Source organism: Excalfactoria chinensis, chromosome 1 (assembly GCF_039878825.1).
Source record: "Excalfactoria chinensis isolate bCotChi1 chromosome 1, bCotChi1.hap2, whole genome shotgun sequence".
Classification (NCBI taxonomy): Eukaryota; Metazoa; Chordata; class Aves; order Galliformes; family Phasianidae; genus Excalfactoria; species Excalfactoria chinensis.
The window spans coordinates 119,943,243-120,015,331 of NC_092825.1; positions in this window are offsets into that span (position 1 = coordinate 119,943,243).

The window sequence follows — 72,089 nt, forward strand, 5'->3', positions numbered from 1 at the left end:
AAACCCACAACATTGTGCCTTAATTAATTTTCTAGTTGCACAAAGATTTGATTTATTTAAGAAGTTGCAAGTTGTCTGTGCTAAATGTTAGGCACTTCTATATAAAGACAATTTTCACTTCCTACGATTGCTTTGATCAGCATCATTACAAGAAAGAATTAGGAGCAAAAATTCTATTGTAAAATACATATTTAACTGTGACACATGCCACAGTATCTATTTTGCAATTCCTTTTTAATTGCTGAACAAGGTGAAATAATTAAGACTTTAACTTAAAACCCATTGTTTTTTACCATTTGTTAAAATAGGAAGGAGCTGTAACATTAAACTGAGGAAAAGATTTTATTTTATCATGATCGTTGTTTTGATTTTAATGACAGTTTTGTAGAAGCATTAAATTTTTTGTTTTTTTCCTGGATACATGAAGAATTACTTTTACTATATCCTTCTCAGAATAACCTTAATTTATGTGGGGCAAACAAATAACATAAGAAAAAGAAAACGCAGTATAGCAGAACATCCTGAATGTCACACAGCTGAGCCAGTCACAGTTTCTTCCACCCAACCATAGTCATCAAATTTAACAGCTACACACAGTAGTCTTGTTCTGTAGGGAAAGAGACAGGTACATTCTGAGGTGTTTGAGACATGACAACTGAATTATATTCTGTAGAAACCTGCTTCTCTTTAATTCACACTGGAGGGGTAACAATTTTCCAGCTAGGTCTTTTCAACATATTGCCTTTGCAACAGAGCTGTGCCAATCTATCAACAAGCAATTACCAAATGAGATGTCTGCTTCTCTGCAGTCCTGGACATTCTTTCTTAGCACTTTTCATGCATTTGCACTGCCAGTTATCTGACTCTGAAGACGGACCAAAATTCATGAAACTATTGATTCGATTATAATGTTAGCAGTTTTAGTACCTTTTGTCTTTGAACTGTTTTGGGGGCATGTGAGCATCAGTGGTACTATCCATCAAGTCAAGAAGCACAGTTCTCCTAAGATCTGATGAAATCTTACGTTTAGCTAAAAGGTAAAGAGAACAGAGCAGGAATAAAATTAATTTAGTGAAGGAGAGTTTGTGGATCAAAACAATAACATTTGAATGTGCAGAAACAAAGAAGAAAGAAAAAATAATATTATATATGAAAGAATTACTCAGATATGGGAAGTGATCAATCTTTAATAATTGGGATTTAGTGTCTCAAGTAAAAATTATCACATATCACTCTGGTTGTTCACAGAATCATAGATTTGTGGAGGTTGGAAGGAAACTCAAGAGATCACTGAGGCCAAACCTCCTGCTAAAAAAGGTTCCCTACAATAATAGCTCTCACAGGTAGCTGCTCAGATGGGTCTTGAATATCTCCGTAGAAGAAGCTTCAGCCTTTCTGGGCAACCTGTTCTGGTGCTCTGTCACCCTTACTAAAAAGTTGTTCTTCCAGATATTTGAATGGAACTTCTGTGTCCAAGTTTTAGGCCATTACTGCTTGTTCTATCACTGCGCATCACCAAGAAGAGCATGACCTCATCTTTTTGCCTCTCTCCTCCCTTTAAATATTTATAAACATTAATCAAATCCCATTTTAATCTTCTTTTGCCCAGGCTGAACCACCCCAAATTATTCAGCCTTTTTACAAATTGGAGATAGTCCAAGCCCTTTATCATCTTTATGGCCTTCTGCTGGACTCCTTCTAGGAGACCCCTGTCTTTTTTGAACTTGGGAGCCCAGAATTGTGCACAGTATTCTAAATGTGACCTCACTGTGGTAGAGAAGAGCGGGGGATCAACCTGCTGGCCATGATCTTTTTAATACACTACAGGATGCCATTGACCTTTTTGGCCACAAGGGCACACTGCTGGCTCATGGCCAACATGTTGTTCACCAGGACCCCCAGATCCTTCTTCATAGAGCTCTTCTCCAGCAGGCCATCCTCTGACTTGTACTGTTATTCTTGTTTACTACATGCTGTTATTCTTGATTACTACATATTCCAAATGTCATTTGGAGAATGGCTTCTTACTTTTAAATGAGGATAGAACTGCTAACTACAACCTGTAATTTTCAAAAATTATTTTGTTTATTGACAAAGAAAATTATTCTGGCAGACAATTAAAAAAAAAAAAAAAAGATATAGGTCATACAATATGCAACACATTCTATCACTTTGCTAAGAGAATTAGCAATGTATATTTGTGAATTTGTGTTTGCCCACCATAGTCTTAACTAACAATATTAAGAGTTATGTGTTTGTAAAAAAAAATGTACCTAAAATGGCTTGTTCTCGCAGATGATCATTACTGCAGGAATGAGGTACATATAGAAAACTATCAGCTTGATATACCACAGAGATGTTTCTATCTACTCTTTTCACTGTGATTCCGCTTTCAAGAAAGGCTTCAAAAATAATTTGAATTCGAATGAATACAATAATTTTTGTTTAGCTTTAGATTCATAATTAAATTTTAAACTAAAGGAACCCTCTGCAATATTCAGGCAGGTTAGGATAGTGCTGATATTTCTGATGGAACAAACTTTACTATATAGTACTAATTTTCATTCCTGCTTTGCTAGCTAAACAGGAGAATTAATGTCACTAGATTTTACTAGATTAAACACTGTAAGGGTGATTATTATTTTCCTTTAGCATGAACTCACACTCGTTAGTAGCCTTTTGTGATATTCATGACTTCTCATGAATTGAAAACAGTTTTTTTTTTGTTTTTTGTTTTTGTTTGTTTGTTAGTTTGTTTGTTTAATTTTATTTTATTTATTTATTTCTTTTTTTAAATATACTCTGCCTTGATGCAGGTATTCCAGAAGAGCGATGTGAGACATTCAGGATAGTTACAATGATTTATTACTGCACTACTCCAATACAGCAACACTATAGTTTCCTGAAGTTTCCCATTTCTGTGTCTGGCTGTTGGTTAAGCAAATAGCGAACTGCCTACACACATAGAGCTAAGTTTTTGATTCATCTGCGTTTAGTGCCCTGTCTTAATTGTCTCGGTAGTCTGAATCACTTTGCTAAGGCACATATATTTTAGTCATTTCAAAATCTAATTACAGACTAAATTATATTGTTTTATTATGGTCCCAGCCTACTCATCTGTTGCAGCTCACACCCCCATGTCTGAGGCGTGTTCTGCCGGGGGCTAGCAATCTCCCCTAGCTAGGACTACTGTAACACTGACACCAATATGGGGATGCAGCAAATGGCATATATTGCGGTGCAGTTAGCACCTTAAATATACTACTAGCTTCATCTACACCCCTTAAGCGTGTGTCAAAAGCATGCGCCAAATTTACATCACAGAGCAGGGTACAGAGCAGGAGAGGTCCTGCCATGTCACAACCCATATCTCCTGCAACACTCATCTCACTTAGCAAAATCACCATCTTTCCTAATGATTTCTAAAATGCACCTTATATAAAAGAAACCTATATTTTTATTTCCTTTTCATTTAACCATATTGAAACACATGCATGAGTGTGTCAGAGCCAAAGAACATACCTGCATTTATTGGTTACAACTTCTGCAATGTTTAAATATTTTTCTACCAATTTCCAGACTGTTGATATGGTTTTCAGTAGACATAGTCAAAAGCAGCTTATTATAGGGTGGAAATAAATATGTCTGCAGAAAGCATTTTTGTTTATGGCTATTTCTTCAAATTTACTTAATTTACTTAGCTGTAAATTAAGTTGATGAAGTTCAATTCTGATATACACATTGGTAACTGTTATAATAAGAAGATAATTACTGTGTCTTGAACACCTTGTATATGTTTACTGTTATCTCAGTAGTGAAGCAGAATTGCTGAAAACGTCCAAATTCTGACTCTAAGATGTTGCAACCTTATGTAAATTGAAAAACAGCTTGGAGCAGAAAGCACTGTCACAAAAATTTCAAGAAAGTCAGACAAAAAATAGGAAAAAAAATGTTTCTTGTAGTCAGAGAAATATGTTCATTCACCTGGCAAAACTCCAATGTTTTGTGATAGAGGTTCTTGCTGTAAACAAAAATTGTCACTGTGACAAATTAAAATTCCTTAGGAAATTACATGCCTTGTGTAGATTTCTAAAGTTAATCACTTTCAAAAAAAGACAGTTATATAGTACCTTCCAACAATCAATCCATGTGCTTGTGTGAAAAAAGTTTACTTTGGGAAAATAGTTAAAATATTTCTCCAAATATATGCTGTAAGTAGAGATGTACATAAATATTCTTAGAGTTATCTAAGGTATCTGTCCTATAAATTGGAGTGAGATACACACAGTGGAAAACGTTATCAGGAATTTTTGTAAAGTCTCACAGCTATCTGAAGGCTAACTGGATTATCCAGAACGGGGAGTCTTTTGTCTACATAAGTATTTACCAATAGGAGTTTCCTGCAGCCACAAGGATAAGCTTACTGCTGTGTGAGAGACAGAGAAAAGCTTAGGTAGTCAATTAAGAGATGCAGTGAGGTGATTGCTCAGAGTTGGAAATATATCAACATCAATTTCAGGTCCCTCACATTAAACTAATCAGAGATAGATTTTGCTTCAGCTTTCATCTTTTGCAAGTTTCTAGTTAAATTAAATTTTATAAACAGACAAGCTGAACAGAACCCTTCACTCTTTTGAAAAAGGAATTTTAAAATTGTATTGTTTTATTCTAGTAAGTGAAGGTTAATAGGAAAAGCAAACATCAGATGCATACCAATTTTCCTTTTAAAATGTTTAACCTTCTGCGCAACCCTTTCTGTCACTTTCTTTTCAGGTGGAAGTGCTTAACACTGTCACTAAGGAATTGTCATTTGAAATATATTTAAACATCATGAATTCAAATTGCATAAAATCCTCGTGTTTTAAAAAAATGATACTCAAACAAGATGGTTTATGCAATTTCATTTAGCTTTGGTGATTTGACAATTTCTGTAATATAACGTTTCAGAACAGCTTCCACTCCAATATGTAGCAGTAACTCTTTCCTGTTCTGTTAAATTCATGATTGAAAATATATTCTGCTCAAAAAGTGGTACAGATACTTCTTCATAGGATATATACAGGCTAAAGATATAGGGTTCAAAAACATTTTTTGTTGTTGTTGTTTTTGGTTTGGTTTGGTTTTCAACTAATGTATTGGCTACCAATCACATTTGTTTCAATTTTCAAGTGCTTTTGTGATCTTTTTGAGCTCTAACAGTGGTTTCCTCAGAAAGTTGTCAACTGTTCCTTTATAGATCAGGCTTCATTTCATGGCATCCTCAAATATAGCTCATATCTTGTCAGTTCAAAAAAGTTCAGGGGAGATAGTACATCATTCTTTTCATAATTGAGCTTTTAAATATATATATATATACACATACACACATATATATTAACTACTAAATTGAAAACATTACAGATTGATCTAAATAATGTCAGTTCTATGAATTTGACCCATTCAAATAGCAAAGCTATTCTATTAAATATATATATGTATATACATATATGTGGAAGGAGAATAATTATATGCTATATGACAGTTTCAGGTGTCTGTTCATTACTATCGTCACAACTATTTTGATCAGCCCATAGAATTATGTCCTCAGGAGTTATCTTGACAATGTCTTCCTATTCTCTCAGTCCATAAAAGCTGTCCAATCTTCACAATGATGCTGGAGATGTCACAGGCTAGAATATGAAGATTTTCTTCGGAAAATTATGCTTTGTACAACTTATTCTCACAGACATTTAAAAGCAATTAATTTATACTTCAACAATCAACTACACCTTTGTTGCAGACCTTCTGGGGGGAGGGAGGGAGGTAATGGGTAACTGTGTCCACAAGCTGGTGATTACATGATCCTTTCAAAATTGTGAGTTTAAAAGATTTATTTAGACTCTGCACTGAGATACGAGCAAAAGTTATTTGATCACAAGATGGAGTCCTAGAAGAGACAATGGCATGCACACTCCCGTGTTCTTTAGCTCTTTCATGAGCATTTACTTGAGACAGTTTGAAAGTTACATCAGCAAAGTATTCTCAAGTGAATGGTTACCTAATTTCTGAGTGAATGCAGGTCACTTTCTCAGTTCGCTGCTGTTCATGAAATTTCTGATGGCATGGAAGTCTGTAATAACTTTGTGCAAGCTTCATCACTGTGAGAAGTATCATGCTTTATTTTATTTTGTACGATTTCTGCCAAATTAAATAACAAACATGATGGATTTGATTGAAAGAAAATAGCCCATTTTTTGTTAGTTTGTTTTCATGCTTGTAATTGTAAAAGTAAATGAAACAAAAACTCTGAAAATCACAGCTATGGGCAGTTGCTTTTTACAGCAAATAATGAATCTTCTGCCTTATTGTGTAGTTATCTGATCACTTGAATACTTGTGACATCCTTGTATACTTGAAATAATCTGTCTCCTTCTCCATTCATATTTTAACATCTTGGTGAGAACGCAGTGCAAATTTTGCTCTTCATTAGTTATGAATTGGTTCATTGGTTTCTGCAGTCTGAAGTCTGTGGATTGCACCATGTACAGTGTTAGCTGACTGCATTGCTTATTAAAATCACCTTATAAATTTCTACCAGAATGATATATGATTTTTAGAAATGCTTACTGGAAAAAGTTACCTACTTCTGAACATAGAAAAGATACCCCATTAGAAAATACAGACATATATGCTTCAAAAGGAAATGCGTATTTTGTTCGTTGGCTTTGTTTGTTTGTTTGTTTTCTAAGTTGCATATTTTAATAATTTCTTAAAGAACACAAACCAAAACATGTCTTCAAAATAATCTTTAAGATAACTTGAGGTTTCTTTTGTATGTAAAGGAGTTGATTGCAATCCAACAAATCTAAATTGCCTGAGTTCTTTGAAAAAAGTAGAAATTCAGGACAAATTAATGATGCGTTATATCAAGAATATCTTCATAATTCTGACTACAGAATTACCCAGTTCTTCCACTAATTTGTCTAAGACCCTTTATTGTCTTTGGTATGCCACATCAATATGCAGCACAAGCAGTCATTCTATTTCCCTCAAAACAATTAAATAAATAAATAAATAATTTTATTTTCTTTCATCTTGTCTTGAAACTTTCTGCCTTTTAAGACTGTGAGATTTTAAGATCCAAATTCTACTGTTCTGCAAATAAGCATTTAGTTTTCTGTCTATCATGAAGACTTTGCATTTTCAGCTTTCCAGTTAACAAGTCTAATTCTAGAATATTTGGTCAATCTACTTAGCATTATTCACTCACATGGAATATCTCTTGTTATCATTGGTGATTTTTAGTGATGATATCAGCTTTTTCAGACAGAGTGTCCAGAGTAGTGCATAATATTCTAAATGTGAACCCAACAACTATTGTTAATATCAAAGAGTTATTTTCTGATTTACTTCCTTTTCTTTTTTTACACCACACTGCCTCTTTGACTCCAGGGAAAACCTGAAAACTGAGTTGGCAAATTGAGAGATAAACAACTGTATTTCTGTATTCTCTGAATAGGAAGTATCAACTAACTTAGAGCCCATTACACTCTACAGATAAAGTGTTAACTAAACTGAACCAGGTTTTTAAGATAAACTTCTTTTAATGAAAAATAAGGAGCAAAGAATTATTTAAAAAACAGTACTCTCCACATCAAATGATATCTTACATTACACACATGAAAATACCCCAAAAACAACAGGCAGCATTTGAAGAACTCTATGATGTTGAAGATAATTAACCTATCTGATAGGTTATCTGATATCAAATAGAACAACTGCAGAGACACCTATAGCTATGTTTTAAAGAATGCAGTGCAACTTTCCAGATTTGGAAGAAACAGATACGAATCTGACAGGTAAAAAACACTCTTGTACACAGAAGCAAAGTTCAGAATTTGGCAGGTGAATTAATACTACTGGAGAACCAGAGTAGCTGCATAAATATTGCTTCCATTACACAATTTGTAGAAGAATTTGGGAACTTATTGAGGGAACTGAAAATGTGCAAAATCTCTTGACTCTTCTCAGAGATACCAATAAAAGGTAAAAAAAGCAGAGCCCTTGGGTAAGTTGTAGAAGGGTAAGAGTATGAATTTATTAAAAAAATGAACATCTGTTACAAAACACTGATTCTAATGACTTTGTCATTTGTCTAAAAACAATTTCCCAGCTTATACACTAGCAAAGACATTGGAAATCTTTAATTAATCAGAAAGCGGACTGGGGACAGAGTGGTCATGGTTCAATAAATTTCAGTTAAAAATCTTAATTTTTTTATGCTTGTTAACCAAAAAAAAAAAACAAAAACAAAAACAAACAAACAAAACAAAACAAAAAACTCAAGCAAAAAAATGCGTAATTCCTTATGTCAGTCATCAAGAAATATGGGAGAAGACTGTGGATTCATATGATCATGTCTTCTTTGATTCAGATGAAATATTGTAGAATTTTTCTTCCAAAGAATAGGCATGTCAGTTACACATGGCATTTTATGGGTATATAATGGGAAAGCGGGGAAAGAGTGTTTATGTTAAAGAAGTCATTGCTTTGCTTGAATGATCATCATCATTAATGCCTAAAAATTAAAAGTAACTTCTGAACACCTAATGGTAAAAAATCTTTAATTAATATTAATTTCATAAGACAGATTGCTTTATTCTGTATGTAATAGAGACACTATGCTACACTATATGAGTTAATGGAAATATATTTTGTCTGTCTCTAGAAGAGTATTTACTTACAGCTATAAAATGGAACAATTTCTTACACAGTTATTCATTCAACAAGGCCAGTTCAGGAGTGAGGTACCTTTGACAGACACAATGAAGGTAAGAATTAGTCTACATTTAGCAATAGCTTGGTTCAAATTGATTACAGTCTTGATTCATACATTTTGACATACATTATAAATAAAACACCTATGGAGATCGATCATTAAATCTCATTGTTTTTAATTTTTTTTTAAAATAAGACTGTAAAACGTGTTTTCTATATGTTTTGTATACCTTATATTGCAAAACTTCCATTTAGTTTAGACTAATTTAACTTTAGTCAGGATAAACACATTATAATATTAACAAACAGAGAAGGTATGAAACAGACATTAACTTGGGCATCCTGGGGGTCAAAATTTATTAAGAACTTACTGTGTGTTAAGCGGGAAATCAATTAAAATTATTTGTTTATGGCAAAATATGATTATTATATTTCACTACTTTATATATCATATCATATCATAGTATCATAGTATTGTGCGAGTTGGAAGGGACCTTAGAGATCATCGAGTCCAACTCCCGGGATTCGAGCCCTCTGTGTAGCAGAGCGGCACTTCTACCCCCTGCTCCACAGGGGGGGATTCGAACCCGGGCCCCCTGGTGTTGCAAACGGGAATTCTACCGCTGCGCCACCGGAGGCACACAGAAATATAGACAGAAATATAGCTATGTTTAAATAAAGGAGATGCCAAAATTTTACTTGAGATCCTGTGTATTTCAAATTATACTGTTATTAAGATTTCCTGCTGTAGATTCCCAAATGCTTCCAAAAACTCAATAAAATTTCTGAAAAAAATTTTAGAATATCTGTTTTTCACTTCTGCTTTTCTACTTTCATTCTCTTTAATCATTCTTCTATTCCTCCTATTTGTTCATCTTTTGTATCAATGTACTAAATCAGTTTGCCATGTCATATGTGAATTTCTTTATTTTGTATTTGCTCATTGTGCTATGTGATCAAGTTGTTTAACAATACTTCCTACTTGTGTGAAATTATTTCCCTTTGTAAAAAGTTGCTAGCTGGTGGTCAAAAGAAATGATCAACAGAAACAGAACTCTGTAAGATCTGTGACTGAATCACAAGATGAGGTCAGAAGTCACCCCAGGGGAGGTTTGTTTTGGCTACTAGGAAGAATTTATTTATGGAGAGGGTATTTAAGCATGAAAAAAGGAGTCCAGGGAAGTGTGTGGATTCCCTGACTCTGAAAGTATTTAAGAAAGTATTTAAGGAGCACAGAATAATGGTGGAATATACAGAGTATAATAAGGAATCAGGTTGATTATTTGACTTGGTGATCTTGAAGGTCTATTCCAATCTACAATTCTGTAAGTTTATGAGATTTCAGTATTGTATATGGCCATGAACATATTTACAGATACATACATATATATAAACACGTGCAGTCTCACTAATGTATTTATGCTTGAAGGCATAACTGGTACTGACATAACTAACTGTGGTTCCAAAGAATAAGTAACAAAGGATGATTCTGGGAATTATAGACCAGTTGGAACTTCAGCAATAGTCCTTAAAATGTTCTAACCACTACGTATTTATTCAAATCAATAGATTTCCAATTTTTGGTGCATTTTGGATTTTAATTAACCAGTGAAACAAGTTGTCAAGGAAAGCTTTTTGGTACACCTTCAGACAAACAGTGGGTTTTTGTGAATATCAACTTCAGAATCTCTTTCTCAGATAGATACTGCACAACAGTCAATCAGATTAGATTATTTCCTCTTACCACCTCTGTTAGAAACCTATTTTGTGCTGATGTCATTTTGTGTGCCTGTCTTCAGAGGTTTAGAAACACAGCTTTCTGTTTTCCTATTAGGATTTCTCATACAATTAAGTCTCTTGTTTGCATATCAGATTTATATATTAATATGTCTTTATGCCTTTTTATCATTACTGGACTGCTTTGGTTTGGTAAATGGCAAATGGAATGAGTGTGCTCAGATTTAAGCCAGTGATTTGGTAAAAGGCATTGTATAAACACTCATTAAGAAAAAATAAGTGAACGCTATGAGGGAAGGTAAGTGCTCAAGGCAGCTAGATAAATCATCCTCTTTTCCTCAGTAATAAAAATATATTTGCTATAGTTCTATTTTAAGTCAAAGCAGAGATGATACAGGCTTATCAAAACACACTGGGAATTCATGCAGATGACAAAGTTGTTTTTTTCACTGTGAAAAATGTTTTCTTTGTTTTCAGTAGCACTTACTGTGACAAATAAAAAAAAAAAAAAAGTCTAGATTTATTAAGACAGACTTCTATAAATCCTATGTATTATTTATGTTTTTATTATCATAAAGTCTGTTTGGTATGAATGTCTACTCAGTTAAAATAACTGCAAAGTAGAGCAATGTAAATTAATTGCATTCATACTGACTTTAGTACAGATCAATAGTGGTCTTAATTTACTTATACAAAAGGTTACGTTTTTCCATGAATATTAAATAACAGCAATCAAACTGAATTCGTAATTTATTACTCATTCTAATAAAAGCAACATCAATTTCTTGAAATGTTTTCTATGTTCCTAAAGATAGAATTGTTCTGTTGTATTTACTCTATGTGTACAATACTCCGAGAAATCCAGTATTTTATTGTTTGCAACTATGAGACAGAAGTAAATAATTTCTTTACCCTCCTTTCTCTCCAGCAGCAATAGCAGCAATAAGTAATTATTGTAAACAATGGAAAATGAGGGAGAGAATTAACATAGCATAAGAGTTTTGTTTTTGTTTTTTGTTAAAAATTAATTTTCTGAGGAGAATATTGTATTATTGGTATAAATGCAGGAAGAGAAATAGGTAGCATTTATAGCATTTATCATATTTTCTCCATTTCAGTCTAAGTGTGGAATCTTGCCTCAAACTGGGATCTTTTCAGGAAAGGAGTCACTAGACAAACTCCAATTAGTCATCCCATTGTAAATCTGGATTGCCTCTATTGAACTCACTGGAGTAAATCTAGAATTGCGACAGTGTAATTTGGCACATACAGTATAATGAGTTAAAAAGCTCAGTGGCTTGATTTGTAAATATACGTATACGCATAAAAATCGTAATTCTTTCCGTAATGCATTCAGTTGTTACGTGTAAAGTTCTGTGCAACATATTGTGCCAGAGAAGCAGGTTAAAAAGAATGTAAAATGTTCCCATGTACAACTACAGGGACTGGTATTTCTGCAGTTGTCCTTGATATCTGCTCATTTCACAGTGGTCTGACGTATAGACGCACAAGGATGACTGCAGGAACTGAAGTGTGATGGAAAATATCATCCTGTCCAAATGCTGGTAAATTGTTTAAAATAGCTTAACTAAGTAATGAAAGGTGTTCCGCTTTTTCTTCCCTATGCCTTTTATGCCTTATTTTGAAATACTGCTACCGCTTAAGCTGAAAAAATACTGAGATAAGAAACAAGGATTTCATAAGTTATATTTGTCTTTCAGTAACGTTATTTTTCATTGCTTCTTGATGTATATATTCAGAATATATACAACTGTGTGACAGAATATGAAATATTATTTACACGAACTAGGATGGCTGCAATTCCCTATACGGACAAAATAGCAAAGGTTACATCTGAAATATGTTTCTATAAAATTTGTCATCACATCACATCTGATTCTATTCAGCATATGAATGTCAAGGAAAAAAAAAAAAAAAGTACTGTTATAGTAGCTAACAGCTTTAAAAAAAGATATTAATCTACGATCTGAAATTGCTGTTGATGACTCATGTAAACACAGTAAAACTAAATGAAACAATCTCTATTCAGAACCACATAAGATATGTGAGTATTTGTAAATACAGCTTATTTAAATGAACTGTTATTGACTTACTGTTGGGGATAGTTTAAAAGACTCTCTTCCTTTTGCAATTTGGCAGGACATTACTTTATTCTAGATTTGGAAATCCTACCTCAAATTTGGAGGAGAAAAGTTGTCATAAATGTGTGCATGTAAATGTGTTCTGGGAAGTAAATAAATATATATATAAAGTACAATTAGATATTTTTTACTAACTCAACTGAGTATAAAAATTCACATACCCCACTGGCTAAATTAAAAAACACTCCGCCCGTAATAAAAGTATTCTAGGGCATATACAAAGCATAAAATACTAAAACCCATGCTTATAGTTTTGAAGTCTGGTATTCATTGGCTCGTATTCTCTGTGTCAAATATGGATACACACAATATTCACTGGCTAACTGCCAGCAACCCCCCAAAAATATGAAAAAATAAGATGCTATGTTGATTGTAAAGCAAGTGCTACCTCTCCAGTTAAAGAGAAATAAGCAGAAACATATTCAATGAGCTTTATTTAAAAATCAGGAGTAATTAATTTGTTTTCTCAAGCATCCAGGTTCTGATCATAATAATGGAGTTTAAAAAAAAAAATAAATAAATAAATTAAAAATATATATATTTAGAAACAATGCTTCACTCCAGTCACTAAGTCTGCATCTGAACATTGTGAATCTTTTTACCTTTTTCATAACAGGTCCACAGTTTGTTAGTACATATCTGTAGTAAAATAGGAGGATCTTTAAGAACACTGCATGCTTACCACAGCAGAGGAAAAGCTTTGCAGCTCCTGAAGTTAAATGCAATATTATTGATGTATCATTAGAGACATTAAGTTGGAAGTTAAATTAGTTATTGAACTACCTGCAGGCAGATACCATCTATTTAACTGTGACTGGACAGTAAGTCTGACAATCACATAAATCTTCATATCACACTAGAACTAGTTCAATACCTCAAACCATATGGAGACTGTTGTCCTTGAAAACTTTTAAAACGTTATCAAGACAAAAGGCTGGTTTTGGTACAGGGGGTGTTTTTATAATGACATTTTTATAAATGACAAATAATCTCAGCTGCAGAAAGATGGTGAGTAAAGAGTGGATGTGTCTCATTATTACAAGGAAATTTTTGTCTCATAACCAAGATTGTCTAGGTTCTACACGTAAACACAATACTCAGAAGCTTAGTAGCTCCATACATTCAGACCTTCAGGCAGCCAAAAAACTATAAGTGAAGAATCTTGCTGGCTTTGCTTCTCTGATTTGTGTGACTGCATTATTGATGTACCCTCCTACACTTTTTTTCTCTTTTTTGTTATTATATGTTTTAGTTTAACCTGGCAGGCCACAAAGTACCACACAACTAGTGGGTCAGAGAAGAGAATAAGAAAAGAAAAAGGAAAAAAAAATTGTAAAAGTTGGGGGAGAAGAATAAGATATTTTAATAGGATGGAAAAGTGGGGGATAATAATAATGATAGATGTAATAACAGTAGTAGTATAATATACTGAAAGAGGGATGTGCAAAGCAGTTGCTCACCCCCCCTGTTGCTCTCAACCTCAGACGCTGGTTATCTTCCCTCATTTTTATTGTTCACCATGAAAGCATATGGTAACTTTTGTTCATTTTAGAACAGCTGCCTTTTCCAATCTCAGTTTTTGTCTACCCTGCCTCTTTGCATTTGGGACAGTATGGGAAGCTTAACAGTCCTTGACTTAGTATAAGCACTGCTCAGCAGCAACTGAAACATATGAGTATTATCAAAGTTATTCTCATCCTAAATCCAAAACACAACACCACTATACAAGGAAAACAGATAATAAACTAAAGCTGACACGGTACTCATCCTAGTTCTAAAACAAAAATAGCATGGCTTATCCACTCTACTTTTAATTCTGGGAACAAGATCCTGGATATGGGTAATAAGATATTAAATAGTAAACACAATGCAAAACCACTTTCCAGTTTGCCATTTCCAACTCACTTATGTAGATTGTCAAAAAACATGGGATAATATTGAAACTAGTAAGAAAGTATGGTTTAATAATGCATTCCAAATTAGTTGCTGGCTGTATTTCGAATGACAGACTCAATGGCTCAGTTGTAGGAATTCTTAATAATGAATTCCAACATAGTTATCTGGTGTGTTTTCTGTCAAAGATACAGTAACTGAATTACAGTCACTTTGTAAAGCAACATTTTGTCAACATTTTGCAATCTGTTTACAGCAAGGGAGATGGGAATGTTGCACTCCTAATTTTTAGAAACAGAAAGCCCATGGCCATGGCATAACTATGTGGATTATATTTGAGTTAATATCATGTCTTTTTCAAGCACCTGTATTTCATACCACATTATATCAGTGACTTATAGACTTTTTCTATCAGTCTAAAGGGTATAAAAGATTATGGAAAGAACTACAGCAATAAAATGAACTTGAACAAGCTTACTAATCAACTGAGTCAAGTATAAGTAGAGATATGAAGGTGGAGTGTGAAAGTATCTTCTGAAAAGTAAATAAATATAAATGCATGGATTTTTTTTATTTCAAAAGAATGTTCTACGATCTTCTTTTTATTGTTCACTTTTCTGTCTGTACTTTAATGAATAAGCAAGATTACGTATCTATATGAGTAGTATTTTGGCAGATTCTTTGGAAGACACAGATTGTGCTTGACAAAATACGTCCATGACTGTACACTGCATGGGGCAATCTTATGTCAACATAGCAATAATGACTCACATATTCTTTTCTTTATTAAGAAATTTGCCCTAATTAAGTTTATAAATACAAATTGTTCTGTTTCAGTTATCTTATTTTTTTCCCCCAATAATAACTGATCTGATTTATGTAAAAAATATGTAAAAGGGAATTTCATATTTTATAAACTGTTTTTTTTAGTGATGTTTTTTTTGTGAAATGTTGATGAAATTACTGTTTTGTGACAAACTTTGCAAGTCACAACCCACAGAACTGAATAACTTTCATTAGCTTATTTTCTTTGCTAGATGCAGTAAAACTTATTATTAAAAAGAAAAATAAAAAAACACAAAACAACAAAGCTTCCTCCTTCCTACTTCTTTCTGATGCAGTTCAAGGAATGCTTGGTATCGCTCAGTTAAAAATCTACATTTGGGAGCATGATCCAGAAAGAAGTGATACCAATGAAAATCTTTCTATTTTTTATTTTTTATTTTATTTTATTTTTTAGAGGGATTTGCTTAAAGCATTTAGTTCAGCAGCTACTTGGTACTTCTAAGCTGTCCATATTGCTCTTTTGGATGACACACATTTTTCCATACTATACTGATACTCTATGCAAATTTTAAGTCCAATAATATGTCTTATTCCAGGTGACATTCTTTAATTTCATCATGTGTCCCTAACCAAGTTGCTATTAACTTGTAACAGGAATAATAGTTAAATGCGATAACTAATTTGATGGAAGAAAAAATCAAAGCTGCTTAACTAGAAATGCCAAATAATAACATTATTTCCAGGAAGTAACTAATACTGGTGACATTTTATTTCTATAAAAAGTGACAATGAAAATGGAATTTCTTAAATACAAATTCATGATTCATCTTAAATGCAGCCTTTAAAATAATGTCAGGATAAATGAAAAAAAAAAAATAAAGAAATGCCATTTGTAGACAAGTCTACATAGTCATGCCACTAGAAACACTGCTGAAGTTTTGAATAGCTACTTTTTATACAATGTCAATTCTATACATGAAACAGGCAACTTTTCTCCTGTCAAAAACACTCTTTAAATACAGTTAATCAGGCAGAAAATTTTAAATGCAACAGAAATACACTTGGAAGGGTCACAATATCTCCATTCTTGAAAGATATTATAGCAGGAGATCATTATGTTATCATGCTGCTAATAATGCTGTTGTTCTCAAAATGATGCAGTGTCCTGGATGATCCTTGATGAGACCAACTATTGGTCTACTGCTCCATGTTGTAGTAATATAAAGTACTACAATAGCTACCACAACATTTTTGTCATGTTAGCATAATGCTACTCTCCAGAAATAAGGAAATGGTTCATCCACATAACAACTCATTTTGATGTTCTTTTCTAAAATAAATCTGTTATGTTCTTGAATGTGGGTTGCTTTTCACTTTCCATGTCCTTTTTCTTTACTATGCTCTCCAAACTTTTGGCAGGGAATCCAAAAACTGCTCTTAGAAAATGCAGTACTGATGTGGAAAGTGTTGGTCTTTCTTTTTTTTTCATGATGAAAATTCTTCAAATGTTATGTGCTATTCTGAGCATTAATTTCTTGAACTTGCTGAAGTAAAATACTGTGATATTCTTAACCATTGTTTGCAATTAAGAGGGCATACAGAAGACTGATGTGATAGACATTATGGTCTATCAATTAAGCTTTTAAAATTAGTAATTAGATATTTATTTTTTGTTAAAAATCAAGAATCAAAATAATCTTAACCTATGAGTTCTTCTGAAATTCTGAAACACTTTGCAGAAGCTCCAGACTTATTTTCAATCTTTTCATTAGCAAATACATAAACAGTGATTTTCAGTTACTGGATGGTGGTAAAGTTCTTGTTTCAGCCTGTCTTGCAGAATAGGGCTGAAAGAATGAACAAAAGAATGAATGAAAGAAAGAACGAAATAAAGAAGGAGAGAACAGAAGAAAGAATGTCTACTTTTAGCTTACAGATGAGTTGCCCTTCTTTATCTAATACTGTGAATCCAGAATCACACAGAGGATCACAGGCTGACTGAGGCGGTAAGGCAACTCTTTTTGTCCAAACCTATGGTCAGAGCAGAGCCAGCTAGAGCAGGATGCTCAGGGCCATGTACAGTCAGGTTTTGGGTTTCTGTGAAGATGGAGGTTCCACATCTCTGGACAGCCTGTTGCAGTTTTTGCAAATATAAATATTTTCTCAGTTATATGCTCAGTCATAATTTCACGCATTTTGGTTTGTGCCCATTATCTCTTGCCACTGGGCACCCCTGTGAAGAATCTGTCTCTGTCTTTACTCCCATGGTGAGGTAGTTATAACCATGGAAAAAATCTTCCTGAGCTTTCTCTTCTCCATGCTGAACAGTCCCAGCTCTCACTTCCTCTCCTTACATGGCAAATGCATCAGTCCCTTAGTCATCAACACTCTGCAAGATGGGCTGTTTCTTATGGTATTTTTACACAGCATCACAATAAATGCTTAGACACAAATAAGAAAGTAGTCAGCAAAACAATATGTTAGCAATGCCAAAACATGTCCTGACATGGCCAAAATTTCAATTTATAACTTTTGTTCAAAAATAACAAATGTTTAGGTGCATTTCAATTCCTGTATGACCCACTTTCAGCAGATGCTTTTATTTCAACACAAGAAGATTTAGATTTGAGTAGCTCATACTGCATGTTTGTTAAGTGCCAGTTTCCAATAAACATGTAAAAGGAAGGTAGTGAAATTAAACACGATTGTTGTGGTACTCTAGATTATTTGTATAGACAAGCATTTTTCCTTCTTGTACATAGCAAAAGCTTTGAATTTTCTGAGTCTCTAGGAAAGCTGAGCTAGATACGCATAATTATTGAAAAAAAACTCCAGGTAAAAAAGGAAATAGTGATACTGAAATTGTGGCTATGAAATAGTTGACAATAACTGTAACTTCAAGAACTGTACTCTGTGTAGCACAAATTGGGAAATACTCAAAATATCAAATTCCCTTTTTGTTAGATGAATAGAAATGACTGACTCATTTTTGTGACAGCTTTCAAACTCAGCTCTGTGAGGGCTTTTTGTTTTTGATTTTCTGTTCTGCTCTCTGCTTGTTAAAACAAGGTAAAAGAACTTAGGGCATATGGGAACCCACTAGAAACTGGATATATAATTTCTGAGAACATTCTTCCATCTGTTCTGATTTTCCTCTATATAGTGGCTTTGTTTAGTCTTTGTAAATAATACCCAAAGAAGGAATACATTTTTGCATTTTTTCTTTAAAGAAGATTAGGATTTTTTTGGTTTTTTTGTTTTGTTGTTGTTGTTTGTTTTTGTTTTTCTTTTTGTTTTTCGTTTTTGCACAAATCCAAATTTTTCATATTTCTTTCTTGAGCAGCTGCAAAAGATGACATAACTTTGGCATCAGTATTTTAATTTTTAAAACAAACAAACAAAAAATAAATTTATGGAAACTTTTCCATTACTTCTCTACACCACTGAACTACACTTTGAGAAAAAGATTGATCATGTTACAGAGAGACTTGGAGCACACTGTGAAATATGTATTTACCTTTTGATCTCATGCTGGATATGGTCACTGAATATGTTTCTAATACCAACTGAAATTTGTCAAGTGGTTAGAGAACTCAAGACTTCTATTTAGATTATATGAAAGAATAACAGGATATTTTAGCTTCCACATACAGAGTCCGTCCTAGAAACAATTTCCTAGAACTAGATAAAGACACTAATTGAGTAAAGGTTTTATAACAACAATCTTCCAGTCATTGGTGAAAATTTCCAATTAACTTTTTGATTTCTTATTGCTGTGATTTCATGGTGCATATATATATATATCACGTATATCTGCCAATTCTTTTTAGAATGAACAGGTTCTATTCTGTACTCATGACTTGGTCACTACATAAAGAAAACTGTGACTTACATGAAAAAACACTACAAAAATTAACTTTATAACTTTTTCTAAATGCTTGAAGGAAGCATATAAGCAGGAGGCAGAGTGGCTGTTTATGAGGGTGGACAGCAATAGGAGAAGGGGGTGTGGTTTGAAAATGAGACAGGGGAGGGTTAGGTTAGATATTAGGAGGAAGTTTTTCACTCAGGGTGGTGACACATTGGAACAGGTTGCCCAGAGAGGTTGTGGATGCCCCATCCCTGAAGGCATTCAAGGCCAGGCTGGATGTAATTCTGGGTAGTCTGGTCTGGTGGTTGGCGACCCTATCCATGTCAGGGGGTTGGAAATCAGATGATCTTTGAGGTTCTTTTCAGTCCAGGCCATTCTGTAACTCTACAATTCTATGACCTATGGAATATGTCACTGATAATGAGCTTTTATTTTGATGACTGCAATTTGCTTACTATCTGAGTTACAAGCAAGCTTGAAGATAACAAGTGGGGGTAAGAAAACAGGTGTATCATAGGGCTAGAGTTCTCTCTGAAAGCTGTATATGCTGATAAAAACATATTCTTGGTCTATGCAATGTCAAGAAAGGTCTGGAGTAATTGTCATTCATGGCCAAAATTTTACTCTAGTAGTGCTACACAGAGTGCAGTAATTAGTCTTTGTACCCTTCTTGTGAAGCTTATTCCTATCATACTGAAGTGAATTCACATGCAGCATGATAGCCTTATATGATATGTAAGACATCACAATAAAAGTTGTGTGAAATTTCAGCACATTCTGAAATCTGTAAAGTTTCTGATCTGCATATACAATTTTATTTTCTGAATTCTGTCTGTCCTTTTTGTCAGAAGGTCCCTTTTGTAATGAAGCCTATACATTCTGTGTGTAGTTACAATGCAAGTATGATTTTAGTACAGAATACTACTAGTAGTGGACTTCTTATATACATAATGTGTACGTGTAGATAATGCATTATCTATTATGAACTCTGGTTCACAAATTTGACACCTGTCCAGAATACCATTCCAACACTCCCTAGCAACACACCTACTCTTTGCAATAACTATCCATCTGTCTGTATTACAAATCCAACTGTTCACAAGAAAACCCAAAGTCTTTCCAGTATCAATCAGTCTCAAAATCATGCCAAGATATTTTCCCCCTCCATGTTAAAATGACAGAGAATCTTAAGCAATAAACTACTGTGCTTTTTTAAAGGGCTGAATCTCTTGTAGCCCCTTTGTTTTCAGTCAGTCCTGTAGTTCAAATTTCAGTTAAAATAATTAGATGTGTAAAAAGAGCAGAAGAAAACCAATTAAATTTCTGTATCTGTGCCAGATCAAAAGAAACAATATTTTTCTAGAAATCCTATATACTCTTACAGTGTCTTCAACGCTGGGCACGTCTCCATGTGGGAGTACAATACATAATTTTGAACTGAAATTGAAAGGAGGATAATTTTCTGCAATCACTGAGTACATTTTACACTAGAAAATATTCAGTGTTCCTTTGGGTGTGTGCTGAGTACTTCATATATATTGCAAAATTCTAAATGCAATTATCTGTATTCATTTCTCTCTAGTGCTATGAAAATAACCATTTATGCATGTCATTTACCCTATTTCCAGTCTTATTTATTCTGTCCTAAACCTTCAGTGACTCTGGTTCCTAGTGTCATTTTTCTTTATCTCACAACAGAAGATCACAAAATAATTCCAGTACATGCTTTTGTTTCATATTGTCATGAAGGACAACTGATTCTTAAGGAATCTCAGAAGGTCTCTAGACTACACCTCAGTTCAGAAAAGGTTCACTTGTGTTGTCATACCAAGCTCCTCACAGCTAAGTCAATTTTATAAATATCTAAAGGCAGGTATGAGGTAAATAGATGAGACCAGGTTATTCAGGTGGTGCACAGTGATAGACAAAGAGAAACAGCCTAAAATTGAACATAGGAACTTCCAAGCATGTAGAAGAACTTCTTTATGATTAAAGTGATGGAGCACTGAAGCAGACTGCCCAGGGATATTGTGGAGTCTTCTATGGAGATACTGAAGACCTGTCTGGACACCTACCTGAGCAACCTACTATAGGGTACCTTCTTTAGCAGAGGGGTTGGACTCAGCAATCTCTTGAGGTCCCTTTCAACTCCTATGATTCTGATATTCTATGAAACCCCCATTAACAGAGATAGCTCAACCTTTCATTGCAACTTGCTCCACTTCCTTGCTGTCCTCAATAAGAAATCCCTTCCTTCAGATTAAACTTTTCTTTCTTGTCCTCCCTCTCTGAACTTCTAAGAAGGGCCTGCCTACATCTCCACAGAGCTTTTTGATGGTGCTGTGGAGCCTTTTATGTTCCTTGAAGTCATCCTTTTTTCTAAAATGAGTCAGATCATGTTCCCTAGTAATTTTTCACCATGCTCCAGTGCCTCAACCCTCAGGGTTCCACCCTGAACTGCCTCCAATTTGTCCATGTCTTTCTCAAGTTAGAAAAAAAAAAAAAAAAGAAAAAAAAAAAAATGAATGCAGCAATTAGATGTGGCCTGACAAGTGTGACATAGAAGGTGAAAGACATTCCTTTGATCTGTGCAATTGTTCACACACACCATTAGTTATTTGACATCTTTGATGCCATGGCACAATGAGGGCTCATGTTCCACTTTTTGCTCAGTACCTCCTCAAGGCCTTTCCCACAAAAATACTCTGTCTCTTGACAGTGATGTAAGTATTGCTGTTGACCTTGTAATGGGAAAAGATCTTTTGCATTTGGATAGACTGACTTTTGTCACTGCTGAATTTCATAATGTTCCTGTTCGCTCATTTCTTTAGCACATCTGGAGCCTTGCCCTGAAATGTTTTGACTGGTATCCTTAATTTGGTGTCATCCTTAAATGTGATGAGAGTGTGCTCGGTCACCTAGTCATAAGTGATAGAGGTGTTCAACAAAAAATGTTCTAGTGAAGATTCCTATGCTATTCCACCTGTAATAGAATCATAGAATCATAGAATTACCCAGGTTGGAAAAGACCTTGAAGATCATCAAGTCTAACCACAGCCCAACCTAGCCTAATAGGCAGAGTATGACCCATTAACCACTCTCTGTACAGCATCTTCCAAATTTTTTTCATCCATGTTTTTAGAAAAATATTCACTCACTACTTTCATTGTATCCATAGATCCCGTTATTTTATCAAAGAGGGTAACTAGATTGGTTGGGCACAATTTAGTCTTGGTCAGTTTAGTCTTGGTCAATCCATGCTGGTGGCTTGAAATCGTGTTTTTTTGTTTTCTTTTGTTTTGTTTTTTAACTCTTTTTATGTCTAGAAATGTGATCCGGGAGGACTTAGTCCATGATTTTCTCTGGAACTAAGTCATTGCAGACTATTCTTCAGTTCCTGAAGTTGACATATATGCCTTTTTTAAGGAAAGGTTGTCACATTTATATTTCTTCAGCCGTGAGAGGCATCCCACAATCCCCACATTTTTTCCAAGATGATATAATATCTCTTTGTAAGACCAGTTCTTCAAGTCACTTTGATGAAGCCAGTTTGATGTAGACATGGGTTTACACACATTGAGTTCTAGTGCATAATCCTTGACACAAACCTCACCCACTGCTGAGAGTTTTTCTGCTTCTTGGCCTCTTTTACTAAGTATAGAGACCCGGGATACAATGTTGGGGAAGAATAAAAAAAAAAAAAAAAATAGGCTCAGAATATCTCATCCATAACTGTGTTACCATCAGTAAATCGCCTACCATAAGCAGCACACACTTTTTGTCCTGTTCTGCATTGGCAGAAGCTTTTCTCGCTAACTTTGTCATCCCCTGCTTGTCTCAGTTGACCTTTCTCTTTCTTTTTCCCCATCTAGTGTGCTTGGGCATGACATTTCTGAATTGCTTCCAAGTAGCCTTTCCCTGTTTCCACATTGTCTGTTGCCTTTTTGTATTGGAGCTCTGGAATAGCTTTCCAGATCAGCCAAATTGGTCTGTTTTCCTGAGTACCTGGATGGACTAATCTCACACTTAAGAGAACAGTCATGTCACAACACTTATAACCATACATGAGTGCACATGCATGAAAATTTCCAGGTAGGTTCATGATAGACATAGATGAACATAATAGATAATTATTTGAGTTACGTTCTTATCCCTAAAGTTCTATGGCCATTGCAATTAATTTGAGATTGTTGTCAACAAATTAATAATTAACATTGGTAGATTTTGTTAGCTGCCTAAGTGGAAGTTATTACTACTCTCTCCTGGCATTTAGGCCACCACTTAGTGTAACTCCCAACTGAAAAGTGAAAAACAAATTTTCTGAAATCATACAACTAACTTACTTCTTTATATACAACCATTCAGACTTGCCTCCAGAAGCTGAGCTGCAAAACATTATGCAGTCTCCCACCAACTTTGTTTTATAACATAGAAGAGAATAGGCATTATTAAATCAAAAGGCTTTAATTAAAGAAACAGGTTTTCACTTTGCTCTTAGACATCATATATGGGGAAAAAAAAAAAAAAAAAAAAAAAAAGTCTAAAGCTCTTGGGCAAATTAATCTCAGAGGATCACTATTATTAGTGTTTGGAATATTCAAAATATTCCGTAACAGAAATGACAGAATTGCTGCTCTAAATTGGTTTTGTTTATCTTAAGGGAACTGACAAACCCAAATTTCAGTCTCTTGGATGTTTATGTAGTAATTTTTGCCCTTAGAACTCAGGATTCTTCTTCTATCATAAGGTAATCTATACACTAATGAATCCTATCTTTTGAGAACATCTAAATATAAAAGTAAGGCTGATTTTCTTTGGAAAATATTTGGATTTCACACAGGGATATGTGATGCATTTCTCAGGAAACGTCTTTACTCCACCTACTATTGTCAAAAAAGCAACAGTGTGTGGTTTCATGATCAGTTACACATGGCAAAATATTGAAAGTCACAGACTGGATAGCTGTGACAAGCTTTTCATGCATGGCTTATGGGAGGTTGCTACTGAGAAATGTATTAAAACCGAACTAATACATTAAATATGGGAGAAACCCTACTAATTCAAACTGGAAAAAGCTTAAGTTTGTTATGCCTAGTGCAAAAAGCTTTAGGCACAGTCTAGTCAAGTCAATGGTGCTTACTACAGAGATTTTGAGAATCTCATTATACGCTCATTGCTGTTTTTTTGTTTGTTTGTTTGTTTGGTGCATTAATCAACAGTGGTTTTAAGAGCCCTATTCATCATGTGTTCTGAATAGAGGACTATTACATTTGCTCACTCTTGTAGCTTTTAAGATGTCCATGGAAATTAGAGATGCATGGACATTAAAACATGAATAAACAATTCTTTCAGCTGAAGGATTCCTGAGTGATTTTAAATGAACCTGCTCTTCACTCAGAGGCAATTCAGGCAACGTTCCAAGTGAACAGTCTAAAGATTATTCACATGAATTAATATTGTAGGTCTGAGTTCACAAATTTGCCAATTCCAATTAGAAAACAGTAGCAATTAAATATGTTTCCTGAGAGTTTAGCAACCATTTTTAAGCAGCTCATATTACTCTCATTATTACAATTTGTCTAAACCTCATTTAATTCATAACTCATTTAAGGCTGTAGATCTTTTAAATAAAGCAGACAACTTATTTACTTAAAATAATGTAAATTATGAATAGAAAAACAAACAAAACAAAACAACAACAAAATCCATATCAGAAGAACAAAAATATATACAATTAATTTTCTGCACAATCAGTTGTATATAATTAATCTTTTAGACCAAGCTTTAAAAAATATATCTGGACAAATTTTAAATTCACCTGCACAAAAAGACAACTTTGTACTTATTTGTTATCAGAAAACTTTATTCATTCTCTCTTTTACCAGTAATATCAGCATGCAGTGGTAAAAGTTCTGTTATCATGTCAATAAGTTTAGCAGTGAGAAAACTAGAGTGGAGTTGTGTTCATTTCACAAGCAAGAATTTTTGAGGAAATTCTGGAGAACACCGGCAATGAAGAAAGGCTGTAGTACAAAATTGTTTGCTTCCACTATTGAACAGTGTTAATAGATGTGTTACACATTTTGCTTTGCTTTACTGATGAGAGAAAAGCAGTTTTGTTTATATTTAAATCACAAAATCTACATCTTATCGGTCCAACTATTTTTTTTAGAAAAAGCTATGTCCTTGTAAAATCTTTGATGAAAATCAGGACAACTTTATTGCTGATGATCAGTTCAGTGCTAGTATGCTGGGTATAATATCCTTTTTGCTATTTATACAAGCTATTCCACACATGCATATGCACTTATTTGTATTTCCATATTTTTTTTCCATGTCCAACATTTGCTTAGGAAGATTTTGATGTTAAAAAGTATATGTAGCCAGATAAAATATAATTTGAATGAAAAGAACTGTTCAAAAAGTGACTAAAATAATCAAACGATTGCTGGTATTGTAAGCAAGGCCCTAGATATTCTTGGCATTTTATTTAAAAGATTTCTGTTCAGAGAAGTCATCTAGAAGTTCTGGTCAGTAAAATCCAGCTCTGAACAGATGCTGATGTTTAGATGAATTGTGCTGTACATCCCGAATAATTAGATTGTTCATAAGTAGTTTGAACTTCACTACTTGGTACTAACAGTTCACACACATCTCATCAGGTCATGAAAACCTAATTTTGTATCTGCAGTGTAATGGAGTATAGGCTTTGTGCATAGTTCACATACTAGGCTAACAACAGGGAATTTGTGAAGGTGAGGACAATGAATTAATGAAAGCACTGCTGTGTTGTAGGCTCACACTTTAAACCTAATTTAGAGAGACAGAATTTCACCTTTTCAACTCTTCTCTAATTCAACTGCAAAGCACAATTGCTCAGGTCTTATATGTGCTGTGACTTTGGCCCTGAAGCTATAAGCATTTAGTTGATCTGAAATGGATATCAGTGCTAAAAACCACTTAGGAAAATGTTCAAAAACAAGTAAAACTAAGTGCTACATATTCAGATGTTGGTTGGTGTGTTAAACTGATGAGACAAAAAGTTTTGCAGAGTCTCATGAGAAGCAAAAGGAGGAAACAGTTGCAGTTCTCATACTGTGGAACTATTTTTATCCCCAGAATACTACTGAAGAAATTAAAAGCAGGAATGTTTTGTTTTCTATGATGAGCTTTAAAGTTTGTATTTATTATATCATTTATTTTTAATAAAAGAATAAAAGAAAGACTTTAATTATGTTTCTCTTTTCGTTCTTGCTTACTTTCTTCTAAAGTGTCAGAAAATGTTGGTAGAGCTTGCCATATTCTTGTCAATTAATGAAAGCTAAAGAACCATGTAGTTCTAAAAGCTAAATAGTGGCAGAAAAGCTGAAGCAACAATAAAATCAAGTGTAGGCTGAGGAAATATCATAAATATCATGCATTGAAGAAGATGCAGGCAAACTAGATTTTATACCACAGGAAAAGTCTGTGTGGGAAATTATTAACACAAATAAAAAAAAAAAAAAGAAAAAAAAAAAGAAAAAAACAAACAAACATAAAACGCTACAACTTATTTGTGTGATTTTACTATTTTGTTATTTTCTTTAATTTTCTAATGAAAGAAAGCTCAGAGATCAGGCTCAGAAGGTGGTGATCAATGGTGCAGAGAATGCAGTTGGAGACCTGGGACTAGTGGTGTTCCCCAGGGGTCTTGTATAATATCTTCATCAGTGCCCTTGATAAGAGGATAGAGTCCACTCTCAGTTAGCACACTCATGATACAAAGCTGGGAAGAGTGGTTGACACAGCAGAAGGCTGTTCTGCCATTTAGCAAGACCTGGGCAGGCTGGAGAGCTGGGCAGCAAGAAACCAGATGAGGTTTAACAAAAGCAAGGCTTGCGTCTTGCACCTGGGAAGGAATAACCACAAGTATCTTGTACAGGCTGAGGCATGACCTGCCAGAGAGGAGCTCTGTGGCGAAGGACCTGGAGGTCCTCCTGAACAACAGGTTGGCCATGAGACAGCAGTGTGCCCTGGTGACCAAGAGGGCCAGTGGGGTGCATTAAAAGGAGCATGACCAGTAGGTCAAGGGAGGTTATCCTCCCCCTCTATCCTGTCCTGCTCAGACCTCACTTGGTATACTGTATCCAGTTCTGGGCTACCTGGTACAAGATAGGGATCTCCTGGAAGGAGTCCAGCAGAGGGCCACAGAGATTATAAGCAGCCTAGAGCATCTCTCCTGAGGAAAGGCTGAGAAACCTGGATCTGTTCAGTTCTGAGAAAAGAAGATTAAGAGGTGATCTTATAAATGTTTATAGATATTCTAAGTATAGGAGACAAAGGGATATGGCCAACCACTTTTCAGTGGTCTGTGGGGGGCCATAAACTGGAGCATAGGAAGTTTCATACCAACGTGTAAAGGAACTTCTCCACAATGGGGGTGATGGAGCACTGGAACAGGCTGCCCAGGGAGGTTGTGGATTATCCCTCTCTGGAGATATTCAAGACCCACATGGACACTTACCTGTGCAACCTGCATAAGGGGACAGCTTTACAGGGGATCTGGACTCAATGATCTCTGGAAGTCCCTTTCAACCGCTACAGTTCTGTGATCCTGTGAAAACACAAATAGATGCTATAATAATAGTTCTGTGTGAAGTGCAATTTTAATATTTAGTTCTTCTGTTTACAGAAGAGTCTTGGAAAAAGGTTTTCTGTTTAAGTTCCGTATCATGTCTTGACATTATAAACTGACTTGTCCTGTAGCAATAGATGGAATACAAATGTGTATTAAATGAAAGAGAGAAAAAGAGTAAACCAGGATAAAATTTAGCAGGAAGTTTGTATGAAACTGTGAAAAAAAAAAAAAGAGTCTGAATGAGTTATCAGATGCACCTTGCCCCTCCCTCCAAAAACCTAGTAAATATTTTTTCCAATCCTCTTATTTCTGTTTGCCACATTTAGATATATTGAGTGAAAATTTCAGCAAAATAAGAATTTGGTATATTTTATTAAAATTTCATAGAATTACCTTCTATTGAAAAGAAAACATTTGGACCATATTCCTAGAGTTAGCTGTAAGCAAAACATGGCTGTGCCAGTTGAGGCATTAGAAATTGCATAAAAAGAAATAATAGATGCAGAAAATAAAGCTTGAATTTAAACCCACATTATGTGCAAACATAGCTAAATCCTTGACATTAAATCTTAACTTCTTAACTTAGTCTTGCACTTGGGTATTGTCAGTGGATTTAACAGAACTTCAGTTACACAAAAACTTAAATCTAATCACTAGCATTTGCAATCTGTAACCATTCAGCTCCTTCTATTTTATTTTTTAAGAAAATATTATTTATTTTAACAAAATCATAGGTTCATTATAGAGACTTAAAATTGTTTGACCTGGAAAAGATTATAATGATCATCTTGCTCCAAGCCCCCTACCATGAGTAAAGTTGCCAGTCACCAGATCAGGCTACTCAGGGCCCCATCCAACTCTGAAAGCCTCCAGAGAAAGGGCCATTCACAGCTACTCTGAGCAACCTGTACTACACTGAGTAAAGATGTCCTTCCTAAAATCTAACCTAAATCTCCCCTTTTTTAGTTTTAAACTCTTCCTTCTTGTCTTATTGTTATCAGACCATGAAAAGAAAACAAGCTCCCTCTAGGCACTGACAGGCTTCAGTGAGTTCTTCCTAAAGCCTTCTCTTTTTCAGGCTGAACAAGCCCAACTCCATCAGCTTTTCTTCACAGGACAGATGCTCCAGCCCCCTGGTCATCTTAGTGGCCTTCTTCTGGATCCACTCCAACAGCTGCATCTCTCTCTGGGCTGAGGGCTCCAGACACATCAGGAAGACTCAGCCATTCATTTTTTATAGAAAGCTATTTTGTAAACTGTTGGAACAAATGAGAACTGATAGCTAAAATTTTCCATGGAAACTGATCTTGCCTAAAAAGTGTTTATTTTAAGTTCATTTCTGAAAGCAGAAGAGGAAGAAAAGAAAGAACAAGAAGAAGAGAAGAAGAGGAACAAAACCTGACCTATAACAGAAACAAAGAACGATGTTTGCTTTGGTATTTCTCCTAAAGTATGACCAGCAAAGAAGGTCTCTGTCCTTCAAAACATAAAATGTGTAAGGGAGAGCATTCAGGTAAAAATACATCTTGGTTCTAGAGTCATCCTGTTGCAAGCCTGAAATATTTTTTATATTTCCACTGAATTATAACTCTCTATCCATCCCACACAGCCTTTATCACAACCTGACTCTTTCTTTCTCCTTGCTTCTCCAATATGAAAGAGAAAAAAATCTTCAATGAAAACTAACAAATACAACAACAACAAAAAATAAAGTCAGTGGAGGTCTAAAACATTTTGTAATAATATCTGCAATACGCTCTTCACTTATGTAATCAAATGTTATTTGTTGAGTAGTTTATTTTTTCTTAAAACGTTAAAAGTTCTTTCACTGGGGCTGGACTCAGTGATAGCTAGAAGTCCCTTCCAACCCCTACAATTCAGTGATTCTGTGATTCTGTGATTTGAAAATACAGTCCTTCAGTATTTTAGCAGAATTCCCTGTGTACTCAGCAACCTGGTCTAGTAGGAGTTGTCCCTGTGTATAGCTGGGGGATTGAAACTAGATGGTCTTAAAGGTCTGTTCCAATCCAAACCATTCTATGACTCTATTATTCCAACCCTGACAACCCTATCAAATTATACTGTTTATAGTGTACATCTTAAAAGGAAATCTCACTCTTAAAAGGAAATCTCAATCCTCATCCCTTAGAATAATGCTTGGAATAGTATTTTTCTGTTCTTCTTTCTTCTCTGGAATATAATATGACAGTGTGCTGGGGATAATATGAGTCACGATTAAATGTGTTCTCTATGATTCCCTTAGAACTGCTTCAGATCATTACTGAAAGCAAATGAATGCTGCCATGCAGAAGAGAAAAAGTATTTTAATCGCTCATTCCAAATCAACGAAATAACTGTGAAGTCTTGTAATGACTATAGAGACATATTTTATTGGTGCCATACTGTAAAAAAACATATATATGTTTAAGTCCTTGAAGTTAACTAACACTGATATTTCAAGGTCAGAGTTCTCTTATGTAGGGGCACATGTAGTAAAATGCAAATTTGTGAATAGACAAAAAGTTTGCATTACATATCTAAGAATAATTGTCCAACATACTGCAAAGAAAATTTTTTGTGCAATTAAAAAGTAGTAAGAATTTTTGTTTCAGTTTTTTGAGTATTTTAAAAATTGACTTCACATCTTATTTTCTCGATGAATTCTGAAAAAAATATTATCTTCATTTTATTTCATAAAGGATATTAATTTAATGAGATTTCATAAGCCTTACATGTTCCCTAAAAACTACGCATGAATGCTATCAGTACCTAAATGTTATATCTGGTTTCAACTCACAGCTAGATCCTGCAACAGCTGAGATAAGCACTGTCTTTCAGATTACATCTTGGCTTTCATTTCTCCATCAAGTATCATATGAAAAATTACTTCTCTGGTGAGTGGAGATGAGCAATCAAGGCAGAATGCTGAAAGTATTCAGTCTCCTTTAAAGGTGCCTGTCTCTCTTCGGTTCCTATAGAGGGAGTCTGGATGCCACGTTTTAAAAATCTGTAATTAGAGATGAATACCCATCCTCCACATGAAAATATGATGTCTAGTGATACATTCCAAAGAGATAAATAAGCAAACTCCAAACTCTTCATCCTCACAGAATGGAATGTGGTATAGAAGATGGAAATCTGGAGCTTTCCTAGGAAACACAGAAGCTAAAGAAAATAACAAAACAAAGAAGTACTATATTGATTGTTGTAAGATAGTGCTTAATGGTCTGTAAGCTGAACACAGATTTTACCCATGCATTACTTTGCCTTTGTCATTAGTACTGATAAATATAAAATAATAAAATAAGTATAGAAGAACATAAAGACCTTCCATAGTCTATTATCCTAGTATGTTCAGACAAGACTTTTTTTGTACAGTTGTGTCATGGTTTTGTGCTGTTGCTGTCAATATTCTACATCATGACATCATGTGCAGTATTAATCTTTAACTGAGGGTACAAATAGTGGCAAACTGTTTTGATGGTATAAGAAAGAGTAATAGAGGGTATGTGGAAGTGTAATAGAGGGTATGTGGAAGTGTGGAAGGTTCATGCTCCAGTTCCGTGGAATGGCAGCATCCCAGGTACTCAGCTCTTGGAGGAGAACTACATATCCCAGAGGACGTCACGGCCAGAGACGAATCACCGGAGGAGGACACATATATAATCTTGCTCCCAGGCTGGAACGTTCTCTCTCTCTCTCACTCTCTCTCTCTCTCTCTCTCTTGCAGCGTTCCAGCCCAGTCGCCTAGAGTTCACAGTAGGCCTCCCGGTTCCCAGGGACTTTCTTTCTCTCTTTCTCTCTTTCTCTCTCTCTCTCTCTGTCTTGTTCGATTTATTAGCCTTAATTATATTATATCATATTGTGTTATCTTGTATTTCAATATTGTATTTAGTAAAATAAGTTTTCTCCTTAGATTGCTGCCACTGTTTTTGTCCATTCCCATCCTTCCCTTCATTTCCAGGGGTGGTCCCTGTCACAGGCACAGATAAATCTAGGTAACCTGTGACAAGTTAAAAAAAAAACAAAAACCCTTAAGCATGTAGCTATAGCAAACAGTTCAGTAATATCAGCACAGTCTGTTGAGAAAAATGTCCTGTAAAATTAATTTAATTTCCTTTAAAGAAAAGGCAAAAAAGCTTTTAATTAGAGAAGGAATGTATTCTGAGTCATCATGTATTTGAATTTTAGCTCTATTGTGTTTTAAGCTTTGTAAACAAGTGAGAGAAACAGAAGAGTTGTTAGTCATTCACTATGAAACTGGAAGGTTGCACGGGGAGATGCTACTCGGAGTTCTGTTTTGGATCTCATTTTGCTATTTTTATCCCTCATGCTTTCTGTTGTACTAAATTTCCAGGTAAAGCCAAACAAGGAAGGTCTGTAATCACTCTGAAAGACAGGATTACAGTGCAAATAGTAAGAGATGCAAATAGTAACAGATGCAAGATGAAATTTGGAAACAAAGATCAAGAAGAAATTCTGTTAAAATATACACAAATTTGCACACTTTTATTCTTTGCAAATGCAGCTGAATGAAAAGGCTAGATGGCAACAATAGATAGCTGAGCAGATAAGAAACTTTTGATGGCAACAGAATTAGTTAGCATAAAAAGGAGAAGCTAGAATGGGAGATATAAATGTTTTTAGACATGTACAAAGTAAATACGTATTCTTGATGTCAACTACTATTGAGACAAAAATAATGGGATTCACCTACTATGAAGTAAATAAAAAATTCAGGTTAAGGACTATAATATTTAAAAGTAAGATGAAGAAATAACTTTCCAAAACACAGTATATATCATTCTGGAGACTCTGTGGGATCTTGTGATGAATTACTTACTGCACATTTTCAATTCTGATCTGCAAGAAAAAGAGGTACGTTTTTAATTTTTAAAAGGGAAACAACAATTTTTGTTGTTGTTGTTGTTGTTGTTTGTTTTTTTAACTTAATTCTGTCTATAATTTTAGTGCTGATGATTTAATAACTTTGATAGTAGTAAGCCCAGCCCTATTATTTATTTTATTTAAGACAAGTTAATAGGGGCAACATGCCATTGGCAGTCAAAGATGCCATGACAGTACCACCAGAAAAACTAACAGATTCAAAATCAAATCTAAAGTCAAAAAAGCCTGGACAAAGTGGAATCTTACAAGCATAACTTCTACTGGTTTAGAAGGAAACACAAAAATATCCATCTACGGTTACAGGATAGTTTGGACCAGTTCCATGACCAGCAGTGTGAGGAGACCCATGGACTCATGCCTCAGGAAAGGGAAAAAGGGAAGGAGGGTAGAGAGATAGGCCTAAAAACAAAGCAGTGGCAATGATCTGAGGAGAAGCAAACTAATTTACTAAATAAGGTGTGCAAAATAACACAATATAAACAATATAATTGGAACTGAAGATAGTAAATAAAATGAGTGTGTCAAAAAACCAAAGGCCATACTCTGAATAAGCAGAGGTGATACAGCACCTGCAGTAGAGATAAGCCAGATCAAAAGGGACATCTCATGATCTACAAATGATTTTTATCATTCCCTCTGAGCAGAAAACAGTTACAGAACAGTAGACCTCTGGGAGATGTAGTTCTTCTTCTCTTCTGGGACAAGTACAAAGAACAGGATCATTAATTCTTTAACACTCAGTGCACTACATGATGTTATGATGTGGAATACCAATAACAGAAATCATAAAACCATGACAGTATCTAAGATCAGATTTTGTTTCAAACTACAAGGAAATTTCTACTCTTTTAGGAAATGAAGTCTGTATAGTAAATGCTTTTGTTTCTTTTTTTTTTTTTTTTTTTTTTTTTTTTACATGTATGCTCTGTGTATAAGGACAATAACTCTAAAATTATATAGAAATATTGCTTGTTTCAGATCTTCATAATGATTGCTTCTCAATGTTTTAAGCCATATCTTAAGATCCTGTTACTTTCTTTTGTAATTAAAAAATGACACTGCAGATTTATTCCTAACACATAACTATATCAGATGTCAAAATCTCTTCTTGAGTTATAGACGTGTTTTAATATAATTATCTAATTAAATATAATTTATTATAGTTAGTATATGTTTTTGGAAATTTATGAACAGTGGAAAGCAAGTAGAATGTTCTATTTTACTTGTTCACGTACACTCCTCTGATTTCACAGAATCATCAATGTGCTGTTTGTCAGGTGACTAATGTGATTGACTAAAGTGAAAAAATGTTAGACAAATATTTCATGTGACTAAGCTGACTGAAGTTGCAAAGGTGATAAGTATTTCTTCCCTGTTGTGTCACAATGAGCATTAAGAAAGCACATTTCAAGGCACAGTCAGTAACTTACCAAGCATAAAAATAAACTCTTGAGATATAGACAGTTGCAATTCCATATTGTTCTGAGTCTTTTTTCAGTTTTGCAAAATCTACATCTTTAGGTAAATGGTTCAGATTCATCAACATGGAACAATGTTTGGGAAATGTCAGTGCTTAATCTTGTTTTCTTGAATGAAATAAACATGATTGAGTCTTCTGATTCTTTCTTTCCCTGTACTTGTCTTCAATTAATTACAACAATCAATAACCATAATTATTACTTTATTATGTTACTGAGCATTTGGAATGTTGGCATATGTAATTTGAAGGCTTTCTTTATATAAGGCAGAATACATTGCTTTTATTCTGTCACTTTTCTGCCTTACATCAAATGTTCATGACTTGGAGATCAAAGGCTATCTCTGTGGGATGTATTTGTGCAGTTGCTGAGTTAGACTTTGTATTCCCTTTATCTGCATCACTAAAAATAAGGAAGTCTGCAAGAAGTAAAAAGAAATAGGAAGAAATATATAAGAATGTAAAATCAGCCTACTTACTTTTGAGTTATCAGTAAAAAAGCTCCATGAGAAAAAGCAATAGAAATGTTGTGTTAACAGTAGTAAAGCAAACCTTCAGAAAAGCAAAACTTGCAAAAGATCCAAGACTTAGATACAAAAAGACCTCAGAAGATACAGTGGTATATAAAACTGATTGAAATAATGCACAGTACTATCCTGGAAGTCGTTCTTTTGTTTTACTTTATGCATCCTATGTACGCTCAGCAAAGTGACTGAGACTAGGTGGAATTCTCAAATCATATGCATAAATCTTTTTGGTAGCAGGCTTCAAAAACGAATACAGTATGTATCTGATACTTTTATATTAAGAGAATGCTGGCATAAAATAGAAAGCACATCATCTATTGGAATCGGAGGCATTTATTTCCTTAACTAAAAATGTTTTTTTTTTTAGGACATGATTTTCTGATCGAAGAAAGCCATCTTAATGATTAGTAACAAACAGATGAAGAATATATTTCAGTGTTTTTTGCTGTTCTTGTTCTATTTAGCTCCTTCTGATAATTTGGAAATCAGGACAAATCAATATGTCTCTCTTTTCTCTGGATATCCTGACAACTTCTACCTTTTCAAAAAATTGAGGAGGTGATAGAGCAATGCCTTATGCAAAGCTAAGAAGCCTGCTTGTCTGCTTTGTTGTTTTTGTTGTTGTTGTTGTTGTTGTTTAACTGTAAGCATTTTTTTTTTAAAATCATGGTTTATGTTTAATTTTATATACTTGTATTTTTGTATTTCAAATCAGTAAGAATAAGATTACATATGAAATTTAAAATAGGATAATAGTATACTTTATATATGTGTGTATATACATATATACATCTATATGATATCTAATTATTCTATAGTTGTCACTATTATTTAGATATATAAAGTTCCAAATATTATGAATGGTAAATCATTTTTAGAGGAACATATGTGGGGTTATATATCTCCAGGGATTTAACACCTTCAGTTATTGATTTCAGGCTCTACAATTCCCTATATTTCAATAAGAAAATTAAAGAATCAGCATTACTATAGTTAAGGGTGAAATCACCTTTCTGTATCAAGGTCAAGTCCTCTATCTAACCAGATATTAACATATTCATTCAGATTGTCTTGAAAACCATTGTCCCTCAGGGACTCCAGGATGAATTTAGTAATCTTTAATTATGGTCACAGAGAAAGAAAGTCATTAATGAGATAATGCCCTTAGGCTTACATACATAGAGCAAAAACAGAAGGGGGCAGGAAGGAAAGAAAAATGGAGTATAACAAACAATTAAAAAAAAAAACTGCCTCCAAGCTCTCCCAGATACAAATAATTTGAATTCAACTCTTACAGACTGGGAGCATAAATGTCAGTCTAATAAGAGAGTTTTCCCTTTCCATTTGTGTTTTGTTTTAGGGGAACCCATAGAAAAGATTGAAAAAGAAGTTCATTAAGGCCACTTTAATTTCTGCTGCATTTTAACAGATAGTGGGTGAGCATTTGGTAGCCTGGAGCCTAATGATGAATAAAGGAACTTGTGGTATTGATTATTACCTTCACTGTAAGGGAGGAGGGAATGAAAAGTATAATAGATATGGTACTACCACTGTAAAAAAGACTGTTTAAGATCTACGGTGATTGTTTTTGTTTGAAACTGCTCACAAGTTTTACCTTAGCAGACAGAAGACTTCACAGTAAGCCCACAAGGGTTCGTTTGCCATATTTACAAAGGATCCTGAATTGATAGATCATTTGTCAGAAAGTACAGAATTCAGTTTAGACTGACACACGCATACAAACTCCATTGTTATCTAATCCTGCGTGGTAGGAGTTTTGTTAAATCTAGTATGCTGAAGAGTCAATTATGACTTTCTTAGCAAAGTCATAGAATTTGTAATCTATGTACATTTATAAATATATTTCTGTACATATGTATTTGTGTATGTGTGTAAATAAATGTGTAAAACAAACAAAAAATTAAAAAATAAAAATAATTAAAAAAAACAGCACAGTTTTATTTAGAAACATAATGTAAGTAACGAACTGAGCTGAACGTGCAGCAATCTCAACATGGCAGAAGCTGCAGAAAGTTGTTATTCGTAACAGGAAGCATAGGTGGGAACTATGAATCTTTCTTGAATGCTTGCATGCACTGAATCTGATAAAGAATGCTGTTGAAAGACTAATGATACTCATAGCTATTAACACTTTTAGAAATCTAGACTGTTAGGAGTGAATCTGAAAGCATATTTGGGATTGAAGCAAGGCATACTTGCAAATGGTAATTTTGCCTCCCTCAACCTAATAAAGTTTTAATAAACCATAATAGGAACAATTCTTATCTAACAAAGAGAAGAATTTACCTTGCACTTAAAATAATCATTCTATCACCTTATAAATATTTGAAGAAATCAATTCTGAGAAGAATAAGAAAAGTAGATGTAAGGCAATTGAACCGTCTCCTAGGATTGATATTTTTGTGCTCATGTTCCTAGGCTTTAATATTGATGCACAACACAACAAAATCCTCTTACATAAAATTGAAAAAGTGCTATTCCTAGAGAAACTAGAGAAGAATAGCAAGTATTTCAAACCTTACAGGTTTTGCTCATGAGTCCTGAATATCAACAAATCATATTCTGTTAAACAATCCAGAGTGTCTTCTAATTTTCAGCACAAGTTCATACAGTAATGCTTCGGTAGTTTATCTGGTCTTTCTAATTAAACAAACAATCGAAAACACTCCCAAGATTAAAATGCCTACAGAGCTCAAGACAAATTTAATTTAAAACAACTTTATGGGAAGAACGTAGAAGTAGTTCAGTGTCTCAGCTGAAATAAAATTGCATACAGTGCAGAATGTTATCAAATGTAGGAGAAAAGAGAATTATACTTACAAGAAATAAATGTGTGCCTTTCTGTGTTTATCTTAAGAAACTAGAGGAATGAGAATCATAGAATCATAGAATCATAGAATTACCCAGGTTGGAAAAGACCTTGAAGATCATCAAGTCCAACGGCAGCCTAACCAGTAGCCTATCTCTTAAAAAAACAAAACAAAACAAAACAAAAAACAACAAACAAACAAACAAACAAAAAACACAACAACAAACCTCTGCTAAATCATATCCCTGAGTACCACATCCAAACGGCTCTTAAACACATCCAGGGATGGTGATTCAACCACCTCCCTGGGGAGCCCATTCCAGTACCTAACCACCCTTTCTGTAAAGTTCTTCCTAATATCCAACCTAAACTTGGCCTGGCGCAACTTGAGACCATTTCCCCTCATCCTGTCACTTGTCACTAGTGAGAAGAGACCTGCTCCACAATGGAGAATGGATGGAGAATGTGAGGAGGACTACAAAATCCCCTTCTAATTTCAGAAATCTTTACAGTGACATCCAAAAAATGTCCCAGCAAACAGATCCATATCCTGTTTTTGATCAAACACTAGGAAAATCTCATGTCATTTGAACATTATACTGAGGCACAGATAAACTGTTCAGGGCTAAATTAAGGAATGAGATGACCTGGGCTTACCATACATGTCAGGTGTGTGTATATATGGATTCAGTTGATCCCATTTTGTTGCAGTAAATTAATCAACATGTAATACCAATATGTCAAATACCAAAAGATTTTCCCTATGATTTCTAACTTCTAATATAGCTGTTACTTGAAGAATCTACAAGAAACAACCTGTACAGGATAGTACAGAACAGTAGTATATTTTTTAACTTAACACAGTATGGTAAGAGTAGATAAGAATTAAAATTATGGTGATAGATTATTTATTTACGTATTTATTTATTAGAATGGCACATTGAGACTCAGAACTTTACATCATGTATGTTCAAATTCCAACTGAATTTTTCTCTAAAGCATTTTCCAGTTCAAACCAAAACTTTAAACAGATGAGTAGGCTACAAGAGCTAGCCTAAATTTTCAGTTATTCTAATGTGATGAGGACATGTCTAGAATATGGGACACCAGAGTTCATCTACCTGTTCAGTCTGATTTTAGATGTATCTTTGAAACTGCGTCTTTCATATTCAGGGTGAGTACTATTACCAGAAAACTACAGCTAACTTCTTTCTCTAATGAAATGAATATTTATGTATTATGTATTTTATGGATTACAGAGGTAAAAAATAAATAAATAAATAAATAAATGAATAAATAAATAAATAAAAATGCTGACATTCATGCATTCTGTCGAAAGGGAATCATAAAAAGCACACTAAAAGTAACAGGCAAATAAGAATGGCAATTACTGATAAAACTACATGTTTTAAGGACCATAGATACCTCTAAGAATGACTTGTTTCATTACCAGTTGAGTAGATAAATTTTGTGATTTCCAGTAAATGAATTCTTCTTCTATATCTCCCTCCACATCCTTCCTATTAATTTAAACACTGCTTATGCAGCTGCTGCCAGTACACAGCAGCTGCAAGATCAGCCATTAAGGGAGCAGATCAACTGGATGCATATTCTTCAGCTTGTAAACTACGTTCAGACACTTTTTACATCATGCATTTACAAAAGCAAAAATTATAACCTTTGTAATTTTCAAAAATTCACCACCGTCTGCTAGCCCTAATGTTTTTAAAGTTGCTCTTGTATATCTCTGTTTCTATTTTAGATATCTGAAGCTAACGGACTTTTGTTAGTGTTCAAATTTATTTAACCTGAGTTCAAAAGATGTAATATCTGTTTTTAAGAGGAAAAACTGATCCATATGTGCCATACATACCAAAGATATTATGAACTGCTAAAATGAAGAATTAATATCACAAGGGAAAGTCTCAAAATCTGTCATTGTTAAAAATCATGAGCTTTAAATAAGTATATATATATATATATGCATAAAATTAGGAGATTTAGTTTTGTTAATATAAAATATTTTCATTTTAATAGATTCATTAAGTTAATGAGGAAGGAAATTCTGAATAATTGGAGACATTTTTAAATTCGACTTCTACAATATATTTCTACATATGTAGCAACATGGAAAGAAAGAAATATACTTGATATTTCTCCGCAGAAATATATAGTTTGCATAATTACAGATTTTGAACATTAATACTTCACTTTAAAAGTTCCCATATTCTTTTACTTCATGTCTTCACTAAAGGCCTACTCCTTTCGTGTGTTAGTTTACCATATTTTGAACATTTAAAGTGCAATCACATTCTTATTGTCCCCAGCTGCAAAAAATTATTGGCATTACTACATTGTCCTATACTTAATCACTTGGCAATATTACACTTAGGCTTTCACCTAAACAGGGCTTATATTTTAAGTTTGCATTTTTATTGTCAGATGTAATAAAAAGAACCCACTAACACTGAACAAGCAGAGAAAGTACACAAGCTAAAAAAGGGTACAGCACAAGAAACTATTCAGTGTTAATTGTCAGTTTTCATGTGAGAAATACTTTAGACACCTTTGTCCTTTTTGCATCAAGATAAATGAGTTTAAAGTAGGTCAGATGGCTTCTCAGTAAGTGTCTGTCTCTGTGTAATGTGGTTCATATGGCTGTAGGGGGGAATGTTTCATGGTACATTCCACAACCCTTCTAAATATAACCCCATATTTTTGTGTGAAAATCATGAAGAATTATTTTTAAAATAGTGCTCCTATGCACATACATTTTTTGCTTTGTGTTCTATAAATTTACCCATATTTAAAATTAATCAGTATGTTTATCATAATGCAGGATTTTTAATCGATTGAACTAGTTATTCGTGTTTATAAACACATAAATGAAATAGCATTGTTCAAAAATTTATGGAAAATATTATAACTAGAATATTTACTGATATTTAGTAATTAGAATGTATGTATACATATATATAAATGCTGTATGTGTGTGGGGGATAAGGGAACATAAACAAAGATACCAAGCATGTAAGGGAGTTGGCTATTGTGCTTATATGTGCCTGAACAGCAACAGATTTTCTATTATAATTGGCAAAGTATGGTGCATTTCAAGGCCAGGAATGAACATTGTTAATAAGCTGTTAAGAGAGACAGATATTTCAGAAGAATAAGTTTACTGAATTAAGTAGATGTTTGTTTTTTAAATTATTAGCAATACACTAGTAATAGATTAATAGGTAACATGGAAATTATTATTTCAAAGTATCTTTTTTCAAGAATGTTAAATATTTACATTTATAGTATTACTTTTAGATAAGCATTTGATTCCCTCATCAGCTCAGAGGATGTATATAGAGCACTTGACAAATTAGTGGATCAACCACATGAAATTTAACAATAAAATTTAACAATACAGGGCTGGATTCTGCATTTGGTATGGGACAAACTTGGATATGCATACAGACAAGTAGACAGGTTAGAGAGCAGCTTCATGTAAAGAGATCTGGAGGTCCTGTTGATGGCAATTTGATTATTGAGTTGGCAGTGTCACCTGGTTTCTAAGCTAGCATTTGGCATCCAGATGGTTACAAAGCTACAACCATTCAGGACTTCCTGTACATCCATTTCCCTTAAAATATTTTTTATTACAGGCCACAATGGGGTCATTGTCCATAAGTATTGTGATTTCTTTGCTAAAGTTAAGATGGCTACATTGGTTCCACTTGTTGTGGAGAGAAAGCATACAACTGGAAAACAGTCTTACTGCACTTGTCTCTTAAAGGATTGTAAAAAATGGAATAACTACATTTTAATGCCAGGAATTGAAGGTTTTTTACTTGAATCTAATCTAATATAATCCAATCTAAATCAGTACTAGGATCAATCAAAATAAGCATATTCAAAACTGATTATTAAAATATACTACATGGCAATGCTTATTTTTTTGTTATTTACCTAAAAGTATTGTAATGCCAAAACATACTGTAAATCAAAATGAATGTTAGAGAGCAGGTGAATGCTGAGACTAAGGATTGTGATCTGTTCTGAGTTAAAGTGCATTTGAATGGGACATGGAAAATGGCTGTACTTATATACATAACTACATACATACATACATACATAACATACATAACTAACAGTGAAATGCAATTGCACAGCACAGGGCTGGGGAGGCAGCAGGATGGTGTAAAAAATGGTCAAATCGGGTAACTGGAGAGGAAGATGGGGATCCTTTGAGGAAAGAGCCTTTTGGGGCCAGCAGGGCACAGATAACCCAGACCACAGTGTCAGACTTGACCAAACATGATTACAGGTGCAGCAGAACTGAGACTGACAGGAAAAATTAATCTGTTGGTGGTTTATTTAGGAAGAGACTGGGGCAGAGAAAGAGAACAGCCAAATGGAGTGTAACGAGATTAAAAAAGCTGTGCAAGTCATTGATGACCACTTTCCAGTATACAGTCCTGCTGTGGAAACAACAGCAACAAACATACATAATTTCTTGCTTTGACCAGATACTTTCCTGTGTGCAGGAGAATCAACTGGAGGGGTTACTTTTAGGCTGGAAAAAGACCACCCAGTTGGACATATCGAGCACCTTGATATCATTCATGCTGGTGACTGCATCAAGGCTGGTGACAGTGACTTTTTCCAATCTCCAAGATAATGACTTACATGACTATAATCTAAAAAAAATGATAAAAACATGCATGATTTTCAAAGTATACCAACAGTAAACTTGCTTCTTTTAAAGACATATTAAGATTCCTTTCCGTGCTTTTGATAACCATACAGTTTTCAAATACTCTGTTTGTTTCATTCGTTAGAAAAATATACTTTAAGGTCTGAGAATTCTGAGAACTTTTCCTGTTTTTTTATCATCATTTACAAATAGTCACTGTGGATTTGAGTAGATAATTTGCTAATTCACATTTGTCTCGCTCCAATTTATAGGAGGGAGGCAAGGTTCTTTGATATATTACCAGCGTGCGATTAAGAAACAACAGTTCAAATATTGGTCTGACCAATTTATTGCAAATAATAATCAACTGAGAAGATGGGGAAGGAAGAGCAGTGACTACTAAGAATTAGGGTGATGGGGAGGGGAAAGCGGGTGATAGGATAGGTAGGAAGAAAGCAAGAATTGCGTAAAGCGGGGATAGTCACCACCCGGATTCAGCAGCATCCCGTCACACACCATTCCATTGGTCCAAGGCAAAAGCGCAGAGGAGAGCAGCAGCAGAAGGGAGCAGCAGCAGAGTGGCTGGCCACAAGCAGCAAGCCAGTGCAGTGCAGAGCAGGTGGTGGAGAAAGCAGCAGGTTTTCACGCAGCAGGCCCAGGAGAGTCTATTGGCAGCAGCAGAGCAGCAGCGAGGGATCTGAAGCCAGATACCTGTCTTGTTCTTCAGCATGCAGGTGTCAGATCGTGAGGAATCTGTTGTCAGAAACCTCTCTTGTTCACACTGTGAGGAATCTGATGTCAGAAATCTTAACTTGATCCCTCTTTTATCCTCCTTTCTCTTGCCTACATGACATTCCTGGGTGCTTGGGTAAGAGTCATGTGCAGCACCGCCTGAGATGGCCATCTTCCTCGAGATAAGTCCACACAAAAGACCACTTCATGACCATTCATCTGCAGCTTATCTCTCATGATCATATTTATGTGATATTCATGTTCTACATGTTTAAGGTAGTCTTAGCTGACAGAAAAAAATTTAGCAGTAGTGAACTGCCACCCTATTCCATTGTTTCCCTAAACTCCACTTCCTGACAAAATTCAATTTTAAAGATATATATATATATAGAACAAGGTTTAACCTTCAATTTCAACTGTCACACTCCATGTAATGACTGAAAACAAGGTAATTTTTTAAAAACTGATTCATTGCTTAGTATATTTAAAGTTATCTGTAAGAATGTGTTCACTTTATGTTTTTCTTTGCTTTTTTCTCTTACCTTACTAGGTTTTTAGAGTGTAAATGGTTTATGGGCTGATTCAGCCCAGTTCCATAACTACTAGGGGTGGAGGGACCCAGGCCCCAGGAGAAGAGAAAGGGAAAATAAAAATAAAATAAGCAAAAAAAAGTAGGGAGATAGGTTTGCAAGCAAAACAGCAGCAACGAGCTAAGGGAGAAATTTAATTCACTAAATATAATAGTGGAATGTGAGATGACACAAAGTAATAAAATATAATAGGAACTGAAGCTAACAAATCAAATAAATGAGCAAGAGTGTGTCCAAAACTGAAGGCCTAGCTGAAGGTAAGATGACTAGGGAGAACGCACCACATAGAAGAGCAGTAAAAGAAGAGGGACATCTTTTGACTCAGGGCTCCATACTTAATTCATTTAGCCTACTTGCTAAAATAAACTTTAAAAACCTTATTGAGAGCAAGAACTATCATGAAACAAATGCCTCTTGCCTTAGGTAATTTTTGCTTTGTTTTATTTGAAACTGAAATCTTTTATTTTGATGGTACATAATGCTTTCATTTCTTTGTTATTCCGTTGGAGTTTTAACAGCATATTGTATTCTGTGTAGTGCTTCTAACTGAATGGATAGAAACACAGTGTGTCTCACAGGTTATGAGTTATTGTCATTAATAAGAAAATAAAGCATTCACAAAATATTTGGGGGGGAAGGGGAGCAGAATTAATTTCCAATATTAAACACATTTTCAATGCAACTTTTTGCACTCATTTTCCAAGTTTTCCTTCAGTATTTTTTTTTTTTTTTTTTTAGTTTCTATAAGGTAGAAACAAGTGTTTTAATTTAAGTGAACCATATAACATCTCAACGCCCCCAGCAATCATCTTTGGTAGATTTGTTACTTGTTAAAAATAATTTAACCAGTTGTGATAGCAGATTTATCCTCATTCAGTTCCTGTGATTCTCTTAAAAGCTCTTACAGACTTGGAATGAGAAAGGGAGATGTTGTAAAGTAGTTATTGCAGGTTCTTCACAAAACTTAAAAGATACTAGGTATGTCTAGGGGATGTTTTGAAGATATTCTTTCTGGAATAATTACTGTGAAATAAATATGAGGTTAGGATTTCCTCAGCAATTTAGGAAGGAATTTGATTACTTGATGAATAAGTAAACTAATATAAGGATTATTATTTGTTCAGATAATGGTCGTAATAGTAGTTGTGTTATAAGCCTCCGACATCATATGCCTCCATTCCTTTTGTGTAATTGTCACTGGATTACCTGTACATGAATTTTCCTTGCTTCAACAGAGTAGAAAAATGGTTGAGAATTTGATATCTTCTCCAGCAAATTGCCAAAAGGAAGGGAGCTGCTGAATGTGAACTGCCAGTGGGGAGCAGAAGGGGGTTGCTGGAAGGAGACCAGATGAAGGGTTCATCTGTGATACAGTGTTTCATAGATTAGAGTAATGAAACAATAGAATGAACTAATAAGTCTTCATAGAACCGTAGAATGGCCTGGGATGAAAAGGACCATAACGATAATCTAGTTTCAACACTCCCTCCACATGCAGGGCCACCAACCACCAGACCAGGCTGCCCAGAGCCACATCCAGCCTGGCCTTGAATCCCTCCAGGGATGGGGCATCCACAACCTCCCTGAGCAACCTGTTCCAGAGTGCCACCATTCTCTGTGTGAAAAACTTTCCCCTAATCTCTAAACTAAGCCTCCCCTGTCTTAGTTTAAAACCATTTTCCCTTGTTCTATCTCTATCCACCCTAGTAAACTGGCATTTCCCCTCCTGTTTAAACACTTCATTCTTCATGCTTCATTGTTAGGCAGCTTCTGCTAGAGAAATCTCTAGTAATATCATCAGTTGAAGAGCAGGAGAGGAATGAAAGGGAGACTTAAATTCTATACTTACAGCTCTTCAGACCTCACTGATTGTTCAAAGGTTTAATGATAATGCTTACTGAGATGAGAGAAGGACATTTTTGGTCTCAGCACTGTGAAGTGTTCAGATGTCATCACCTACCATAGTGCCTGTCTGTTTCTCAGAGTGAGTCTGGTTGCAAACTCACTTCAGAGGTGCTCTGTGATCATAGTTCAGTTTCTGGAAGAGAGTATATATATCACAAAAAGACTTGTCCCTGTATGACTAAAGCATTTTGAATAGCAGTCTTAGCAGTCTTTATATGCTGGTAAGACAAGCATTAGTTATGTGAGTGTCATTTTGCAATCAGAGAGATGTCTGTCTAAAGCTTTTGGAAATTCAAGCCCATGATGCTTTTATCACCTGTAAATATCAAATAAAACCTAAAGTAGAAAGGCCTTGGGATTCTGTCAGTCATTTATGTGCTTCAGTTCAAGAATCAGTTTGCATACTACTTCTCAAACAGGAACACTAGAATATGAAAAAATAAAGCGATCTTACCCTATGTATGACTTCATCAAAATTAGACTAGCTGTTGTTGGTGTGTAATACCCAACAAATTTATCAGGAGGTATATCTACTACTTCTATTTATGGGTTTTCTTGCATTGTCAGGAATATTTTTCTTGTCCTTCTGTTTCATTGCCTACAGTACTTCTAAGCTAAATGATTATCAGGATCCCTTCTGGAATGATAGTTTCATCCCAGAGAAAACTAAGCATTTGTTCCTGCAGGTAGTAAGAACCAAACTATACCAGGTCTCAGACTTGAGTCAGTCCCCAGGCTTCCTTCTAGCATTTCTTATTCTTTGATATACAGCATGCATATTATGCTATGAGCATGCTGTAGGTCACAAAAAAGACCTGCAGGCATTTACCCAGAAAGAAATATTTCCCAGTTCTTCAAAGTATGGGCACAAGTGAATACCCAGAAAACAGCATAGGCCTTTCTCAGAAGGAAGTTGAACATTTATACTGTACTCAGAAAAGAAGCCTGAAGTATGTGGATACAAGCTGTAACATGCACCTAGTCTTGACAGCACAAAAAGATCCTTGGACTGCTTTATTTACTTTTTCATATTACAAGGGTAAAATATAAGTGACAAATGAAGCAGGATGAAGATAACAAAATCATTTATTTTTTTTTCTCTATATTTTTGTCATTCTTGTCCATATTAACACTTTCAAATTATTGGTCAACAAATAATGGGTGAAAAGAACTACAGTGAAAGAGTAAAACCATTCCAGCTTATGTAGGTTGTGCAGAAAATAATGATGCAGACTTGAAAACAGAGCATTTCTTTAGCAAATGGGCGGGTAATTACCCTTCAGAGATGTCATTCTCCTCTTCCACTCATCTTCACCTACCACCTTTATGAAGTTATCACAAGAAGATGGATGATGACTATTTTTTTCTGTAATGATATTACATTTGATTTGTTAGTTACTGGAAATGCATGTCAGGAAAAGAGCAGGTCATGAGCTGCTTTCAAGTTATGCTATTTAATGCAAGATCAGGGGGCTAATTATTTTGGTATTATCTTTCATTATTCAGTCATAGCTAAGGCTCTGAACTTGGTGTATAGATATTGCTGAGGGATAATACAAGACAATTATAGCTGTAGAGTTCTATCTCATAAACATAGCACAAGACTGTATTCAAGAGCATGCTAATTATGTAGACTTAAATCCCATAATCACAGCAACAGGAGCATAAGCTTTCAGACTCACAGGACTCTGTATAACCTTACAAACTCAGCATGGGAACTAGCAAGCACATCTATGACTACTCAGATTTTTGTAGCTCATAGGAAGAGAGTTAGAGCTTTAATATGCTAGTTAATAACATACTAATTTGAGCCTCTCCATTTAAGTAAGTCACTCCAAAAGTAAAGCCTCTCATTTATTTCCACTGAAACTGCAGCAGATACAAAAAGCACAACACTGCTTGATAGAACAAATTCTGATTTTTCATCATAATCACCACTAGCTATGCATTTTCATCAGTGCACTCATAAAAATCTGTACCAGTAGAGAAGTACTGTCACTGTTGCTACTGCTGAAATGCACTACCCACAACCTCACTGTACTCTCATCCACTGCTTGCCCTCTGTAAATGTTCAGCAAGCATCAACTAATGTCAATGGGTGAATTTTTTTCCACGTGGAGGAATTCAATTCCACACCTTTGCTTCATTCACATTTCCGTGTGAGATGCCATTCTGTAAGACTGCTTCTTTACTTCCATCTGTCACATGGCAACAAAATTTAATAGAATATTGGTGGGAAAGTTCATTTTGTTGATATCCACTGAATTCCACTGGATTGACTATGATGTGTTTTGCTTGATTTCAAATAGCAATATAAAGATAAGCTAAAGGAGTTATTTCATCTGTATGAGACTACTTTGGTACTTAGAACTATCCCTGAAGGAGAAAAGTATTCTATAACAAGAGTTCCAGGCAGCTCTTGTTTGTACACCTCTAGCTACCATTTCTTTCTATGCTGTATTTATCTGAGGAAAAAACAAATAAATAAATATCACTTAAATTGCAGTTAAAATCTGGACATTTGTGGATAAAACAAGTGGTAGATAAAATTGGGACTGTGAACATGCAGCATTTCTTCTGACTATCTCTGAAGGTTTTGCTTTCTCAAATGCAAAATTTTGATTTTCTCTGTATTTTATCTGTTGGGTGTTTTTTACAAATTCTACAAATCAGCCTCTTTCTTAATGAATTAAACTGTTTTTGATGATGCAGATGTTTGTAACAGTAGGTAGAGTTGCTAAATGATGTTCCTTGGGAGGAATGAAACTACACAGTTGCTATTTATGGTTCCTAGAATATTTGCAGTTTGTCTTGTTAATAACATTTTTACTTCTTATTTTATTTTCAACATGAAATAATCAATTAATATGCAAAGTTATATTCCACATATGATGAGGGAAGGCTTGTAAACAATACCTACATTGTTTTTAGACCAAAAAGATACAAACAATAAATCCTAAGTCTTTTATTATCAAATAATTTAAGTAGTTCTGACACAGATGTTTGTATTTATAATTGAAAATTTAATTTTAGTTCTGATTTCCCTGGAGAATGTACACAATGCTCAGACACTTGGGGGTAGGTTGGGGGGGGGGATAATAAAATTGTTAGAAAGTGATTATAAAAGAAAAGCACAAGCAATTAGAATATCCAAAACTTTGTTAAATTGTTTATGATTCTTTTAGAGCTCTAATTGATTGCTAGCTCTCATTTAGTGGTGCAACTTGCTTATGAAATGGAGTATTCCTTCTTTCATGTCAAATAAAGATTGTAAAATGATATAGCAAATATAATTTGACTACAGAGGATTCAATTGCTCATACTGTGCATTTACTTTATTTGATTTAACATCCTAATCCTGTTAGAGGCTTTCTAATCAATTCTTCTTCCTTTTGTGCTCCATAAACTTCTTTTTCTTTATGATGAGAGCAGTAATATCAAAATTAAGTCATTTGAACTGAAAGCAAACTAGCCTAATTCTCATTTATGTTCTTTTCATCAGGATGTGTTGTTCTTAAACTGTCAAATAACACACAGATTGTTATTTGGTTATTTATCTGTGCACCAAAAGGCATAGTGAAACTCTTCACCTTGGCTGAATTGGTGAATTACAGGTACCTGAAGTAATTCTCCTAGTGCCAGAAATGTCCTGGTGACTTGCAGAAAGCTGACTGAACCTAATTCTATAAAATAATGTGTTTGTGTCAGTACTTATTAAAAAATTATATTTGTTGTCTAATGCATGTGGATTCGTCAACTGAACAGTTGCACAAAGATGGTAGATAATTAGATACTTAATTATCAAATTCACATATAGTGTCTTAAGAAGGCAACCTCTCACAAAAGATTCTTCTATAGTTACCGGAGACAGAGAAATGAGTAGGCGTTTAACTCTGTTCACAGTTCTCAGCAATTCTCTCCAAGTGCTGGACCAAGAAAAAGATTTCCCAGTCTTCACCTTTATTTACCTCCCACTTCGACCATTAAGCTTTTCTTTTACTAATTTATTCACAATCATTTTAAAATTTAAGAAGTTATGAACTCCTGTTCTACTTGGGTAATATCTACTTCACATTTATTTTCCTTTTTTTCTTTTTCTTTTTCTTTTTCTTTTTTTTTTTCTTTTTAATTTTCCTTTCTCTTCTTTTTATTTCTTTTCCTTTTTCTGTTCTTTTTTTCTCTCACTCTTTTTTTTTTTCCTTTCTCACCCCTATTTTATGCATTTCAAAGCAACTGTTAATAATGCATGTATAAAGCCCTGAAATGTAAACAGCATTTACGACTCACAATTCAAGTTTTTTCAATATATAACATAAAACCCATTTTCCTTTATAGTCTGAAGACAGTCATTATTCTCTTGAAACAAAAATCTGATTACCACGACAGGTGAAAAATTTTCTTGAACTCAGATTTTGGTTGAACTTCAATATGAACTCCACCACAACAGTATCTCTTGAAAGAATGGACTGTGAGCTGTGACAGACTGAGAAACAATCTTAAATGCGGTTACTAATCATGCTGGCCAAGGGTTTTAAAGATTAATATCAAGATCAGAAAATAGTATAAAGCATCAAGAAGTGAAGTCAAAGCATTAATTCAAAATGTTCCCATAAGCCGTTTTTTGTTGTTGTTGTTGTTTGTTTGTTTGTTTTTGGTTTCTTTGTTAGCTACAGGCTTCTATGTGCTGTAAACTAACATATTTATATTATTTATATGTACTTATGCCATTTCTACATATGATAAATTAAAAATTTCATTCTCATTTTAGAATGAAAGAAGAGGGCTGATAAGCCATAAAGCAGTAGACCACTTGCATGAAGAATGGATAACTTCTTTGTGATAGAGGGAAACGAAAACTGCCATTATTTTTATTATTTCTATTCTAAAGAACATTACTATCCCAGAACATTTTATTCTACTGACAATCAGAGCATGTGAGATATTTGAAGATAATGTGCTCTTTCATTAGTGATACTCAGTTAACGTTTAATTATGAAAAAATATTACCTCAAATATTATTTTGGTTCTTTCAAATGTGCTTTCTTTCAAAGATCTTTCAGTTTAATCTTTGAGTGCTTTGAAGTTTTTGAAGGTTTATAGGTGATATATTGATTGAAGTAAGATGCAGAATAAATGTTCTATTTTAATTACTTCCTAAGCATTATAATGTAAATATGTACATGTAAATCTATATATATATATCAAGGTTGCATCCTCCAAGAAGAGTCAATTGTTAGTTGTAGACAACTCCTCCCTGAGGGAAACTGGATGCCCAGTATGTCCAACTCTCATATTAAGGAAGTCTGCTACTTTCCTGGGGCTGAATGTGAGGAATACCACCAAGAAACTGCCTAGCATGGTGTGACCAACCCTTTACAGCTCTTTCAGTCCTGGTGTGATGAAGGCTAATAGTTACAGGGCCACCAAAAGAGTCTTGTCCTGTTGAGTAATTTCAACCACACTGACATCTGCTGGAATGTGCAGCAAGCTCTAGACAATGCAGGAGGCTCCGGGAATGTAGCAAAGAAAACTTTGTGAGCCATGTAGTTAATAGCCCTACCAGGGAGGATGCAGTACTGGACCCATTGCTCCTCAATGCAGGTGAACTGATTGGTGACATCAGGATTGGAGACTATCTGGACTGCAGTGATCATGCAGTGGTTCACACTCCTGAGGGATTTGGAACAGACAAATTTAGCAAAACAGATTGCTAAAATCTTCCTCCTAACATCTAACCTAAATCTCCCGTCTTAGTTTAAAACCATTCCCCCTTGTCCTATCTCTGTCAACCCATGTAAATAGTCACTATCCCTCCTGTTTATACACTCCCTTCAAGTATTGGAAGGCCACTGTGAGGTTTCCCCAGAGACTTCTCCAGGCTAAACAAACCAGTTCTTTCAACCTCTCTTCATAGGAGAGGTGCCCCAGCATTCTGATCATCTTTGTGGCCCTCCTCTGGACCTTATCCAAGAGCTTCTTGTGCTCTTGGATAAGTACTTATCCAAGTACTTCTTGTGCTGGGGGCCCCAGGCCTGGACACTACTCCAGATGGGGCCTCACAAGAGCTGAGTATAGGGGGACAATCACCTCCCTCTCCCTGCTGGCCACTCCTCCTTTAATGAAGACCTTTAATGAAGACCAGTTGGCCTTCCAGGTGCACACTGCTGGCCCATGTCCAGCTTCTTTTCTATCAGGACCCCCAAGTCCTTCTCTACGAGGCTGCTCTCAAGGAGTCTTTTTTTCCCAGTCTGTATAAATACCTGGGATTGCCCTGGCACAAGTGCAACACCTTGCACTTGACCTTGCTGAGCCTTGTTAGATTCACATAGGCCCACATCTCCAGCCTATCTGGGTCCCTCTGGATGACTTCCTTTCCCTCCAGTGTACTGACCATATTGCTCAACTTGGTGTCATCTGCAAACTTGCTGAGAGTGCCCTCAATTTCATCATTTGTTCCACTCATAAAGATGTTGAAGAGCATCAGTCCCAAGACTGACCCAAGAGGGACACCACTGGTGACCAGCCTCCACTCAGACACAGAACCGTTAATCACAACCCTTTGGCTGCAACCAGCCAACCAGTTCTTAATCCATCAAACAGCTCATCCTTCAAACCCATACCTCTCCAATTTAGACAGAAGGATACAGTGAGGGACCGTGTCTGGCAGAAGTCCAGATAGATTATATCCATCCTACTTCCCCTGTTCACTGATGCTATCACTCCATCATAGAAAGATTGGTCAAGAATGATCTGCCTTTGCAGAAGCCATGCTGGCTGCCTCAGATCACCTCTTCATCTCATATGTGCCCTGACAGCTTCTAGGAGGATCTGCTCCATGATCTTCCTATGTATAATGTTCTTCCTTACTGTAATAAGTTTAAGACAGTGTATTTTCTCATTCAAGACAATGATATTCTACCTCATTTCCTCTGACAAACCCATGATTGGATAAAGTGATATACTAGTGCAAGAAATTCAGGGTGACATGAATATTTCAGTAAATTTTGTTCAATAGTCTTCAGTCTCTCTACAATGGTTCTGAGTCAGAGGTTTTTTGTTTGCTTGTTTGTTTGTTTTTTGTCTGTTTGTTTTGTTTTTTTCTGATTGTGAGGTTGGCATTGCAGGTTTCTGAGAAGGAAAAAATGTCATTTTTAGTTTAAGTAGTTTAGGACATCACTTTAAGTGAGTTGGACTTGAAATTTAGTAGACATCCTATCTTCTGTTTGCCAAGGGCAATATTTTAGCAATCTAGATGGCTGCCACCAGTCATGAACTATACAGAAATATAATGATGATCTAATCATATGTTTGACTGCATTCTGATCTCCTTTTTTTTCTGCCAGGGCTTTAATCTCTGAATGATGATCAAGGTGGCAAATATACTACTTATGCCAATCCTCTAAATGGATTTATATCTAATTTATAACCAAGATAGATTTCTGATCATACTTTAAACCTTCAACTACACTTGTGCCTTTTTGTGCTTGCTTTTGTTAATTAAGTTATAATTATTTTAAATTTAATATAATGTCTTCCAATATATCAACTAGGAAATCATTCAAACCTGGGAGTAGTAATAATTATGTAACTTCTATCAGTATGTACATAGTAATACACAGTACTGCATATCCTAAAATACCTGTCTATGTGTGCATTTGATGTATTGATAATGAAACATTTTCTGGGGGGGAAGGGAAGATTTTTAAGGCAATTTTACTGTTTGAGTCTTGTGGTAGGACACGTCAGTGTTCTTGTCTTTGATCAGGAGACCAGCTCTCCTGACAGACCCTGAGGCCACAGCTTCAAACATGGTCTCTACCAGACAGCAGGCTTGCCTCAAGAAGACTATGGTGACCCAGACGGAGGGCCTGCCCAGAAATGTGGAGGTTCAGGTCTCTGGCTGCAGGGATTGCCAGAGCCTGCTGCTGCCATGGGAGGATAGGAAGGATGACACCTGTATGAGGCGTAAGCAGGTGGACAAGTTACTCAGTCTGATGGTGGAGCTTAGGGAGGAGGTAGAGAGATTCAGAACCATCAGAGAGTGTGAGCAGGAGATTGACTGGTGTTGTAACTCTCTGCAAGAAAGGCAGATCTGCCTGGGGGTAGCGAGGCCCTGCAGAGGGATCTGGACAAGCTGGAGATCTGGGCCGAAGCCAATAGGATGAGGTTCAACAAGACCAAATGCCGGGTCCTGCACTTCGGCTACAACAATCCCGGCTGACGCTACAGGCTTGGGGTGGAGTCGCTGGAAGACTGTGTAGAGGAAATGGACCTGGGAGTATTGATTGATGCTCGGCTGAACATGAGCCGACAATGTGCCCAGGCGGCCAAGAAGGCCAATAGCATCCTGGCTTGCATCAGAAACAGTGTTGCCAACAGGAGCAGAGAGGTGACTGTTCCCTTGTACTCAGCACTTGTGAGGCCGCACCTCGAGTACTGTGTCCAGTTTTGGGCCCCTCACTGCAAAAAAGACATTGAGGCCCTGGAACACGTTCAGAGGAGGGCGACAAAGCTGGTGAGAGGTCTGGAGCACAGGCCTTATGAGGAGCAGCTGAAGGAGCTGGGAATGTTCAGCCTGGAGAAGAGGCGGCTCAGGGAAGACCTCACTGCTCTATATAACTTTCTGAAGGGAGGTTGTAGTGAGCTGGGGGTCGGCCTCTTTTCTCGTGTCACTAGTGATAGGACCAGAGGGAATGGTTTCAAGCTATGGCAGGGGAGATTCAGGCTGGACATTAGGAAGTATTGCTTCTCAGAAAGGGTGGTCAGGCACTGGAATGGACTGCCCAGGGAGGTAGTGGAGTCACCGACCCTGGGGGTGTTCAAGGAAAGACTGGACGTTGTGTTGAGGGACATGGTTTAGTGAAAGCTATTAGTAATAGGTGAACAGTTGGACTGGATGATCTTTTGGGTCTCTTCCAACCTTGGTGATTCTATGATTCTATGATTCTATAATTATACAATTATATTAATAATAGATTAATGTGTGATCAAAAATGTTTTCCAAAATCATCTTTTACTCAAAGGAAAAATTAAAAGAAATAGCATTTAAGAGAGTTTTGACTCTTGCAGCTGCTTTAACAGAGTTTAATTCAGTTTTTGATGTATCTTTCCATATTTTTAAGTGATGATTTAGTCTGAAGCTGTATGAATAGATATGAAATTACTGACACTGAATTTTATCTGCCAGTCATTGTTAGATATGGCTGTCCTAACCAAATCTGAGTCATTTCCTGGGTCATATTTAGGTGAAGGGCCAAAGATGGGGAAAGGAAGAGATCAAGGCGGATCAGTGAGGAACAAGTACAGAAAAACAGAGGGAGAAAAAACATACTCCTTCTCTTCCATGAGGTTCCCTGTCTCTCCTAAGTGGGTATGAATACTCATGAACTTCAGGCTGGACGAGTCAGCTAGTAAAAGATGTCTGAGCACAGGCTGTTGGAGGGGGGAAATGAAATATATGTGTGTAAGGGGACATGAAAGTAAAAGTGGTGAGGGGCTCAGATACTAGACAAACTGAGAGCTGAAGACCAGCTACTGTAGACAGTCATGTGTACTGTGCATATGCAAGTGGATTTATGTGAGTACACTTCAGTCCTGACCATCTAGAGAGCAGGAAGAGAGCCAAAGAATTTTTACTCTTTTCTGTTAATATGGGTGCCTATAAGTTGACTTATGTAATCACCTGTGATACTGTAGTACACATATGTGTGTGAGTGAAATTGTGTTTATAAGTTGAGATGATGTGGTCAACTTTGCTGTTGGGTGGACCTGCAGATGTTGAATTACAATGGTTGCATTATTTCACCAAGGGCAGGAGAACATCCCTGAGCCACCAAATGGACAACAGTCGGCAATCCCTAAGACTTAGCAACTATGTTATCTTCTTTATAATAATCATTATACACACAATATAAGGTTTCACTAAAAGGACACAAACTGTTTTGCTACAGTTCAAAGATAAAGACTTTCCTACTTTTATGTTACATATTAATTAAAAAAACAAAACAAAAAAAAAACAAACAAACAAAAAAAAAAACACTTTGGTGTTGTTTCAGGTTTATTTTAGGTGTCTCAAAAATAGAGGTAACTGGTTAAGCAGTCAGTGATTACCTGCAGAGATTAGAAGAGTATATACACAAGATAACAAAATGAGAGCTAGCCAGAAAAATGCAAATCAGCCAAAGAGTGATAACAAAGAGTTATGTGGAAGGAAAGAGAGTCCAGAAAATTATCTATGGATAGTGAAAAACATAGCATACTTATTCAAGCAGCTGTAGCAGACTATAAGACATCAGACTAAAAAGCCTTAGGAACTTTGAGCTGCAAATTAGAAACTGGACAACAGTTGAAGTAACCATTGGAATAAAAAAGAGAAAACTGAGAAAAACAGATAATGTACAAGATTGAGCATTGTGATACACAAAATATTTCCAACAAATTGAATTAAATTCATAGGACAACTCAGAAAGCAAAAAGAATGATGTCTACCAATCAGCCCAATATGATCTTTCAGTTAATAGTTATTGAGAACAGAAAATTGTCCATAACTGTACTATTTAAGATCCAATTCCCATAAACCTTTTCCTCTCTGAGAAAATGTGTTCATCAAATACAGGGAAAAAAGGCGATTATGATAAAGTTTAACAGTTTTATCAGAAAAACACATTGTCTCATTTACAGGTCACTCCATTCACAAAGAGGAAGTTTTCATATCTTGTCATAATTTTAAACCATTATGATACTCATTTATCAGCAGGATTCACTGTCACCAAAATTGCTTCTATGCATATAAGAATTTTACCATATGCATAACAGATGGAAATGATTGGAAATATATTTCTATTCCAAAGCATCATAGGGAATTCCTATATGCAATATGTCTTTTTATGCAATATTTTTCATATAAACATGTAATGAATAAATTCCTTTGTTTCATAAAACCATTAAATTTTAAATTGCAAGACTGGAAATCACCAAAGTAATTATACAAATTGCAGCACTTTATAATACATATTCATCACCATGTTTTAAGCTACATTCAAGTCATATTTCCATTGAGAAAAGTAACATACAAAGGGCTAGTGTGGTATCTTTATTCTAAAGAAAGTCCTAGACTCATCTGTAAAGTGTATTTCATTTCTTAAGGAACAAATATTATACACAGAAAAATAGTTATGCTTAAATTCATCTAACATCTTTGATGAGATTCAAAATTATTTGAGCTAGATTTTTATAAGAAATTAAGTTTCAGGCCTTTAGCATCATTTTGCTAACAGTATAGCCTTTTGGGGGAGAACCGTGTGCCCCGGTGGCGCAGCGGTAGAATTCCCGTTTGCAACACCAGGGGGCCCGGGTTCGAATCCCCCCTGTGGAGCAGGGGGTAGAAGTGCTGCTCTGCTACACAGAGGGCTCGAATCCCGGGAGTTGGACTCGATGATCTCTAAGGTCCCTTCCAACTCGCACGATACTATGATACTATGATATGATATGATACTATGAACAGGGCAGAAAAGAAGAAGGGAGAGATAAAGATAAAGATTTTCTCCATCACTGTGTTACACTTAATTTGCTACTACTCTTCGCTCACGCAGTCACTCACAGTTTTTATTTAGTTGTATAATCTACAATAATTCCCAACAAGAGTTTTGATAACCTGGGACTTATATGACATCTTGCATACTCCAATCTGTTCAAGATGTCTTGGGATAGATAGAAAATACTATACTTCTGAGGTCTGTTAGTCATATACAGTGAGTAATAAATCTCACTATTTATTGATTTCTAGATTTGCCTATTGCTCATAGTCTCAAATATTTCATAAAATTATGTCATAGACTAGAAATGTTGCAGGTATTTAGTTTTCCAATTGTAAAGGAAAGTAAAAGGTCAAGTGAGAATCAAATGGACATATAGATGCTAATCTGAAACTCATGGGAGAGCAAAGACTATGCCAAATACAAAAAGCTCCCATTACCTCATGGATGACCATTAGGAATCCCTGGACAAGCTCTGGAGAGAGTCATCCTAGATCTTTTAAGACATAAGAAAGAGGAAACTAGAGTATGCAGTCTTGAAACCTTTGAGCAGAATGCCAGTTGGATCAGGTAAAATGTAGAATAGAATATTTAGGTGATAGGACTGCGAGCAGCAGAAGGGAAACAAAGAGAAGTATGGGATCTGGCTATGTGCAGCCATGATCAGTCCACATACTGATCTGACTTAACCCTGAAATTCATCCTCACAGCCCATCCTGTCTCCTTGTTAAATCCCACTGCAGCTGCCTGTAATAGGGTCCCAACTGCTGGATGGCATGAGTGGGGAAGGGGCTGCCATCAGGAAGGGGTGAGGAGTCGCGGAATGGAGTCTCAGTTACTTCCCCTGGGAAAGAACTGACAAGTACTTGTTTGCTGGCAAGCATGAGGTAGGACCAACTGATGAGCCTGGGAACTGCAGCGGTGATGAGTGGGACCAGGATTGGCTGGTTTGCAGCATCCATTAGCAGAAAATGTGACCATCGTAAAATGTGACCTCTCAAAAATACCTTTATAAATGATTGTTTGGAGAAGTGGGAACACAAAACACGGTTAATGTAAAGTAGTCCGTGTTAAACCCTTTAATTCTGGCACTTTCAGGAAAGTTTAGACTTTTCTGTTTCTGAGATCGTTTATTACAAGACAAGATTACATGTGATGCATATTCTAGAAGTATTTAGCAGTTGCTGATTTCATATGCTCAAACACATTTCTAATTTTAATATTCTGTTTCCTCATGTACCTTCAGGTATTTCAAAGTCAACAACCAGCTCTATCTTTTCCAAAAGTTCTTTCACCCAGGATATTATGCTAACATCATTCTACTTTTATACTTTAGCCTTTCACAGAATAATTGATTTTGTTTTTTAACCATAGCAATCAAAACAGGAGCCAAGGAACTGCTCAGGTTTTTTTGAGAACCAGCAGGGATTGGCATTTTACACATTTGCCAAATGCTCTGGCAGCAATTACATCCCAATCTTGCATTGTTTGAGTGAATCGCTCAAATTGTCTGACTGAGCCTTGCCTCACATGAATTTGTTTAGCATCCTTACGCTCTGAAGAGCAGTCTGTTTGCCAATAATTTTGAATTGTTTCAAAAAGAATTATGAAATTACAGTAATTTTTACTACTGTGGTGTCAGAGAATCTTCATCTTGAATAATAAATTACTCATGTTAAGTGCTACACAAGTTTAACAGAAAAAGATAGTCCTTGCCTCGATGAGACTAGAATACTAGTATAAAACAGTGACACAACAAATTGATGCAGACTGATAAAGAAAAGCAAGTAAATATAATTGATCAAATCTTAGAGTCATAGAATCATAGAATTGCTTGGAAAAGACCTTAAAGATCAGTGAGTCCAGCCACAACCTGACCATACTACCCTAACTAAAAATCTACTGCTAAATCATGTCCCTGAGTACCACATCCAAATGGTTTTAAAAAACGCATTCAGAGATGGCTTAAATGGTGACTCAGTCGCCTCCATAGGGAGGCTATTCCATTGCTTAACAACCCTTTCTTCAAAGAAGTATTTCCTAATATCCAACCTAAACTTACCCTGGTGCAATTGAAGGTCATTTCCCCTTTTCCTGTCACCTGCCACCAGTGAGGAGAGACTGTAAGCACCTTTCAGATATTGGAAGAGAGCAATAAAGTTTCCCCTCAGCCTCCTTTTCCCTAGACTAAGCAGTCCCAGTTCCTTCAGCCTCTCCTCATAGGGTGTATTCTCCAAGCCCTTCACAAGCCTTGTTGCCCTTGTTGGAACTGTTCCAGCACTTCATCTTTCTTTCTGTACTGAGGTACCCAAAACTGAACACAGTGCTCGAGGAGAGGTCTCACCAATGCTGAGAACAGGGGCAAGATTTCTTTCCTAGTCCTGCTCACCACACCATTCCTGACACAAACCAGGATGCCATTGGCCTTCTTGGCCACCTGGGCAAACTGCTGGCTCATATTCAGCCGACTATGTGCCTTATTAACCCAATCTTATTACACCAGCCACCAGTTAGTTTTCAAGTTTAAGGGGCACCATAGCAGCATAGGATTATTTAATTCCAGTAAAATACAGGAGGCTGTATCGAATGAATGTGTCTTCAGAATATAGCTGATTTTTAGTACACACTTCAGTGTCTCTGCATCTCAAGTAACACTAAATAAAACTTTAGTGATCTAATGAATCCTTCCTTAGTGCATTCATCATTTTATGCAAAAAGCACTTTCAAAAAGGATTTCTTCCCAGCACAAATCCAAGAGCAAAGCTGCAGTTTTAATTCTTTCTGCTACTTCCTACACTGACATACATTTCTCAAAAGAAACATAACAGAAAACATGAAAATGTACATATCCCTGTATGATCTATTTCATTTACTGCTTCATGCAGACCAAGTCGCTCTTCATTATTCCCTTATTTCTCTACAATCTACTCTTTCTGCAGTCATGCACAATTTCCTTGATTCCCATAAGAACATATGAACATATACATCACTAGCACAGAATACAAGTTTTTAAACCAGATATGCTTGACATCTTAGTTAAGCAGATAACCTCCTGTAGCTGAATTCAAAGCCCAGTGGTTTGTCTCTGCTTTCTGAATTTATCTCAGAAATGAAGCAAGATGGATGTATTGATATCCTGACTCTGGAGCAGAAGAGATAATCTAACTTGTATGGAAAGGCTTAACTTCGTGTCAATAAAATTATCAAAAGCATGTAAAATACTACTATTGTACTGAAGAACAGGAAAGGCTGGAATATTAAAGTCATACAAGTATCTTTCAGAGACCTTTCATTTTATTTTGTTTATTTTATTTTTAATTCTACTTGTCTTCATATGCTTCAGACCTTTCAAAGACAGCAGGAATCACTAAAATCTTCTTATTTTTCAAAATTTTTGCAATTATATACACATTTTTTAGAACTGGAAGAAGATCTTGGCGTGATCATTTCTTAATAACTGTTGAGAAACTTCAGAATGATTAATATAGATATCTAGTTTTTAACATCCCAGGTTACAGGCAACGAATCCAAACACTGTTTTTCTGTTTAGTTTCAAAGGAGTGCTTAACAGTTCCATCATTTAATATTTTATCTTAAATTATTAGTTAACAATTCCAATTTCTCTAGTGATTGCATTATTCATTGCCATGAACTCTATTCTTTTTATCATTTTATTATTCAGAAATATTAACTTGTAGTAGACAAAGGATGTAATTTTTCTACTGCCATTGAAAATTATAATATAATTGAGGATATGTTATGCAATGTAGTATAATATAATGTAATTTAGTGTGACCTATAACATAGTGCAATGTATAATATATGATAGGATAGGATAAATCACAAACACGTTATTCTATGGAGTAAACTGTCCTTTAAACTTCCTAAAATATTATCTGCTCATCCACTAACTCAAGAGACAAGTTGCTGCTTTCCTTACAAATCTCAAAATTAATCTCTCTAAAACTATTTCACTTCATAAACCCAAAGGTTTATAAGTTTAGAATTTGTTTACATTTACCTCTGTAAATATAATTAAAATGTTAATGAAATTTCAGTCTATCTGTCAGAGAAAGAAACACTGATTTAATTCTTATGGAACACACTATAGGCTGCTTATCTTTCTTTCTAGTAGTAAAACAGAGCGTAAGTATTTGGAAGTTGAAATACTGGTGAATTTATCCACTCACTAAACCTCAAACAATTCCTGATGTGCATCTTAATAAGCTTTTCTATACACCGTTTTATTTTTTCCTCTTTTTCTTAAAAAATCAGATTTTATATGTACAGCAAAAATACTACTTAGAAGCATTAGTATTAATAACAAAGTACGTAAGAAAATAAATGTGCATCACGAGACATTTTTATCTATTTATTTTTTCTTTAACACTACAACCTGATAAAGAATTTACAATAGTACTCATTTTGTCTCTGGTTTCTTAGTTGATTTTCTACTCTTTCCAGGTTTGTTTGTTTGTTTGTTTGTTTCTGTTTTCTGGTTTTGTTGTGGGTAGTTTTCCTGTTTGTTTGTTTTTTCTTTTTTTCTTTTTCTTTTTTATTCTTTCTTTTTTTTTTTTTTTGTTGCTGCTCTTTTCCTGCTTTGGATTCAAGATAACCAAGCTGATGATCTCCTGATCTCCTATTTGTATCTTTTCTGCTTACCACACAACTACATTTAAAAAAGACATTAAAAAGACATATTTAATAATAATAATAATAATAAACAGCACAGGATTTACTTTTAAGAAGAAGCTTACCAGGCAAAACAGAGGACAATAGTGGAGATGTAGGAGTTAAAAAAATAAATCAGGTCATCAGACACTGGGAATTACTGTAGATCTCAAAGCAATCTCCCATCTTAAAGAAAGGAAAGTTAAGTGTAATGTTAAAACTCCAGAATCATGAAAAATTCAATATACAGTGAAAAAAAAATGTTGATCAAAATAAGGTGTATTGTTGTTGTTTCGCCTTGCTTTCCCATGCAGCTTCATACTCTGTATCTAGTCATACTAAGAATGAAGAGTATTTTGGTAAGGATCTTATGCTTATTATTCCCCTACTTCCAATTTTCTTTAAATCTGCCTCTGACCGCTCTCCTCTCTCATTACTACACACCTCCCTTGTGCACAAGTATTTTCCAAGAAAAATATCAATCAATATCCCCAGATGCCTCAATTTTCTTTCCCAGGTGAAAACGTGTGGAAGTAACTTTTTTGTATACTTGGGTTCAGAACTGGAAATATTATCGGTGTTAGAATTGTCTTTCAGTATTTCTAGGAGACATACTGACCAAATATTTTGCCTCTGCACAATTTTTGTAGCAATAATAATCTAACATATCACAGTGATAAAGAACAAACTGAAATTAGAGGACTCATGGCAGAAATTCTTTTCTAAAAATGCATTTTTAATGTAATTTCTGAAAGGAAGATATGACTATCTGATGATTCTGGTGCTTAAGCAGTTAATATTTGTGACAATAGAACATAATTTACACATGACTGTTTTGACCTATGGATCATGCAGTCTAATTGTGATTCACTGCCTACTCATTTTTCACTGTAAAACTTGGGTACATAGATGAAAACAAATACTGTCTTTGTAAGCACACATAATCCCTTCTATGTAAATGTTATTCAGTACACCTACTATTCTTAGCTTATTTCTTTAGAGAAGTGTGCTAGAACAAAAATGTGTGGATTGCTTTGACAGAATGGATTTGAAAATCTTCACATTTATTTCTGACACTCTAGGTATAACTGAGATCACACACACACACACACACACACACACACAAAGTTGCTTTTTGTGTTTGTTTTTTTTCACCATTATTGTTTTAATATGTATATTCCAGCATTCCACATTCTTTTTCTCCATCTTGTGAGTGGCAAAAGAAACGAAGGAAAAGCTCTTCCACCAGTTATTGTCATCAGAAACTTCCTAGGGTCTCTGGGCAATTTTTCCATAAATATAGCAGTCAAATGTTCAAGGCATAATTGTGCAAGTTATTTTGATGTATGTTTAGAAGACAGGATAAACCCAATACTCTAGCTAGGTGTTTCAGAGCAGATGATATATTTATGATGGGCCCAACAGTGCTGGTTACTATTCCTTTAGTTCTACGAGAGATCTTGCCATATCTCAAACAACTTCTTCTTTAAGATATGAAAAGATGTGGATGTTCTGCTTTTTTCTTAAAGCCATTTTACAGCAACTGGCCAAGACTTGGCATACTTCTTCATTACTTATTTAGTAACTCTCTCTGCACAACAGGGAAGATTAGAAAATATTTACACCCAATCAAATGTGAATTGTAAACAAAAGAAATGGAAATGGAAATAAATGGAAATGGAAATGGAAATAATGAAATGGAAATGGAAATGGAAATGGAAATGGAAATGGAAATGGAAATAATGAAATGGAAATGGAAATGGAAAAATCCCTTTTCAGAGGAGAAATGATTCCTGAAGCCCTCTTCAGAAATCACCTCATATTCTCACATTTTCCTTTCCAATGATTAAAGACTGTAAATCCTTAGCCAAGAATATCAGAACTCCAAATTATTAAATCAAATATGTTGTCCAAGAGCAGTCAACAACCACCTTTATTGCTTGCTCTGTTGCTTCAAAGAACAGTATAAAAACTGTATATGGATCATTGTAGTATATGCCTTGTTTAAGTAGTCCTTATCCACAACTTCTTCTATGGCAGATTGTTAAATTTTTATTTGTTTCAATAAAGATATAATTCCCTATATATATACCCATATATAGGGAGAGAACATGGGAGAAAAAGATATTATATGACTGAATACTGTTGTCATTTTATTTTATTTTTTTCAGAGTAATGCAGATTCAGGCATTTTTAATTCTTTTTTGATTAATTTGACAGAAGAAGATGGAACACCTGTATTCTGAAATATTTGGTAACTTGTAAATGTTCAGATCTGCTTTTTCCAGCAGTAGGGATGACTAATTCTTCCTAAAAATTTAGATTTTTGTTTTCTTATCCTCCTTCTATTTTCTTATGAAGAGATGATAAGTCACCATTTATAATGTGATGAATGCTTATTCTCTAAGACTGCGTGTTTTTGGGTCAGGAAATTATACCTGGTTATTAGATTAAACATTTTGCGTACTCTTTTTTCATTCAGCAGATTCCGAGTCTTAAAACATATCATTCCACACTACTAAAACATTACAACAACAAAATAATTATCAATACAATAACTGTATGATGCCAAAAGAAGATAATTAGACTGATCTGCTCTTATTGTTCTGTTTATTTTTAGCAACATAATGGTGCTTATGGTCATACTTACAGTTCAGATAATCAAAAGATTTAGCTGCTTGTAGTGTATGTCCATTCAGATACAGAATGAAATTATTATTTGCTAGAAAAATTTCTGTTTAATTAAACATGTTCAGTAGTTAATGATTAGTTTCTGAAGGGCTAACCTTCGAGGAAATTCATTATCCACTGCTTCCAATCTTTGCTTTTAGCTACCTCCAGGAATCATGTGTCCTTCAACTTTAGCTTCTCTGTATTTTCTCCAGTATCCATTCTGTAGTAACACATTATATCTCTTTTTCTCCTTATGTTACCTACCTTCTGTTCCTTTTGTACATCTGAAAAGTGATGGCTCTTTAGAAAAATTGCCAAATTCTCTGGAGAACCATACAGCTACTTCTCTATAAACAAGTACAAAAAAAGGTGGTGTATGTTTTGTGTTTGTCTCCTCAGAACCAAATCTGTACTACATATTGTGTTTTTTGAAAAATTGTCGTCCATCATGTTTTTAGTGTTGGTATCATCTGCATTTGTTTCAAGTTATTTTGTTGTTTTTGTTAGGTTTTTTTGTTGTTGTTGTTGTTGTTGGTTTTGTTGGCTTGTTTATGTTAATACTTACTGGCCTGGGAAATGAGCCTCAAATATGAATTTAAAAAACTACATTTAAATAGTCTGTGAGCCTTCTTGCATTTACTGTGATTTTTATCCTTTATACTTGATTATCACTCACAGATTTATTATTTCACTCAGCTTTGAATCATTTGCTTGTGATGGTGTCATTTTAGTTTTCCTTTCTATGTCTTACTACACGCATGTGATTTATGCTTAACTTGCTCTGATAACAAAAAAGGATCATCTTCAAACAGCAAGGATTACTTTTTTTTTTTCTTTTTGTTTTGAAAAAGTGATGTCATGACTGCCTCAGAGCATCCCCTTAAGAAACAAACAAACCTTGATGGTGCTCTGAAGGTTACCAATACCTTGGATCTAGGGTGGTGGCATCCACAACCTGTTCCAACAGCTCCAGAGGAGGGCCATGAAGATGATCAGTGGGCTGGAGCACCTGCCCTACAGGGATAGGCAGAGACAGCTGAAGCTCTTCAGCCTGGAGTAGGGAAGACTCTGAGGAGCCTTCCAGTACCTAAAGGGAGCCTACAGAAAATCTGGAATGGAATTTTTTATAAGGGCATGTAGGAACAGGATGATGGGAAATCACTTTAACCCGGAAGAGGATAAATTTAGGCTGGATATCAAGAAGAAATTCTTTACTGCGAAGGTGGTGATACACAGGAACAAGCTGCCCAGTGACATTGTGGGTGCCATCTCCCTGGAGGCCAGACTGGATGGGGCTTTGAGCAACCTGATCTAGTGGGAAGTGTGCCTGCCTTAACCCGGGGAGCTGGAACTAGGTGATCTTAATGGTCCCTTTCAATCCAAACCATACTATGATTCTATTATTAAAAGTTATGATATTCACAGCACTTCTTATCTTTAATGCCAAGTGTTAATAATAATTTATAGTTAAGTAATAATTGTTAATAATAAATTATGAATAATCCTTACACATCCAAGGTATCAATGTCCTTTTAATGTGGCATAAATGTTAGTGTGTTTCTGAAGGGTGTACTCTGTGTGCTCAGTCATGACATCATTTTTTCAAAACTTACCATGATTGCACCTATGGGAGTAAAGTGAAGATCCAAAGAAAACTGAAATACCTTTCTCAAAGAACAAGGGGAAAAGAGAAAGCCTTATAGCCAAAATTGATGAAATTAACCTTTTCTAAATTAAATTTGTTTTGTCTATTACATATATCTATAGCGAATATTTACTGAAAATCTAAAATGAAATAGTAAAAATTGTGATAGTGTGATTTAAAAGTAGTATGAATGCATTTTTCACCTTTCCATCTGAGCAGATTATTCTAGCTGAGCTAGAAGTAGATCACAAGCTGTGAAATGACTGCCTGGGAAATATCTGAATTCAGTACACAGTTTTACTTTCTAAAACACTGAGACCCACGTCTAGGAATTCATGTTGCACTAAAATGAAATGGCCTAATAATTTTTTCCCAAAGGTTTCCCCAATCTATGCATTATTAAATCTCACTTTCCAAATGCTAATAAATTGCAGCCTTCAGGTATTACATATTAGATTAGGTACTGTAGTTTGAAGGATGGCACACAGATAGATGATTTGTCTGCTTATATTCAGAAACAAAACAAAGCTTAATATGAACCTTTTTACTCAAATCTGAACATATATAACTTAGCTTATGTATTCCATTTACACAGGGGAAAAAAAAAAAAAAAAGAGGAGAGAGAGAGAGAAGGAAACAAACAAACAAACAAACAAAAAACACCAAAAAAACCCACATCCTCTACTCCCTTTTTTTTTTTTTTTTTTTTTTTTTTTTTTTTTTTCTTTCAAAACTTTCAGGTATTCTTCTGCACCATCATCTTTTTTACAGGTTCCTAGAAATGAATTTTGTGCTGTCCTATAATATATGGATGAGGACAAATCAAAATTCAGCCCTACCAACCAACTGTATCTTGGAAGATCTATTTTTATGAAGAAGTGGAAACAAGGACATGTCACCTGGGAAGAATACAGAATACAGGGATGCTGTCCAGGCAGAGATGGGATTAGGAAAACCAGGGCACAGATAGAAGTTTAACTTGGCAAGGGATGTTAAAAACAACTAGAAGGGATTCTAGAAGTCCATTTGTCAGAAGAGACAGGTCAAGGAGAGCAGCTCTTCTGATAAATGAGAAGAAAAGTATTGTCTTCACAGAACCACAGAATCACAGAATTTTTCAGGTCGGAAAAGACCTAGAAGATCATCTAGTCCAACCATTACCAATACTTCCCAGCTAAACCGTATTCCTCAACGCAACATCCAAACGTTTCTTGAACACTTCCATGGTTGGTGACTCTACCACCTCTCTGGGCAGTGCATTCCAATGCCTGACTACCCTTTCTGAGAAGTAATACTTCCTAATGTCCAGCCTGAACCTCCCCTGTCGCAGCTTGAAACCATTCCCTCTAGTTCTATCACTGTCTACACGAGAGAAAAGGCCAACCCCCAGCTCACCACAACCTCCCTTCAGGAAGTTATAGAGAGCTATAAGGTCTCCTCTGAGCCTCCTCTTCTCCAGGCTGAACAATCCCAGTTCCCTCAGCCGCTCCTCATAAGGCCTGAGCTCCAGACCCCTCACCAGCTTCGTAGCCCTCCTCTGAACATATACTGAGGAAACTGAGGTCTTTGATGTGTTTCTTGCTTCATAATTCAATGGAAGGCAGAATCCTCATACTTCCCACATCTCTGAACCTCACATCTCTGAACCTCTAAACAGGAACCAGCAGAGCAAATTCACCCCCACTGTAAGAGCAGAGCAAGTCTGAGACTGCCCTGTGAGACTGAATTAATACAAGTCTAAGGGGCTTACATGCATCCCAGGATCCTAATTGAACTGGCTAACACAGTCTCCATCATATATGAAAAGTTGTGTTCAACTGCCAGTTGAAGTTCTCTGTGACTGGAAAAAGGGAAACATCACTTCCATTTAAGAGAAAGTGAGGAAGAAGGGCCCGGGGAACTACAGGCCAGTGAGTCTCACTCCTGTGCCTGGGAAGATCATGGAACAGATCAGCCTCGAAGAGATGTTCAAGCATCAAGTGCCTGATTGATCTGGTGGTCTTCTGTGAAGGGGCTACAGCATCAGTGGACGAAGGGAAGACAACTGATGTCATCTACCTAGACTTCTGCGAGGTCCCTACACTGCATCCTTATCTCTAAGTTGAAGAGATACAGATTCAAACGGTAGACTACTTGGTGGATGAGGAAGTGGTTGGAAGGTTGCAGCCATAGGGTTGTTGTCAGTGGCTCTATTCCAGTTGGTGGCCAGAGATCAGTGGTGTCCCCCAGGGGTCTGTCTTGGGTCCAGTGCTATCTTTATCAGCAACAGAGATAATGGGACTGAGTGCAGAGATCAAATGATGACAGTAAACGCAGATAAATTAGGTGTAAGGAGATAAGAAAATGCATGCAGTGATATAGAATATTTTGGATTCTTTTGTTAGAATCAATGAAAGATTTGTTCAAAAATACATACTAAGAAGAAAAAAATTCAAAAGAAATTTTGATAGTGATGACCATGCTGATTTAGGTGAGTCAAAAGATCTATGAATAAAAAAGGAAAACTTTATATTTTGTGCAATTTTCAGCTTTTATATAGGACTGTGTGTTGTATTTGGTGCTAGCATGCTGTGGAACTAAATAAAAGAACTGTGATAAAAATGAGGTCACTGTATGTATACCTAAGTGCAAATCTTTGTATAATGGCTACAGCAATATATCATTATCATTTTAGACATACTGAATTCCCTAAATAAATTAGAAATTATAGTGCAATTGGCTGTTCTGTCTTTAGAAAGATATTAGTCTGACTCTTTAATAAAATCTGCAAAAGTTGCATATTGCAGGAGCATTCTAAGCATCCTGTTGTGATTTTAAAAAGAAAAAAAAAAGTTATAATTTATATAACAAAGCTGCTAGAAACCATAAAAAACACTATTTATTCTTGTAACAGTGCAACAAATTGGTGTATTGATTTATCTAAAAACAAATAAAAAAAATTACTCTTTATCTCAGGCAGCTGCATAATTTGGATACTTCTTTTCCTATTTTAGACGCAAGTAATCAGTGTAACTTTCCCTTTTCAGAATTTCTTAAAAAAATTATTTTATAGATGACCTCTGAAAAAGAGGGTAATATAAAACACTATTATTTGCCACACAGTTCATTGACATATACACTCCTACCAAACCATAATTTAAGAGAACAAAAAAAATTATAGGGAAAGTATTTATAAGACACTCATGGCAACTGGATAACAGCTTCCACCTGTGCATCTGAAAAATTTCTTTCAATCCATTTTTCACTTCAGTCAGTGATGCAGCTGTATTTTTTTTTTTTTTTTTTATTTCTGATACTAGGAATGAAATTTTATGTTAGACAGGTATGTGCCCTAATGGCCCTAATCATGCAGCCTCTTATCAGTGGCTGATGTAATGACCTGTCACATGGTGATTGTGTCTGATTCAGAGCTACAGGAAGGATTTGCTTCCACTTGCAGCTCAGAATTGTCACAGAACGGCTGCTTTTCTAAGATCCCTATTACACGCTGAGTTCAAAAGGCTCATGAATCCTGCTTATGATTTTCTGTCCCCTGTGATTACCTACAAGATCTGGCTAATGAGATTTTATTGTTGCAAGTGAGATTCGACTCTGTACATCGTGAATACACATAAAACCTGGATTTCTTCCAAAGCTTAATTTAGTTGATGGAAGATTTTCAGTTTATTACAGTCAGCCTTGGACAAGGCTTTTTCCTGTGCTAGAAGTCCTGTTAAAGAAAACACTGAAACTCAGAACCTTCCAAGAGATTCCATACCTTCATTGCCACTGTCAGCTACTAATCTTCACTGAAGTTTGAAACAGATGGAAGACAAGCAGTGAGAATTTTAATCCAAAGAAGGAATGGACAGTGACTGATTATAGGAGTTGGATTAAACTTGAAGACTTATGTTAAGAACAAATCTGCAATATTTTTTAAGGAAAACGTGATCAAAGTCAGCTTCTGAATCTCTCTGTTTTTGGACCTTATGAGATCTTAAAGTCAGCTTCTGAAGCTCTCTGGCTTTGGACCTTATGAGGTCTCTGTAAGAGATTATTCTTTTATACCATTCTCTCTAAGCTTGCTGAAGGACACAGACGAACAAGTCTCAAGCAAGTCCTGGTCACGGGTTGAGAAATCCTTTGCCTGTGGGACACAGATGGACAAGGCCAGGGGCAATGAGAGAGAGAGAAGATGCAGATGAATGGCCATGAAGTGGTCTTTTGTGTGGGCTTATCTCAAGGAAGATGTCCATCTCAGGGGGTGCACCCAGGGATGTCACGTAGGCAGGAAAAAAAGAGGAAAAAAGAGGAATCAGCAACCATGCAGTAAAGTTTCTGACATCAGATTCCTCACAACTTGACACCTGCATGCTGGAGAAGTTGCCTGCATGCTGAAGAACAAGAAAGGTTTCTGCCATCAGATTCCTTACAATGCAATGCTTGTGTGCTGAAGAACAAGAAGGTGTCTGCTATCAGATCCCTCACTACAAACGTTCTGCTCACTGACGGGTTCTCCTGGACCTGCTACGTGAATCCTGCTGCCGGCTCCTGGACTCACCCTGAGGCTCCTTCTTGCTACCCACTTGCTGCCCAAGGCCAGCAACACTGCTGCTGCTCTCCTCCTCTGTGCTTTTGTCTCAGACCATCAGAATGTCTTGCAACGGGACCACTGATGGATCCTGGTGATGACTATCCCCACTTTACACAATTCTTGCCTCTTTCTATCTTTTCTATTGCATGCCTCCCCTTCCCCATCACCCTAAATCGTCCGTCCTTCCTTTCTCCATCTCCCTGATTAAGATTTGTTGTTCCTTAATCTCACGCCAGGTATACATATATCAAAGAACCTTGCCTCCCTCCTATAAATTAGAGTGAGACATTCTCAAAATCTCCTTCTTTCCCAGGTGTATGCTGGGAGGGCTTTGTATATTTTCATTTTTTAATGACTGGTTGTCTGCTTCTTTTAACCTTACTGAGTAATTTAAGTCTTAGTACTTTGACTAAAAAGTTACTTCAAAGTCTTCTACTGATTAAAGGTACTGGTGTACTTCAAGAGCCACATTTTACAAAAATGAAAAGAAAATCCTATTTAATTATAGTGAAAACAGTTGAACAGGTCAAGTAACAGATTTCATGATATTTAGAACAGAATATAAGACGCATTTTTCAGAGTACAGAAGCAGCAGCAACAGGAGAAATTCAGAATAGGAATACATACTAAGGAGGGAAAAAAAGAAGAAAACACATTTCAATAGCACATTTCAATAATATTTCAGAGAGGAAGGATAAATACATTTCAGTTGTTCAATCATTTTTTAAATTAAAGTTCTTTTTTCTAAGGCACTCCAATACAATACTGATGTTCACTGGAATAAAACTCATGTGGATAGATCTGAACTTTTCTTGAAGTCAAAATGATTGATGAGGTCTAAGACTGCATGAAGAATGGGTAAGTGGCTGTGAATGCTGTTTTATTGTCAGTGCTTGAACTTTGACTGATTTCAGTGGAAAAACAATATATATACTATTCCACATAATCACAGGAAGAGCTTTTAAGACACTTCACAAACGGTTTGTAACAATGCTTTACCACATGAATTTCAGATACTACATTAACTATTTATTGTATCCTCATGAAGATAAGTGTAATTAAGCATAGTTAAGCCATTCAAATTTACTGATAAGAAAAAAAAAAAAAAAGTCTTTATAAGAAGAAATGTCGTAACATGTACTTCAGAGATGTTAAGCATTTAATGTGCTTTATAGCAATGACCATTATGAGGACTCAAATACTTTTTACTCTGAATGCTACCTTGTGACACTGACTAAGCTGAAGGCTCTAACATTCAAAGTTAGGCCAGAGAAGAAGGCAGGATTTCTATTCCAAAGCAATACTGCCAGGCTCTATACCAGTTTGAAGACTGGAGCACATCATTGACAGTATTGGCTGGCCTGTCCTATCACATTCACCGTATAGGCTGACTTCCATCTATTTGGACCGATACAAGATGCACCACGTGGGAACCATTTTCTTAGCAATGATGCTGTGGTAGCAGCTGTGGAAAAGTGGGTCACCTCTGCTGGTGCAGATTTTTATGAGTGTGGCAT